Source organism: Bidens hawaiensis, unplaced genomic scaffold (assembly GCF_021521415.1).
Source record: "Bidens hawaiensis isolate Kalapana, Puna unplaced genomic scaffold, B.hawaiensis_p1.1 tig00002477_1, whole genome shotgun sequence".
NCBI classification, from domain to species: domain Eukaryota; kingdom Viridiplantae; phylum Streptophyta; class Magnoliopsida; order Asterales; family Asteraceae; genus Bidens; species Bidens hawaiensis.
The window spans coordinates 385,275-450,905 of NW_027491136.1; the positions used below are offsets into that span (position 1 = coordinate 385,275).

Genomic DNA, 65,631 nt, shown 5'->3' on the forward strand with positions numbered 1-65,631 from the left:
TGTATCCGTAGGATACCAAGATTTAGGTCTTTTTCAAAGTTTTTATGCATCTGGTTGTTTTGTGTATTTGATAATAATTGATGATTATGTGTAAAAGTAGGTTTACATTGTGTAGCTAATAATAATTACGGATTAGGTAGAAGTGTGTGTTTGTTAAACCATATAACAATTAATGATAAAGACATACCTACGTGTGTGCGTCACATGAATACGTCCCTATGTGCCTACGTACCCACGTGTGTGTCCCTATATACGTACAGACAAACATACATACCTACATACGAACAATTATGCGTGCATACGTACCTACATATGAACATCACATGTGCGTACGGACATACGTACCTACATACAAGCAGTCATGCATAGACATACGTACCTACATACATACATTTCATGAAGTGTACGGTGTATATATGTAGGTACAGCCCTACTACCTATGCTGCTTCCAGGGTTAGCATTATGTTGAATAATGTGTCTTTTGTTATTTGCTGTAAGATAATCTTAACATGTTTAGTATTCAGATGTGTAGACTCAGAGCTTGCAATTTCATATGGTGCAATTTTAAGAGAATGCATTCATCACCAAGTAGCTGCAATGTAAACGTAATTAACAATATGTAATTCTTTCATTTGTTTTCTTGTTATATGTTTGTAAGCTAACCTCTGCCTTGTTTCACAGATATGTTCTAGAGTTGGGTCATATTAAAATGTTATTTAGGTACACACAAGATCCAATTTTTAACATAGTCTATATTCAACAACAACATTTAGAGTTGAGTATCACTCTTTTATTATGTTCTTCATATACATATAAATTATAAGTTTGCATATCATGTTATACATATTAGTTTGTAGATGACAGCTGGTTGTATATTACAGTTGCCTATGTAGGTGTTATATATGTAGATTACAGTTGCCTATGTAAATATTGTATATGTAGATTACAGTTGGTTGTGTAGTTGTTTGGGTGGTATATAATTTTTTGGTTGTATATGATGCACTGTGTAGGTACATGATGCTACGTGCAGGTGTTGTATGCCTGATTTGTAGATTCCTAATAATTCTGATTTGTGTAGGAAAATATGTTCTTCTATTGTATACTATAAAGATATTAATAATTTAATTTATCTTTGGTTTAAGTCATTGTTAGCTATGTGGGGAACGTTACGAATCGTATATGTGGTTATCTAGAGATGTAAGTTAGTTTGGATTATAGTTGAACTGCAGTGGTATGCCGATATAGTTTATGTTGTGTTTTTAAAAAATACTTGCAAAGAGATAAATACAGTTGTGTATAATTGGTGTCGTTTATGTAGGGTATTTTATCAGTTATTGTGTTGTATTTATGTGTAGGTTATTTTATAAAAGTTGTGTAGTGAATTAATTTGTTTTGTTTCGCCTTAAAACCAGATTTGAAGACATTTGGCATTTGCAAGTATGCCAAACCACATAAGTGTTAGGCCCCTTTTGTATATCTAAGTCTTTTGTATTGATTTTATATGTCTTGGACTTTTGATGTTTATTTGTGTATGTTTGAAGCCCAAGGGAATTATGTAAACAAGCCCATTGGGCATTTGAAAATAAAACCATTTCTCATGCATGCTCCTCTATAAATAGGGAGCATGGCATGAGAAAGAAGAACCTTTTTTGAAAAACTATCTAACATACACATACTATCTTCTCTCTCTTTCGTCTCTCTTTCTCTCTATAACCAAACAAGAAACTCAAGATCCGAGACCTCTTAGGTTGCTTAGTGTGATTTCCGCTAGCACTAAGTTAGGTTGATCCAAGAACGTTGTTAGATCCACCCGACACGGGACCTACAATTGGTATCAGATCAGAAGCAATTCGTATCTTTCTGGCATACGCTTCGTACATGAACTTCGAAGTGTATCAAATGGATGTGAAGACTGCTTTCTTGTACGGGAAAGTCAAAGAAGAAATCTACGTCAGTCAACCTCCAGGTTTTGAAGATCCAAATCATCCTGATCACGTTTATCGTCTTGACAAAGCACTTTATGGTCTTCACCAGGCACCTCGTGCATGGTATGCGACATTGGCGGATCATTTAGTGAAGAATGGGTACAAGAGAGGCATTGTTGATCAAACTCTTTTTGTCAAGAAGGTTAAGGGTGATTTGATTCTCGTACAAGTGTATGTTGATGACATCATCTTCGGGTTCACGAATGAGAATCCGTGCAAAGAGTTTTCTGAGATTATGCAGAAGCGATTTGAAATGAGTTCCTTAGGGGAGCTGACTTTCTTCCTGGGCTTACAAGTTGAGCAAAAGAAGGACGGGACTTTAATTCACCAAGAAAAGTACGTTCATGACATTGTTTAGAAATTTGGATTCAAGGACTCAACAGCTTTCATGACACCAATCGCTACGCGACCTGTTCTCGCTCCTAATCCATCAGGAAAACCAGTCGATCAACACCTCTATAGGTCAATGATTGGTTCCCTGATGTATCTCACTGCAAGCAGACCGGACATCATGTTCCCTGTTTGTCAGTGTGCCAGATATCAGTCTGACCCGAGAGAATCCTACATGACGGCTGTCAAGCGTATTTTCAGATACTTGAAGGGTAGACCACGTTTGGGTCTTTGGTATCCATAGGAGTCTCCCTTGGAACTTCATGCTTACACCGACAGTAATTATGGGGATGCAACTTGGACAGAAAATCAACATCTGGTAGATGTCAATTCCTGAGAGATCGGTTGATCTCATGGCAGTGCAAGAAACAAGTCACTGTGTCCACCTCCATAGCAGAAGCCGAGTACATTGCCACATCCAACTGCTGCTCTCAAGTGATATGGATCCAGCATCAGCTGCTGGATTACGGTTTGAATTTCTATGGAACCACGATCAAATGTGATAACGAGGCGGCCGTTGCAATTGTTAAAAACCCAGTCCAGCACTCAAAGACTAAGCACATGGACATCCGAATACACTTTATTCGTGATTGTTTTGATCGTAAGCTTGTCGATATAAAAAGGGTCCATTCTGACTTTAACTTTGCAGATCTTTTTACCAAAGCTTTTAGTCGTGCCCGATTTTTGTATCTCGTTGAGTCGTTGGGCATGATTTCTTTTGAGTAAATTTTATCTTTGTTTTTAAAATTGTAAATATTTTTCAAATATGTCACAATTTTAGAGGGAGAAAATGAGTTAACTCTAACTCACCAAAAAGATTTTAAGTTTACTTTTAGAAAAACCAAAATCAAGTCACTTGACTTAACAAAAAGATTTTATTTAATATTAACTCTAACTCACCAAAAAGATTTTAAATTTACTTTTAGAAAAACCAAAATCAAGTCACTTGACTTAACAAAAAGATTTTATTTTAATATTTAATATTAATTTCATCTTTACTCCTATTTAAGAAAAATTTCAAAAATTCAAAAAGTATTATCCCGCTTAGAGGGAGCTCCTTCGTAGAGGGAGTCGGTTATTTAAAAATTTTCAATTAAGAATTTGATTCGACCATTTGGAAAGTGATAGTACATTGGCATGTAATGATCCTAGCGCGTTAAAAGAGTAGAATAAAAGGCTACAAAGTCATTCATTGATGTGTAGATAGGCTTGACAAACAAATAAGTGTTGGGTGATATAAACCTAAACTACTGCTGTTGCTAGTGGCTATACGTTTAAGAAGCGGTTGCATGATTCCTTTAAAGTTATATCAATGAAGGATGAAATGTAATTACACATATCATACCCAAGCCTTTCTTTACCTGATCACAGTTGTCTTATGAAATAAGTGTCAATTTTAATTTTCATTTGAGTCAAGAAAAGCCTCATAGAAAGGCAAGAAAAAGGAAAACAAAAGAGTCAAGAAAAGAAAAAGAAAAACAGAAAAACAAAATGAAAAATCAGAAAAAGAGTCATTTAGGATATTAACTTCTGCTTTATTTCTTCATTTATTTTGATTCAAGCCTTAGACTTTCTCTGTTTGTAGTCATACAAGATCTGATTGTTAAGGCACTGAATCTTCTGCTTTATTTTAACTTTTCTAGATCGAGTCAAGTGTGCAAAGCACAGAATGTCGAGTGTACAAAGTATCAAGTATGTTAATAAGAGTACTGTGATCAACTAAGAAAGGTTTAAGTCAAGTTGAGATGATATGTCAACACAAACTAGGCCCGAGATATGATGGAATCAGTAACATGTCTGATTAAGTGGGTACCACATAAGTATCGTGCCTAATTGAATGTTAAATGTATCACGTTAACATCAAAACACTTGTCAAGTTAAACAAACGGACAATATCTACAGTCGGTGATGAAATTGTGACATAATAATATTAAAATGGAAATGCGATCTAGGGCTTTGCAAAGGTTGCTGATGATGATTTATCCTTCACTACCACAGTTGCTGGGAAAGAATTGAGAATAACTGAAGGGGATATCAGACAAGCCTAAAGATCAAAGACGAATCGACCTATACTTATGAGAAAGGTGACAGGGCTAAGTTGGAAGATTTTGTGACGAGTATGGGTTATGACACGGAATGGAAGAGTCTGGAAAAGAAACACCTACCACCCTATTGGAGATTTCTCTTCCACATTGTGACTCACTGCTTTGCTGATATACGTGAAGGTTTTGACAGTATGAGAGTGGATTGGGTTCGTATAATGTTTGCATTGACTAGACGGGAAGAGTTCAACTATTCAAGAAGGATATTTCTGTGCATGTTTGCCAATGCAAAGAACGACTCCACCTGGCTTATGTACCCAAGATTTGTACAGATGCTTCTCGATGATTTGATTCCAGATGTTCCAAGGCCGGGGTCAAAGAAAGCTAAGGACAAGAAGTCGCTTCCCGAGCCATACCATGTCAACGAGATCAAGCTGTCCATCTTTGGTGTCTTGTTGAGTACCAAAGGGAAAGGAAACCAGTATGTTGGACCAATACCGGGTCCTAAGTTCGGGTTGTTTGAAGAAACAGAGCCTGCTGGGGATGAGGCGTCTGTGGAAAGTGGAGAGATTCCTGAAAATGAGCCTGAGGTTGAAGGTGAGCAAGCTGATTCGTTTGATGAACCTGCTGAGGGGAGAACCAAGGCCAGGCATGACTTGAAAAGGAAGGCTACTGACAAGCCTTATGTTGGTGGCGCTTCTGGTAAGGGCAAGGCAGAGGAGGAAGAGGAGCAACAGCCCTTGAAGTGTATCAAGAGACTTGGGGACTCCAAGAAGGCTCCCAAGCTCCTTGTCAAGCTTTCCTCTCAAGGTAAATCCTCTGACCCTCTTGTAGTTACACAAGAAACCATAGCCAAAGCCCTTAGGGACCTAGACGTGGCCAAATCCAAATTCCTACCTATAGGAAACCCAAATCTAGAAAGAAAGCCAAAGCCAAGAAAACCAAAACTTTACTTCATGACTCACCCGACTCATCACCAGAATCCCTACAAATGGACCAACCCATATCCACCTTCCTACCTCAAATACCACCCTCACCACCTCAAGACCAACCTCACCACCACCATCACAGCCACAACCTACAACTCCACCAGATCAACCAGCCCAAATCACACCCTTAGTATCCACACCACCACCCACACAAACCACCACTGAACCCACCTTCACTTCAATATTCACATCTTCCATCTTCAGTTCACCCATCCAATCAACAAGCCTATGGAGCCAAACCATTATCACCTCACCACCAGAAAAACAGCCAACACCACCCACCTGCACACATTTATCACTACCTATCCAATCCATTACACTGCCTACCCAGACCACTTCACCACCCATCCTGTCCACCACCCCACTTTCCACAATCTTCTCACCGAAACCCAGTACCAGAGGGAAGTCTTTGACACCTCCAATATACGCCGATCCTATCCTCGATAGGATCGTCGCACTAGAGGAATCAAATGCTAAGAGGGCATAACGTGAAATGGTGCTCCTCTCATTTATTAAAGACATGAAGAAGAAAGGGGTTGAGGACGAGAAGGAGAAAGAACAATTGAGGGCAAGGGTTCAAACTCTGGAGGAGGAGAAAGAATTGAATGAGGCCAAAATCGAGAGTCAACGCCTCCTGATCAACACCCTTCACACACGAATCGAGAACCTACATGTGCTAATGAGTCATGAGTCTTCTGAGAATGCCAATCTAAGGGCAGACCACTCTAGGATTGTAAATAGAGTGGCTACACTAGAGAGGAACCTACCCATGCCACTATTCTGGAAGAAAGATTGTTCAAGAAAATTGATAATGCGGTAACACAGTGGGACATCGAAAAAGAAGCTACCAACTCTCGAGTCTCTTTGCTTGAAGGTCAGCTTGCCTCCTTTACCTCTCTCGGGACGCTTATGGCAAAAAATGCATCATTCAGAACCGAGATAGAGGCCATCAACGCAAAGATCAAGGAGCACGACCGTCTTAACGAACTACAGTTAAAGACTAATGAGGAGTTCGTGAGCAAGCACCAGGCCACCTCAGATCTTGTGGGTATTCATGAAGATGACTTTCATGGTCTGGAAGATCGACTTAATGCTGTGTTTAGGGGATGGAGAAGGTCTGGTGAGACTTCTCAGATTGGTGGATCACAGCCTACCGCAGGTCCAAGTGTGGCATTGCGAGTAGTTCAGTTTGTTGGTTCGGAGGGCGAGGCAATTGTTGTTCGTATCGTACAACAGGGTGGCCAAGCCGTCAGTGGTGTTAGCACCAGCTTGGGTCCTCAACATTTTGAACAACAACAATTCCAAGCTGGTGGTGGTGACAAAGGAGAAGATGAGGATGATGAAGACAGTGACGATGATGAGGACGATGATGATATGGACGACAATGTTCATGATAGCTTTGATGAGGATGATGATGATAACAATGACGGTGGTGGAGATGGTGGACACGCTGGAGCAAGTGCCGCAGGAGGTGGAGGTAACACTCAATCACCTCTACACACTCAAGAACATATTCAAGACCCTGCTGCACATGAATCCGCCAGCAAAGTCAGGGAACACGATTCGCGAATTAATGATATGTATAAAGAACTGTTTCCTGAAGATGTTTTTGCAGGTAGCGTTACGGGAATGATGGATGAGTTTATTGAAGCTGGGAAGAGCTTGGGAGACTTTATTACAGGAATGGAGGAGGCAGTAGATACAACTGACGAATACCTTAACTACTCGCCAAATCCTGACACACCGCCAGCCTAAGCTTCAGAGGCCCCTGCAACAAATCCCGTCTCAGATCTAGCCGCCGACTTGACACACCAACCTCCAAAGAAAAAGAGAAAGATCCACATTGTGTCAAGTCGTGCCTGTGTCCACAGCCTCAGCTACCCCTATCATGACGACTCTTTGATTGTATATGCAAAATACAATAGGGAGAATAGTTGTTGGGCCATTCGAAGATACAACGGAGATCTCGTTTATCTCAACCACCACGAGCTGAAGTTGTGCCAGAGCTAGACCTCCACTATCTATCAAAAGCTCTGGGACGTGGTGAGTACGATGATACACTCGAAGGATGGGTCACCGCTCACCTGTATCGTCAATCAAAGATGGATTACAAAGACTTCGAGTTCAATAAGGGTCGAAAGTACAAGAATCCGAAAGAAATCAACCCAGCCACCGGAGAGCCATGAACAATGTGGAGATACAAGGCGCCAAAAGACCATCACGAGATATATCACAGGCGAGCCCTTCCTTCCCAATACTCTCCGAGACTTCATTGGTTGAGAATTTGATAATAAAACCGGTGAGGCCGTCATCCACTGCCGTGACATGCATGAGATTCGAGTATTTGACGAGCATGAGCTTATGGGTCTACATATAGAAGATGTGAAGAAGCTCTACAACTCACCGCTTGAGACCGTCGAAGATCTGGGTCGTCAGAATACAGACAGGATAGTTGAAGCCTTCAACAAGTTCGTCCGAAGACTTGTTAAACTTCCACTAACCGAGGACGAATGTTTAGTCTACGACACCGACGGATATCAATACTAAATACTAGAGGGAGATTGTTAGGCCTCTTTTGTATATCTAAGTCTTTTTTATTGATTTTATATGTCTTGGACTTTTGATGTTTATTTGTGTATGTTTGAAGCCCAAGGGAAATGGCCCAAGAGAATTATGTAAACAAGCCCATTGGGCATTTGGAAATAAAACCATTTCTCATGCATGCTCCTCTATAAATAGGGAGCATGGCATGAGAAAGAAGAACCTTTTTTGAAAAACTATCTAACACACACATACTATCTTCTCTTTCTTTCGTCTCTCTTTCTCTCTATAACCGAACATAAAACTCAAGATCCGAGACCTCTTAGGTTGCTTAGTGTGATTTCCGCTAGCACTAAGTTAGGTTTATCCAAGAACGTTGTTAGATCCACCCGACACGGGACCTACAAGAGGGGAGGCTTTGGTTAGAAACACGATTTCATGCGTGGTGAATGGTGATAAAAACATAACGAAACTAAGAACATTTGATACTTTTGTATTCTAATTATATTTAAATTATGTTTTTGTTTAAGCTAAACTACCTAGTCAAGTGTTTATGGCCTGTTTATAGAACTTGGATAAAGTTAGCACTCTACATTTTGTTTAAAAATTAATTTTCTAATGTGATGGATTCCTAATATTACTGCAAAGTCTGTTTCTATGTGCTATTTTTCTAATGTGATGGATTCCTAATATTACTGCAAAGTCTGTTTCTATGTGTTATGCTTATTAATGCACCAAAATAATGCATTACTGGTAGGGTGTGTTTTTTTCCAGCAACAAAGTATCTCTATAGTGTAATAAATTATCCCTACACTCCAATAAAACATTCATATTACTACAATTTGCAACACCCAATTGCCCTACAATTTGTGTTCGACTGTGTGGGGTATAATCCTTTTTATTTGTAAGATATCCTACTCATATTTCTACATTTTATCCTAAATTTAATAATACCCAAATTACTCTCAGTACTTAAACAAATTAATAGTTCTTGCAATATCATCCTAAACTTCCAAAGTTTGACCATAAACTTTTACATTATGAGCTTTATCTGTTATTTGATTTGTATACATTTAAACATATGTAACCAATGAATTCAAGTAAAACTAAAAAATACTACAAAACATGTTATGGCATAAATGTGAAGTCATTAGAAATAAACAATACACAAAAAAAAAACAACCCAAATGCAATTGATAGTAACATAAGTTGAAAAGGTAAAACTATCGTAATTCTGATGGAGAATCAATTTTTTCTCTTTTCTTTTCTGTTGCAATTACAAGAGTAATGATCGTTTGTATACTGATTGCATTTATGACACAACATTTTTGATTTCTTGCTTCCCTCTGTAGCCTTTTCGCCTGGCAAATCGTGCAATGACAAGTACCGAAACCTTTAAATTATATTCCTTTTGGTGCAACAAAGGTGATGGTTTCTTGCTCAGAGTAACCAAGCAAATCTAGAATAACATTTAACTTCTTATATGGTGGTCCATTCAGTATCTTCTTCTGATATACTTTGTCCTTAATCTTTCGCAAATCCTACACGGCATACAATAACCCATATATTGCATATTAGTTAAAATGATCAAAAGTGCTAGACATCATACACAATAAACAAAAACACATACACAATTCACTAGATTAATACTTACATCTGTTAGAAAATAGACTCCACAAATAAATATTTATTCTCACGAATAATAAAACTACCTACTCAAATAACATAACAAATACACGTTTAGAAAAAAGAAACGGTTCTTGTATATACAGAGTTTTTCTGTATAACTGAACATATAAGCATAGCATATGTTATATACCCACACAAAATACAATAACCCGTTACATATCTTCTTATTTAATATGGTAGAAAGTCACAAACAACATACACAATAAACAAAAATTCGTACACAATGATTTAAACCTGTATTTGCATGAAACAACCTGCACAAGATGGTATTTAATCTCATAAACAATACAACTAACTACACTAGTTTACAGAATATAACAGAAACACAAACACAACTTATGTATATCCCTACACAACATAAAGAACTGCCTACAATATATAATATGCAAATAACATCAATGGTGTAAATATAGCATAAACTTGACGATAAAAATGTATTAAATTACACAATAACAGTTAGTAGGTATCCCACTTAAATCAATATGAAATTGAAGTTGTGACAATATAGAATTGGGTAATAATAACATGATATTGAAGTTGTAACTATATAAAACTCCAATGTTACATGCTTATATGTGGTATTAAATGATACAGAGACAAAAAGGAGTGGTTCGTCCCCATACTGTTAGTTTCTTGGAATCGTTGTGCTGGTAAGTCAGGTGCTTGTATCTAACTTAAATGATGTGTAGGATAGTAAGAAAAAATTGTATCTACTGTTAAAATGAAGGCAATCGAAGGTTGTGTTTCTAATTCAATATTAAATACGGATGTGTGAGGTAGTAAGTACCAATAGTATTTACATGTAAATTAATAGGTTGTATGGGGTTTCTTAAACTATTTTATTTTTATTTTTATTTTTTGGGGTAGTTTTTTTTTTGGGAGGGGGGGGGGGGGGGAGAATAGAGTAGGAGGGTTTTGGGTGTGTTTCAAGTTGTATTTTTTTGTCGTTTAATATCGAGTAACATTGTTACTGGATAAACAAAAATACCAACACTAAATACGTAAGAAGCTACACTAGAAACATAAGTAACTGCATATGTGTGTATAAACACATACGTAAGTACCTACACTACGTAAGTACATATTGTGTAGGTGTCGGGCATACATTTCTGGTGTGTGTAGTGTTGTTATAAGGTGTGAAGGAAAATCAAGAGTTTTAGAATGATACTAACCAATTAATTGTGGCTGCATTTTTAGTTAAGCAAATTTGATATTTTATTAAGAAAAAATTAATGACATACTCAGATACTTAAAGCAATGGGAATTCAATAAAAATAAACCCTAAACGTAATAGAATACACACTAAATATCAAGTAACTGAATCTCGTATAAAAATCGACATTAGGTATTGCAACAACATCTAATTTGTTATACTCAAACCTAATCATAGAAACTAAAAATGGAGCATGTACATATACATATGAATATTATTATCCTATTTGTCCAGAAAGAATGTTTAAATTGAAGTTGATATTAAAGAATTGAACAAAACCTGATTTGCTGATATTGATTCGATGTATCGTCTTGTTATGAGAATCACCGCATACTGAATTCATCAAAATCAAAATCTAAATCGATTTAGGGCAGAATAAAATTAGGCTTAATAGTCAATTGGTGAATTTAATAATCGAATTAGACATTTTTGGTTTACAAAAAATCTGCATGATATTGAACCAGCGATTGTGTTGATAAAAATATGGGATTGTGAGGGTCGATGTTTTTTAATTTTGAACAGTTGATGTTGGTGATAAGCAGATAATATTTTTCAAATAAAATAATTTTTGAAACAATTTTACAATTAGAAGTTACTAAATATAAGATTATGATAGATTACCAATATACCCTTGTATATAATTTAAATGGAAAATAAAAAGAAATAATATGATTGGTTGTAGCTACTTCTCGCATTAAGAATGCTTTTGAAATGAACCGAATCCTATATATATATATATATATTCAAACAAATGCATACGTGTAATTGTGAATGACTTAATCAAACATACGTGCTACTTGCTTACTTGTGTTACTATTCATTCATTCCTGTATTGGGATTACTATTCATTCATTCGTATGTTGGGTGCTCATGCTATTGACCAACGCCCGATTCGCTTGGCAACGGTCTACATACTTGTTATGGTTTGATTATATTGTAAGGCCCCGATCCTGGAACCCTACTTTAGCGTTGGCTTTACTCATAAACACAGTTCTAAAATCAGAGTTAATTAAAACTTTTCGCGAAACAATTAAAACTTCATGCATTATATTACACATCATCGAATATTGTCTTAACAAAAGTTGTCCTGTCTTAAAACACATCATATTAATTCAAACGTTTCTTTAAAAGATGCCAGTCTTCCGGTCCTTGCCACGTGCCATCCTCAAGCCAGCTCCTTCAATCTATTTACCTGCGTGCATACTAAAAGTCAGCTACGCTGAGTGAGTTCTAGTTAATCAGTTAACATACTTCACATTCATATTCTTACTCATACGTGCCCGAAGATACGTATTTCATATTTTACTTACTATTACTTCTTTCATACATACTTACATACATACTTGCATACTTTCTTCCATAAAACCCTATGGTATACCATAAGCTATTCTATCTTAAACATCACAGATGTTGTAAGGGTCTGGTCCCTAGCATCACAGATATTATAAGGGTCTGGTCCCTAACATCACAGATATTATAAGGGTCTGGTCCTTAACATCACAGATATTATTAGGGTCTAGTCCCTTTAATCTCGAATAACCATACAACCATACATGCCTCATCAAGCATTCATACACCTTATCGTACATGCATACCTTATCTGTCCTACGTATATAATATATACACACGTGCTCATCCATATAATCATCATATTATAATAACATTCAATACATAGTCACACATGTATCATACACTTACCATTCAAGTAAATGTATTAACTATCACATAGGAGTATGCACACAGCCCTGAAACATAACAGGCAAAGGGGCTAGAAACTCACCTGGGTCCGGTTTCTTTCTGAGTTAAGCGTAATGCCTTTCCTTAACTGTGCACGGCTAACTGTGTAACAAGGTGCGAGTATCAATTATCTATCGCTATTACTTCTTACATCTAAGCTAAAGAAACCCTCAACTAACGAGGGTCCGGGGGCAGCGCCCCTGGTAGCGGGGTCTACGGGCGGCAACCCCTAGCAGGGTCCAAGGGGCAGAGCCCCTGGCTGGGCCATTTCGCATGGCATCTTTTAAAGGTCCTTCATCAAACGCATCAGAAAATGGATTTCATGTAATTTCGCATGGCCATTTCGCATGAAATTTCGCATGAGAATTTCGCATGGAATTTCGCAGGAGAATTTCGCTTCGCATGGCATGCGATGCGAAATACTTAGATTTCGCATGGCATGCGATGCGAAACCCTTTTCGTGCGAAATAGACCCGATTTACCCTATTTTGTTAATTTAGAGCCATTTTACCCAAGACTCTTTTCTTAGAATCCGTCTTAGACCTTTTTATGGGTTTTGGGTTGTACCAACTTTGTATACCCGTGTTTCTCATAGTCCAACCGTCACCTTTTTAGCTTAAAACGCACCCAAGAGGTTATAACTTACCAAGTTTATGTTTTTCTTACATTTTACAGCCCGATCTACCATTCTATCAGTTTGCATGTCGAAACCGACCTAAAACTTAACCTTTTTAACCAAAACCCACCTTCGGTTCTCGGGTTCGGTTCAGATCTGAAACAACTCGAGGATCTGAATGTGATTCTTGGTGTTTGATGGCGTTTACACACGAGGTTCTTTCTTCTTTTGGCTCGAGATTGGATTCGGGTGATAGAGAGAAAGTGTATGTGTGTTCTTGAGTGTGTGTGATGGTGGAAAGCAATGGAATGGAGAAGAGGTTGGGGTCTATATATATAGGGGTCCAAGGGCCCCACCACCCACTCCCTTTTCCAACCAAACCTTATCCAAACATAAACACGCACACGATTAAACTAACGACACACAGTTAATAATAGACTTCTCTTTTATTTATTTATCTCAAAATACGGATGTTACATATATTTACCGCACTTATCACGTTATGCTTATTAATATTGTTGTGTCAAAACTGGTGATATTCTCACTCAACTTTATGTTGACAAACTCCATTTTATACGCATATGCAGATTGCTTGTATTGAAGATTGAAGTTTGGACACGTAGACAAGACCTTAGGATATAATCAAGATAAACATTATTAGATCTTATATTCATATTTGTAAATTGTTTGTTATAATTGGATGATGTATGTATTATTTGAATAAAATAATTAATTCGATATTGTCACATTTTATATATGATGATATCTTCGAGCTGTGAGCAATCATATCACGCCCGACATTTCCGCCTTAGATTGGGGTGTGACAGTAAACTACACACATATACCATTTTCATCAATTAATAGATGAAATAACATAACAATATATAATAATATAAATAAAATTATAATTGTAACTATAACAATAATAGTTATTTTATAATAGAAAAGTAGCATCGAAAACAAAATAATAATTATAATAACGATAATAATTATATTGTAATAGAAAAGATAATATTGATAATAAAATAATATATAATATCAATTCTAATTATTATTATTATTATTATTATACTATTATTGTAGATGACTTTTCTCATTCAATTTCTTAAAGGAATGAAAAAAAAAACACCTTGTTTCAAGGATTGGAAAAATCTATAGCCGGAAGGAATTGTATTCCTTTGAAATGATCATTTCATTGATGCATAGTAACCAAACATGATTAATTACATTCCTTTGGAATGATCTATTTCATTCCAACCTCCATTTTTTTATACCGAACACTATCCTATACTAATTTATACTTGTGGCAAAACAAATGATGTTAATTCTTGTTATTATATCATTTTTAAATCTACTTGACCTCTTTTAAAACATAGTCGTTTATTGTGCTTTGTTATAAGGTTATCTTTGTTGTTTATGTAGTAAAGTTTGTATTGTTTTACGTTGAGGGAGTACATTATTAAAGTCCCATAAACATTTATATTCGTGCATGTAAGAAATTAAAAACAACCATATGTGTTTTAAAACGCGGCTAAAGCTCCTGATATGTGGTAAAGTGAAGATTCTTAGATATATAGTCTCGAAGGCTAGGAGTGAATATAGATTCTCTATTTAACTAGTCGGCGCTCAAGCAAGATTATGATCAATGACGAAGTGTTAGTTATCAACAATGACGAAGTGTTAGTTATCAACAATGACGAAGTGTTAGTTATCAACCCTCCAAGATTTCAGGCTTCCAAAGTTCATTAACTGATATAGCAATCTTGCATGGTTAAAAAAAAAGATCAAAACACCACTTGATATCTTCTATATGACTATATATATATATATAAGTAATTTGTTTGAAATAACATGAAATATGACGATAAAAATCTCATTTGTTGAAACATACTCTTGAGTGAACGCCAAGGAATCATTGCAAGCTAGTATTGAAATCTTGAATGTATGGTGAACTAGTTAACATCAAATATATGCCAACATCTCTTATTGATCTCTTAACATTTTGTTTTTCAACATACGAAATTTTCTACAAGAAAAATAATTTTACCAAGTAACAAGTTATAAAAACGGCCAATAAATTAAAAAACAACATAATCACACTTCTAGCTCTTACACGATCACCATTGGACAAGATTTGACTGAAAACCTCCCAATGAAATAAGATGAAACATAAAAATCCTTAATGTGAACAAATCAAAACCCAATAGACAATGTCTCACGAATGCCATTTCCTCCATCACTTGCGTTTTTTTATAGGAAAGCTTATCACTCTATCTATTAAGTGAAGGTTAGCAATGCTTAATTTAAAAACTCGAAGGTCATAGGCTTGGTAGACACAAATGATAAAAATACTCCTACTTTAAAATAAAGAAAATTTACCAAACGAATGGCAACGACGACAGTGGTGGTGATGCGAGGGTGGTGGTGGTGGCACCGACAACGACGAGGGTGGTCTGGTGGTGGCGGTGGTTACGGTTAGGTGGTGTTGTCAAGAAAATAAGGTGAAAGAGGAATGAAATAAAAAAAAAGTTGATAACGAATGGTTTTGATTCGATAGATCTTGATAGTTGGTACTAGTCCATGACAATCAAAGCAATTGACCAACTGAACATCTATCTTTCATTTCTTTATAATATTCCATTTCATTCATCCCATGCTAAGAACTTGTTAAGGGGGTGTTTAAGATTTCTTATTTTACCTTCTTATAATTTTTCATTAAGTTAATAAGTTACAATATTATAATTTATGAAACTTTTCCTCTCACAATATAAGCAATTCCAAACATCTTATTACTCTTCAAAAAGTTAATAAGCTATAAGTGGTAAAAATAAGCAATCCCAAACAACCCCTAAATTGGACAAAGACTATACAAATATAACTATCTTACTAATATATTAATGCAAGATCATGTGGATACATGTCATTTTTATAAAGTATCCACATAGGATGACACATAAGTTATTTCTAAAATTAAACCTTATTTAAATCTATTAAATTTAATATGCTATATTTATTTTTATTTTTAAAATTCCAAATTAAATTTTCATTAACTCTTATTTAATGGTGATTTTCATAAATAAAAAATATTTAATGTTTATTTATTTATTATGTCTTTTAAACTAATTTTTTAAATACTTTATTTCAAAATATTATTATTATAAAGATCCATTTGATTTGCGTAAAACAACTAACATATGCCTAAACTATTAAAAGTCTCTTTTACGAGCGTGTGTACATCTAAATAACTAGAATTTGCCTTCTGTGAAAATTTAGCTAAACTTGGCTTGATTCATGATTTATTTTATCATTTTAAAACTAAAGTTATCATTTCATACCATTAAATTGTATATAAACATTATTATTATTATTATTGATACTATATTCTTTATTCAGTCCGTATATTACACGGGTTACTAACCTAGTTTTATACCATATTGAGAGGGTGTTTGGGATTGAGTTTGAAAAATGCTTATTGGTTTATTGGCATTTTCAAGAAGCCAATAAGCAAAAAAAGTGTTTGGCAAATATAAAAGCCACTTTTGTTTTGGCTTTTAGATTGGTTTGAAAAAACACTTTTCCAAAAGCCTCAATTTGGGGCTCTTAAAAATGCTTTTGGCTTTTTTATTGGATTTTTATTAATCTATCAACCCTTTACCCTTTTTGGTCATTTTATGTAAATAAGCTAAGCCAAACGTTTTTTAAAAAGTACTTATGGTTTTTCCAAACACATAAGCTATTCCAAACACTTTTTTAAAAACTTCTTTTAAAAAACCAGAAACCAATAAGCACTTTTAACAAAAAATATTTTAAAGTTAAATAAACAATCCCAAACACTCTCAGAATAGTCACTTCTTCATTAAGGAAAATAATAATCATTTGATCAGAGTCATATAGTAACATCTCAATTGGGCAAAAGCTTCAATAACACAAAGCACACCGTTTCATCGTCACAAAACCAATCAATCAACACACACTTCTTCTCTTCTCTTCAATTCCATCCAATCAGATCCAAATTCGGCAGCTAAATCATCCAACCGTTAACCCAATTCCATCACACATCACCACCAATCCATCCAATTCAATCCAATGCGGCTCTAGATTCATCCACCGGTCAGTCTCATCTCTCAATAATAATAATAATATTATTATTATTATTATTATGAACTCGTCATCATCTAATTCAAATGACCCGAACCCGATTCTAGGGTTTAGTTCGCCGCCTTCATCGGCTTACCGGAATCCGGTGGGTCCCACCGGGTCGAATGTGTTACGGCCACGGCTTATGAAGATGAGAAGACAGACTTCTCATAACCCTAGGTCTAGTTATGTGTCCAATAGCCGACGTGGCGAGGAGGTTGATTCCGGTCTAGGGTTTAATCCGTTTCGGACTAGTTCCGAATCGGTTTTGGGGAGTTTGAGTTTTGATAATCGGCCGAAGAAGTCGTTTTCGTTTGGGGCGGGTAGTAGTAGTAAGGATGTTAATAATTCAGCTTTCGGAGTTGTTGATGATTTTGTGAAGTTGAAAATTGATAATAGTAATAATAATAATATTGGGGGAAATGCTGCATTTCGGTTTAACGCATTCGAAAATGAGAAAAATATCGGTTTTAGTCAAGTTATGGTTGATCAGCTACCGAAGGAAGTTAATAAATTGAACATTGGAGATACTGGTAAATCTGGTAATCTTGGAAGTATGAAGAATCCGTTTACGAATGCATTTGGCAGCAATTTGGGGGCGGAATTACAACGCGAAATGCACAAGTTGAATATTGGGAGTCAAGAGAATGTTGGACCGGAAGGCAATAGCTCGAAAGGTTTTGTATTTTGGGAGCAGAAGTTAAGTGGTGATAAAGACGATAAGTTGAAAAGCGTTGTGTTCGGATCGAACGGTAAGGCAGATTTAATATCGGATAAGATGCAGGGGTTGAAAGTAAGTGGAGATGGAGAAGGCTCTGTGTTTGGTCAAAATGTTGAACCGAAGGTGTACGAAACCATAACATCTAGCAATTTTCAAACATCCGCCAAGAATGTTAATTTTAGTTTTTCTAGTAAATTGGATAATGTTGAGTTTAAAACACCTGATACAAGGGGCGGTCTGTTTTCTAGTGCAAAAAGCGTACCCGGTTCTAGGTTGAAGAAAAAGAAAGGCAAAGTTAGAAAGACTGTGATTAGTCATCGGCAGCCTAAACAAGATTTTGTGATTAGTCAACTGCAGCCTAAACAAGATTTTGTGTTTGGTCAAAGTTCAGTTCAGGTTTCCGACAGTTTTGAAGCGTACTCACCAATGGATGTATCCCCATATCAAGAAACATTAGCTGATAATTACTCGAGAGGAACTTCTGTGGCATCAGATGATGCGACTTCCCAAATAAATGACCAAAATAGTGTGTCAAGTGAATCACATAATGTTACTTCAAATATGACAACGGATGAAGATTTGATTAATGCTACACAACGGTTAGATGTTAATGACAGTGATGCAAAATGTGAAGTTTCCGAGGCTGAAACCTTTAAATCTGCAATGGAGAACTTGGAGTTTAGTAGTGATACCTTTGATACAGTATTGGATTCTGAATTGAGCTCCACTGCAACTTCTGTGAATCGAGAAAAATCAGGCAGTCGGTTATTCGAGTTCGGGTCAAATTTAGAAAATATAAGCAGGGAAAATTTCACTTTTGCTGCTTCTACATCTGGTCAAAGTCAAATGTCACCCGAGACACGTAAGAGTAAAAAGAAACATAGGTTGAAAGCAGGTCAAGATTCTTACAGTCCAACATCAGATACAAAAAGCACTTATGCATCTTCTTCTTCTTCGATTTTGTCTCCTGCGAATACCCAAAAAGTTGATGTGTCTACTTTATCAAGCAAGAATAAGGATACTTTTAGACCGGTAAATGATCAAGATTCAAAGCATGAAACTTTAGCAACTGCGTCACTCAGCATTGCAGCACAGGAAGTCTGTGAGAAATGGCGATTGAGGTGCCAAATTCTTTCCTTTTCTTTGTTGATAGAACTTAATTTGTGTTATTTGTTAATTAGAGGTGGCAAATTCTACCCGTTTAGTTATAAACTGGCTACGTTTTATTTTAAATGGGTCAAAAGTTGTCCAAAGCGTAGTTTCATTTCAAATTTTGATCAGATTCCAGTTTTGGATAATACACTTTTTATGTAAAGAAGGCTCAAACTTTTTTACTTTACTTTTAAATAAAAAAAAGGCTTAAACTGCCAAAAACTTGATTTAGTATAATCTGAATTACTTGGCCTAAATGATTATGTTACGGTTGACATATTGGTAACTTAGATCATGCTGACTTTTTTTACGTTGAAGTGACCTAAAAATGGTTAACTTACAAGTTACAGATTACCTTAAGTGAAACCTTTTAAAGATTGAGCCTTTTTGTTGATGCAAAGAAACTAAGTTACCCCAACTAGAAACCAGACTAAAGTTTGTTACTTTTATGCAATTTGCCTTTATTGTAATAATACATTTTTGTAATCATACCCCAACTCAACTTACCCATTTTGACCTTCCCATTTATTGCATCTACAATTAACAATCTTTATGTTTCTGAATTATGTCAGGGGAAACCAAGCTTATAGTAATGGGGATCATGCTAAAGCAGAGGATTATTACACGCAGGGGTTAAATTCGGTTTCTCAAACTGAGAAATCTAAAGGTTGTCTTAGGGCTTTAATGCTATGCTATAGCAACCGCGCAGCAACTAGGATTTCTCTTGGAAGGATGAAAGATGCTTTAAAAGACTGTCTGATGGCTGCAGCAATAGATCCTAATTTTCTCAAGGTTCAAGTTCGTGCTGCACAGTGAGTATCACTTTTATTACATTTTTAGAAGTTTAACTGATTTAGTTATTTGGTTGGATCTTTATGTGTAATGCCGATTAAGTAATTAAATTTTTGTATCTTATCTTGTTTGTGTATCTATTAATAATCTTTTATATATTCAGTTGTTACCTTACTATTGGAGAAGTTGAAAATGCAACTGTTCAGTATATGAAATGCTTGCAGTCCGGGAGTGATGTCTGTGTGGACAGAAAATTGTTAGTAGATGCTTCTGAGGGTTTAGAGAAGGCACAGGTATTTCAAGTTTTTTTTTTTTTTAAATCTTTATATTGTTTTTACTGTTTATAATTAGCAATTTCATCTTTCATAAATTTTTTTGGCTTTTCAGAAAGTGACACAATGCCTTAAGCAATACACCGAGCTTCCACGAAGAACACCAGAAGATTTAGAATGCGCTTTGAAAGTTCTTGATGAAGCTTTACAAATAAGCAGTTATTCAGAGCAATTGCTTCAGATGAAAGCAGATACCCTACTCATGGTTTGTATTACAGTTGATAAAAATGTTCAATTTCATTTGACACATAAAAATGTCTTTGTACTGGCTAGTATATAATTTTGACTTTATGATTTTCATTGATTATTGTTGATATATCAGGCCTGAATTCGATAATATTGCCTGGTTTTGCAGTTACAGCAATATGAACAAATTATTCAGATGTGTGAGCAGACTCCGAGTACTGCTGAGTCAGACTCATGGAGATCAAACCTGATTGTTAAAGCCTATTTTTATTTAGGAAAGCTCGAGGAAGCTCAAGAATTTATTAAAAAACAAGAGAATTCTGGCCATATTGCCGAAAGGTATTAATTAACAAAAAATAAACGTCTTCTTAGAAAAAGGGACATGCTTAATGGGCTTGGCCGGTCAAACGGGCTTGGCAGGGTCAAACTGGTTTAAGGTCACTTGAAATGAAATTTTTAAATGCATGCAACCTTTTAAAGCTCTTTATTCAAAGATTCAGATTATTGTTGTAATAATTTTGTTTTGGTTTTAAATGCATTAGCTATTTATTAAAATATGGTCAAAAAGTTGTTTTTCTGGTCGACCTGTTTTGACCCGTTACTCTACCCGCCTAGATCCACCACCCATCTTGCCACCTCATCGTTTTGTAAAACTCATCTTTTTTCCACTTCTTTTGTATTTTGGTGGAGAATATGAAACTTAGCATATTTGTCTTGTTAATTTCCAGGTTAGAAAGCATGAGCTTGGAGTCAATGATACCTTTAGCTGACACAATAAGCGAGCTTTTATCTCGCAAGGTACAGGAATAGTTACCTTTTCATTTTACATTTTTTGTAAACTTTAACAGAATTCCTGTGATTTCAAGCTATTGAAATGACTAGTTTACCCTGGAGATTTGACATAATATAATCTAATTATATTTTTTATAGGCAGCAGGAAATGAAGCATATAAATCCAGAAAGTATTCTGAAGCAGTTGAAAATTACACTTCTGCCCTTTCATGCAGTGTTGAATCACGCCCTTTTGCAGCTGTATGTTTTTGCAACCGTGCTGCTGCATACCGGGCTTTGGGCCAAATTTCAGATGCCATTGCAGATTGCAGCTTAGCTATAGCTCTTGATCCAACCTATCTCAAGGTTTGCTAACTTGCACCAGCTTTCACAGTGCTAATTATAGTCTTCAATTTTGAGCAATAAAGCAAGGGTATTATTGACATTTGAAAAATGTTAATACTTAAATTACAGGCTATTACTAGACGAGCTAGTTTATATGAGATGATTAGAGATTATGGACAAGCTGCTAAAGATCTAAGAACGTTGGTGTCTTTTCTGACATCACAAACAGATAAGCCGAATGAGTTAAGACAAACTCATAACCGGCTTTATAATATTGAAGAAGAATCTAAGAAGGAAATTCCATTAAATATGTATCTCATATTGTAAGTTCTTTTAGTCATACAGTCTAACATTTTGTTTGAAAGTGCAAAATCCCATTTTTGTATCAAGTGATGATGCGCGATTTTGAAACTTTACAGAGGAGTTGAACCAACTGCTGCTGCATCAGAAGTCAAGAAAGCATATCGGAAGGCTGCACTTAAACATCATCCTGATAAGGTTATTCGCTTGTTAAAATGGGTCGGGTTTCAGCCAAAACGGGTACTTTTGAACATATTGAAATGGGCTGGGTTGGGTTGACCAGAAACCCTTGTAAAAAATGAAAATTTGAAAATGTAACGTGTTGATTATTGTTACAAAGTGTATATCATCATAATAGGTTATAGTCAAGTCTTATAAATGAAAAGATATAGGAGATTTTATGCATAAATTACACTTTTGTGACCTTTAATTTGTTTGTTCGATTTTTTTATGCTATTCATTCAATATAGCCAGGTTTTAATATGTACTCAGTGTGTCGAATGTTTACAAACCTTATGTTATTTCAATAATCAATTAATCTTAATGTAAGTTATTGAATTAAATGATTAAGGACGCTTTATGCAGAAAAATACACTTTTGGGGGACATTAAACCATTTGACTTGGTTTCTTTTAAGCACTTGGTGTTTTACTTGTTTGATCTGTTAGAGATAAAACATAACCGAGTTGACCCGTTGATAAGTAAATGGGTCGTAACTGTCACATGTAACTTAAAATGTTTTTTTTTGGCTGATGTAGGCGGCTTTATTGGTGAGTAGAAGTGATAATGGAGATGATGGATTGTGGAAGGAAATATCAGAAAGTGTACGCAGAGATGCAGATCGGCTTTTCAAAATGATTGGAGAAGCCTATGCTGTGCTTTCAAACGCTTCCAAGGTGATTTCATAAATCCACATTTTAAAATAGATGAATAGAATGTTTAAATTGAAAAAGGAAATTAACAAAAATATTATTTGACTTTTGTTTTGAACTCACTTCTCTCCAAACTTGAGAAGACTATCAAGTATTATCTAAAGGTGGCAAAATGAGTGGGTTGGGTAACTGGTCAAAACATGCCATTTTTGTATGGATTGAAATGGTCGAGTTTTGCCTCGCTTTTTTTTATTCTTTCTAAAAAGTTTGATTATAATCTGTGTCAAATATTGCCCAATGTATACTTTTTAGGGTAGCTAAAAGGGTCTTGTTTGTGGGTTGGTAGCCGAACCTGACAGGAATCTGAAAATCCGGTTGCACACCTGAACCTGAACAGGGCACATGTATTCGTGGTTTGGCTCGAACGACCAGTTTAACCCATAAAAACGTTTTATACATTTTTTTTGCATATTAATACTTTAAAATTATAAATTTGTGTTGTTATTATTTTTTTTGAAGCAATTTTGTTTAAACATTAATTTGTTTATATTTTAAAGTTTGGCATAAAAATTTCCAAAATTTAAGCTACTATTATACATAACACATTTAAAAAATAATGAAAAATAAACAAATGGGCTAAATGGGTCAAGTTGCAAAACCTTCGGGCTGACACTGACACTGCCCGCTTATTAGAATGTGCTGGTGTGTTGACCCGTTAGAGATATAAAACAGTTACCAAATCAACCCACTAATAATTTGACATTTATTTTTCAGAGGTCACAATATGATATAGATGAAGAAATGAGAAACGAAATAAACAAATTCACAAGGGCTGCAGATGTCCAAAGCCCGATATATGAGAGAAGTGGAAGCAGATGGTTCCAAGAATCTTGGAGACCGTCTGTTTATTCACATTCTAAGGGTCAAGAACGATGGCAATATTCAAGGCATTCTTGATGTATATTTAGATGGGGTTGTCATCTAAGAGTTCTAAAAGTTGCATGAGAGCATGAAAACATGTGATGATCAAGCAATTCAATGTACAAATCTGCCATTTGCGAATGGAAATCAGGTTTTGAAATTGCACGAGGGCCTCGGAAATGGTACAATCTTGAAAGCGGCGTGTACAAATGGTGATAGCATGGTTTATTTTCTTTTCTTATTTTTTTCTTGTGTAGTGATTGTTTTATTTAATGCAAACAAATGTATGAATGGACCATTGAGAAAGTTGTTTTGTTTTAATGTTATTATAGAGGATTAGAGGGTGAATTGTTTGTCATAATACATTAACATTTTATTTATTTTTTGTAAATTAACATGTGATATTAGTATGATATGTTAATGTCTGTCTTTTAGGTTAAGGAACAAACATGTTGCAGGTTGATAAATAGAAGGTATCAAACCAGTAATTTCTAAAAAAATAATAAAGTAATATCGTAATATATTAACTTATCACATATATTTATTATTTATTTTATCATCCAAAGTTTGAGAATTCAAATTTAGGTACAGAGATTTGATGCATTTGGACATAAATGATGTACACGTTTGTTTGTATTTACAAACAAAGATCAACGTTGTATAGGGTTCGGTTAGGCCGTGTATTTGTCCTTGCGTCACATGCACGGTATGAGAATATTTGTTGCTATATTTTATAACTAGGTTAGAGCCCGTGCTCTATACGGGGGAAAATATAATAAAAATAAAAAATTATTATATGTAATATGTAATTCAATTATTTCATATAATAATTTTTGTTTATGGCCTTTTTATTAAATTTTTGATATATTATGCACTATAACTTTAAGTTGAAAACCAAATCTTGATGATTGATTTATTTCAAATAAAACTTTCATACCGGTATTGCTATAATAAATCTTGTGTGTATAAAAATGATATTCGTAACAAATTGTTGTCATAAATTTAAGAACTAAATTTACAAAGACTAAGATTTTGTTGTAAAAGAAAATAAATAAAAATATATTATATTTTAAAATAAAGAGAAAAACGATAAACAATCTTAAATGGTTGTGTTAAAGAGATATGAGAAGACAATGCCATATTGTGAATTATGAAAATGTTAACAATTAAATATAATTTTGATTTTATACTTGAAGAGAAATCACATTTATATAAGCTAAGGCAAGAAATCGAACACATACCATTTTAGTAGAGTTGATAAGCACATTTGGTTTGAAACATGAGGTTTTATGTTCAAAACCCGTATCGCACAATAATATATTTTTCAAAATTTTATAAAGACTTACGGGTCATGGGTTATAACAGGAAAACGAGTCATGAGTCATAACGTAATAAGAAATAGTGACATGACATCTACTTGGCATCCTATATTAAATGTTATGTGGAAAACTTGTGTTGATTTAATAGTATAGTTAGATTTTAAAATATTGATTTTTATTGTTACTGTTATATTAGGACGCACCCCTAAGATAACGTTTGGTATGAATGAATGAGGGGATGAATGAAATGAATCACTGTAAAGAAATGAGAAAATGGTGCTTAATTGGTATATGAAATGAAATCAACGATTACACAAACTTATTCCATTAAAACCATTCCTCCCCCACCCACCCCACTCCACTCCATTTTCATCACACAATTTTTTTTTCATTTCATTCATCTTTCACCATACTCTTTAGATTTCACCACCTCGCAACCACCGCAACAGCCACCGCCGCCTCCGCCGCCACCACCACCACCACCTGACCGCCCACCAGCACCGTCGCCGCCATCACCACCTCCACCTGACCGCCCACCAGCACCGTCACCGCCATCACCACCTCCACCACCTTACAACCTCCACCACCATCGCATGAAACTTATTTAGTCGTGAAGAGTAAATGTTTAGTGAACGTGCTCGTTATGGTTAGTTTAAGGACAAGTGGAAAGTTTTAATTGGTTCTACAAACTATTCGTTACGACCAGTTTATAATATATATATTTCTGAAATTTTTTACAAATGACACCTAAAATTTGAAATTTATTTTCATAAACGCTTATTTTCAGAATTTTCCCTTTTGAAAAATTCCTAAAATGGTCTGCCCCAATTCCATCTTCACGCTCAGGCCCAGCCAAATAAGGCAACACCTTCAATTTTTTTATAGGCCCTGCTTGCGGTGCGCCCATATAATGTATATATGGGTGAACCCTCGGATGGGCAAAAGTGAAATTGCACTAATTTTGACGTTATTTTACTAATATCGTGAAAATAACGTTAAAAGTGGCGGAAAGTTAATCAGGCATCAAGTGGTGGCGTTGATAGCCGAAAGACAAGGGTGCACTCACCAATCAGTCGGTGACCCGGTGGTTGAGTGTTATGCGCCTTATGTCCAAGGCTTGATGCAAAACTACTATTGAGCCGGGGGTCTCACAGGAAGCAGCCTCTCTATTCCTACGGGGTAGAGGTAAGACTGTCTACATCTTACCCTCCTCAGACCCTACCATAGCTTTGTTGTTGGTGGAATTTACTGCGTACGATGATGATGATGATGATGACGACACTAAATCTTTTAAAACTAGATTTTTTTTTATTAAGAACTTGTTGATAGGCCACAAGTTAAGGGTGAGGCCCATGTCATTAATGATTTATCCTTGTATTATGGTACAAAAAATAAAATAAAAATAAAAACACAAGCTAATAGCGGTCGATAGTTAGAATCTTAGATTATTTATAGCTAGAGTTTTTAGAATGTCAAATAGAATTCGAAAATTTGAATGTAGTCATTCAAAAAGGTTAAGAAAAAAAAAATTATGACTTCGTCAACTATAAACTTATTAGCTTATTATTGCCGGTCCCAAGTTCGGGAAAAGGAAGAAAGTTTACATCAAATAGATTTTTGAAAGCTGGCCTCAATATTTTAATTCACTTTATGCCTCTACGGATGTTGAGACGGACTTTTCTAGTTCTATTAAGATTTTGTCGTGCCTAATCTTAACCGTCAAACACGGAATGGGACCTCAATCATAAAAGAATTTGCCGACATGCCACGTTTAAGAAACATGACGTTTGAAGTGGTCTAAAACCAATCTGTCAACTCTTGACTAAAAGACTTTTCAATATGGAATTAATTCACAGTAACGAGACTTAAATGCATACTCGAGTAATTGCCATAAAAAAGGTCTTTCTTCTCCTTTTAAATAAAAAAATCAATTCAATAAATACGTCACTCAGAAATTTTAAACAAAACTTTTAAATGGGCTTGATAACTTGATTGGGTTGTGTCCTTATCATTTATGGTTTAGGCTACAAAATTAAGTGATTTGGTCATAAATTAGGTTATTATAAAAATTTTAAAAAATTCGGCCCTACCTGGGTGACTGGGCGGGAAATTGTCCCCCCCCTCCGAGTTGCCCCTGAATTTAACTTATGTATGTATATTTAAAGTTGACTTTTATATTTTATAAAAATTACATGCTTTTTAGACTTTGCTGGTTAGTTCATATTTGCGATGAATGTGCAGTTCGTGAGCTTACACAAGGTTGTCTCCAAGGTTTCGGATGCCCAGTATGATTACAAAAACATGGGCCCTTATATATAATTTTTTTAAGGTAAAAGATAATTGTGATAGAAATAAACAAAATCTTACCATAGACTTAAGTTAAATTAGTTAATTGAGGTATTGATTAATGAATTACCCATTTATGTTATAAAACAACTGGGTATAAGTTACCTAAAATTTAAAAATAGATACGTTGTGAACTAGAGTTATATTTATAGTTAAAAATGGGCTTAAGTGACATATAATTTAAAAAAGGGCCTAAGATTTTAGATGAGACTTCTTGTGAGGCTTTATAGTTGTTTAAGTAGAAAGTACCACCAACGACTCTGCAGGTGGTGATCCGTAAAAAAATTGTATTATAACAGGGTTTTCGCATGCATTCTTCGTTGTGTTCCTCTACGTTAAAGTTTTTCTTATAAATACTACCAAATACTAATATTTGTTGGAATTGGTAGTTTAAGAATTTAAATAAGCCAAATGCGACATTGATTACATTGTGTAAGCAAGCTAATGCGACAGTAACTAATTTGTGAAATTGATGGTCTCGGAATTAAAATCGACCATATGTGTGTTTGCCAGGTATGAGAATATGTATGAGTTGATGTCCAGTTCTCGTAAGCACAAGTGAGGGTGAAATATACAGCTATACAAGGATGAAGAGGGAAGGTGTATGGTTAGTAAAGGGGTTGTGAGGTTTTAGGGTGATTGAAGCCGTCAAGTGTGTAGCTTTTTGCTGGTTAAGTAGGTCATTGAAATCATTGCAAGATATGAGATTTGTCTCGTATTAGTTATATGGGTAACATATGTGTTATTGTGATTGAGTTCTTCTGTTTGGTTTTCATTTTATTGTTTTTAATTTTTAATTTATTTTAACAATCATTTTCAATGTTAGTTAAATAACCAATTAATCTGTGGCAAATTTCAAAGGTTAAGAAAAGTATAACTTATAATATTCAAAGATAAATTTCAATATGGGGACAAGCTGCATGGATCATTCATGTGACTTATTCCTATATATATGATTAGATCACAAAGGGAAATTTCATAAACCTAGTCATGACATCAAAGCTTCTACTACTTGGCCTACTTCTAAATCTTCTCTTAGTCAAAGGTTACCTCTATTTCATTTTAAACCAAAAACATTATTTGTGTTTGTATCCATTTGTATAAGAAAGATAACTAACATTTTGTTGATTGCTTGAATATAGATGCACAAGCCGTAGGCGTGTGCTACGGACGAAACGGGGACGGTTTACCCTCCGAAGGAGACGTGGTAAGCCTTTACCAAGCAAACGGCATAACCAAGATGCGGATCTATGATCCGCATCAACCTACTCTTGAAGCACTCAAAGGAACCAATATTGAACTCATGATCGGCGTCCCTAACGACGCTCTACAATCGCTCAACGATCAAAATGCCGCAAACACATGGGTTCGGGACAACATCCAAAACTACTACCCGGATGTCAAGTTCAAATACATAGCCGTTGGAAACGAAGTTGACCCGGATAAAGAAAGTGGTCAATACATACCCTTCTTACTCCCGGCCATAAGAAATATTCATAGCGCGATTACAAGCGCGAACCTAGGGGCCCAAATAAAGGTGTCGACCGCAACCTATACCGGTCTATTAAAGTCCTCGTCTCCACCAAGCAACGGCGCGTTTAAAGACAACGCGCAAGGGTTTATCGGACCCATAGTGCAATTTCTAGCACAAAACAACTTGCCAATGCTAGCAAATATTTACCCTTACTTTAGTGACCCGGGCTCGAATCTCCCATACGCGTTGTTCACCGCAACTCAACCCGTGGTGGATGACCCTAACGGTCGACGATATTCCAACCTTTTTGATGCCATATTGGACGCGCATTATGCGGCCCAAGCGCCCCTTGGTGGGGAGAATGTTGAAATTGTTGTGTCGGAGAGCGGGTGGGCTTCGGCAGAAGGGAGTGCGGTTGCAACGGTTGATAACGCGGGGACTTATTATAAAAACTTGATCGAACACGTTAAAGGGACCGCGGGTACCCCGTTGAAGCCGGACCGATCTATAGAGACGTATTTGTTTGCAATGTTTGATGAAAACAAGAAAGAAGGAGCCCCGGAAGAGAAACATTTTGGGCTTTTTACACCCGATCAAAAAGCCAAGTATGGTCAGCTGAGCTTCAACTAGAAGTATAGAAGACTAGAACCATGGGATCATGAGTTATGAAAATATTAAGGAAATTAAATAAGACATAGTGTGTTGTATACTTGTATCCCTACTTAATGAATTTGAATATGGATTAATAAAGGGTTGGTTTGTTAAGTATTCGTAGAAACATAAACTTGTTTTGTATCAAACTAGCGTTTTACCCGACGCGTTGGTAAAATCCGGGCAATGATAAAACCCAAGCATTATTTGTCGCAAGTATTGAGGCGGTAAGTCGACGCGAATTTGTGTTATTGTACCGGAACTAAAGCCAAAATAAAAACAAAAAATAATAAAATTTGAGGTGGAACAAGTGGCATCGGCCGGTAAAACTCAGGGGTTGGTTTCTGTCACGCTCGCTATGGTACCGGAAGTAAAACAAAAACAAAAAACAAAATCGATATTAGGTCGGTTTTAGCTACGTTTGTTACGGTACTATAACTAAAACAAAACAAAATTGACATTTGGTCGGTTTTCGTTACGTTTGTTACGGACCGAAACTTAAACAAACCAAAAATAACAAATAAGGTGTTTGGCCGATTTTCGTTACGTTTCTTACGGATCAAAACTGAAACAAACTAAAAGGGGCCAATAAGGTGCCGCAAAGTTGCCCAGTCGGGACTTTGCGGCACCAAACTTTATAATAATAATAATGATCGAATACAATTCGTAAACTTTCAAATATTTTTTTGTAGACGACATGGTTTTATTTGTAACTTTATCGTCTTTATATAAACGGGCGATTCTACAAATAAATAAAGAATGTTCAATATATAATAATATCAACCAATCAGTGAATGACGCGTGTTTCTTGACGCAACTGATTTCTATCCCTGACAATGCCAAGGGTGTGTAGCAATGTAGATTGAAGAGATGCACATCTAAAACGGATCCAAAACCTATTAAAAACCGGTTCCAAGCCTTTTTGATCTGCCAGTTTAAAATTGGTTTGAGAGCATGTCCGTTGAAACATATTAGAACCTAACTGAACCTGACTAATTTCTTTAGGCTTAGTTTTCTAATACGAACCGGTTTAGGCCAATCCAAATTTGACTTTCGTTGACTCGATCTAGCCCGGTTAAAACTAATCTAGTTTTGTACACCTCTAGAGGTGTGTGTTGTCAAAACCGGACCGGACCGGACCGAAACCCAGGGACCGGACCATTAAGGATTGGGCTGATCTCAGTTAAGACCAACTTCATGTTGGGTTGATTTGTGTTGGGCCAGATCACAACTAACATCAATATCTACAAGACTACAAGTCTACAACATCCACAACTAAAAGAATTATCTTAGAAATAACTTCATAATTCAAACTATTTAAATCTTTCAAAAACAATTCAAAGTTGTATCAAACTCACTCTTTATTCAATCACTAGAAATCCAAAACTCCTATCAATACATAACAAATTTTTTAATATTATTATTATCATGAAATTCAATCACATTATACTGCAGCATTTTGGATTATTTTCACCCGGTATTAGTATCGATTCTTCCTCAGGAGGATTGATGATCTCTTTGGGAACACCATGATGCCCATCACAGTCTTCTGCATTCCCCGAACATTCTAGGTGCTTGTGGGCAACGTTCCTTTCATTTGTCGGATAACCCAAGCTATAATCATGCGCATTCCCATGCCCGTTCCCATGCCATTGCCCATTTCCGTGTCCATATCCGTTCCCATACCCATACCCATACCCGTTTTCGTATCCGTTCCCATGCCAACGCCCGTTTCCATGTCCGTTCCCATTCCCATTATAATAACCCGGATAAAAGTAGTTTGCTTCGATTCCCTTTTCATTCCCATTATCTTTCTTAGGTGCAATCAAGTGGGTTGAACATTCTCCAAACTGAAAATTTACCATCTTTGCATTCTTTTTAACTTTCTTCACACAGCTAAAAAGCCGGTCTGGATCAATGTAACCTGAAATATTAACCACCCCATCGTCCAACGCTTTACATGAAACTACTCCTGTTCAACCACAACAAGCATGTCTATCAAATCCTAGGAAAACAATGAATATCTACAACTTTAGATACACATAAATTAAACATACACACCTTCAATATTTTTATACAACTTTTTCATTGCTTCCTCATATGAGTCATCATAGTCCATCTTGAAGGTGAAGTTCTAAAACAAGAACACAACATATATTAACATATATGATTAAACAATATGTATTGTGTGTGTACAAAGTTAATGTTAAACCGCGAATGCAGGGTTTTCAATCTTTTTGGGCTTGGGTTTCTTGAATGCCTGCATAACTGGTTTATGCCAAAAGGATACAAACGTTAGTATTGATGATTTAATAGACGATTTCACAATAAAAACATTCCAAATTTGACTAGAGTTATATTTAAAAACTTGTATTATGAAATTTTGTACATTTGTAAGTTAAGGGAATTTGAAATGTTTAAGAAATACAATTTAGTTTTATTAAAAGTGAAAAAACACATAAAAATGTTATATGATTTATTTAAAAAACTTATATTAAACTATATACATAAATACTAAGCTAAAGTGAGAATCATTACCAAACATAAAATTATACAAAGAACAAAAAACTGTAATTAAAGTTTTGTTTTTATACGTTGTTTATGAACATAAAAACCATCAAACTAATTAATTTGTTCGTGCATGTTTCAGTTTTTCAGTTTTATCTGAGCATGTTATATAGATACATGAACAAACAGAAATAAGCCACAAAATTAATAATCACCTACACTTAAAGTTACATGATCATGATCACTGTTTTAATTTTTGTAACTTAAAAAAGGTTTATTTGTTTATTTTTTTTCTTTGTACCAATTTGTGTTTTGCATTATCCCCATATAAATTTACAGTACTTTATGTAATTAAAGGTTATTGTACTACCGAAGGGTATTCAATCTTTTTGGGCTTTGGTTTCTTGAATGCCTTAATAGATGGTTATTGCCATGAGGATGGAAAAGTTTATATATATCTCCATAAAAACATTAAATTTGGAAGTGATTTATGTTTATCATAAGACTTTTATATTCACCATAATTGTTTGGTTTTTATTCTGGTAGTTGATAAAGCATTCTAAATTTTACTAAAGTTATTTTAAAAACCTGTACTATAAAATTTTGTACATTTATAAGTTCTGGAAATTTGACATATTTAATAAATACAATTAAATTGTTTTTAAAAGTTAGTAGTAAAAATTACATAATAGAATTTAAATATATGTATGAAACTGTTATATACATAACCTATTTAAAAAAACCAGATTAAAAAATTTTATATCGTTTACATAAATATTAGGTTAGAGATGATTGAGAATCAAGGCGGCCCTAGCCCTTTTATGTAAAAATATCGATCGTCCGGCTTAAAATTAGTGTTAAGTCCTTCGATAGTTCCTCACGAAAAACATTCATGGGTCCGTGAGGATCATTACAAAACGTAAAATTCTACTAAGAACAAAACTTCTTATTTAAAGTTTTGTTTTTGTACACGCACACATAGTTTATGGACATAAAAATTATCAAACTAGTCTGCTCTTACATATTTTTTTTACCATTATCTAAACACGCATGTAGCTGTCATATACATAACCTAATTTATTAATGCTTTCGAAAATTATAGGAGATATTAATAAGCCATAAACAATAATCATAATCACTTAAAAAAAGCCACCTATTTACATCATAATCAGTTCTTTAACTTTTGCAACGAATTAAAAAAGGTTTAAAAAAAAGGTTTATTTTTTGTACTTGTAACCTTAAAAGAAGAACAAAAAATCCATGAACACACAAGTTTAAATGACTCCATTGTGTTTACATAAAGTATGCATTCGTGGGTTTACCTGTGCTCATGTCCATCTGAGAAACTGTGAGTATGGACGCCAAATTAAGGTTTGAGAGAATGAATTGAGTACGTGATTAAATAGCTTCATTGATCCCTGAGATTGAAAGAAATCGTAATTATAAGGAAATGATTTTTCTTTCATAAAATATATTTTTTGCCATAATATTTTTAATACACTATTTTAGGAAGTAACTGCATTTTTCTGAGGTGTAGGAAAATCTTTTCTGCTTAAAAAAATATATCAAAAGTATATGATTCCATTGTATAAAATATTGTTTCTTTATAAAATACTATTTTAGAACAAAAAATAATAATTAAATAACATAATTAAAATACGCATTACACAAACAACGTAAAAAGATATCAGGTTGGTTGGGTTAAGAGTTAAGCTGTTAAGAGTTAAAGACCAACTTCTTGTTGGGATTGCATCATTGTTGGGCTGATTTGTGTTGGGCTTGGGCGGCTAGATAACAAGTTGTAGAGGTGCACAAATTAGGTTTTTCAAATACCCAGTTTTGGATTGGAACATTGTATACGACCGGGTATTAGCAATACCCGGGTCGGGTTTGGGTCTGGGCATTTGAATGCCTATATTAGGGTATTGGAAAAAAAACCTATTTTTGTGTTTTTTTTTCTCGGGCATCTTTAGGGTATAGTTGGATTTTTTTAAGGGGTTCCACTTTTTAGGGGTTTTTCCAGGTATTTTTCAAGTATATTTTGGGTAATTTCGAGTATAGATCGGGTACTTGAAAAACCCGATTTCGGGTATTTGAAAAACCCGGTTCCGGGTATGGAACCTGTTTCAGTTTTCGGGTATTACCAGATACAAATCAGGTCTACGATCCTCAAATAAAACGACAGTGTTTTATTATATGCAACTAAAAGCGTATTAAACGATTGAATGTCACATAAATTATTCATTTGTGTTCGTCAAATGTTTGTGGTACGTAAGCAAAAGTTTAAAACACGAGCTGGTGTTGCGTATGCCATGGTTAACTAAACTGCTAAACATAACAACAGAAGTGTTATTTCATGTTATTTAGTGAATTAGTGTCATTGTCTATTAATGTATAAATATTCCAAAATGGCTGCCAAGTTGATAATCTAATTATCATAATAAAATAGAATATATCAACATATTTGTTTATTTTGCCAATGAAATTTGAACATTTTGGAACAGGTGTTTGTATGTATTTAGATTTCAGGCATATTAAGAGGGACCTTTAATTTCTAATGTTAGGCAGGTTCAAAGGAGTATTTTGTCTTTGTGTTGACATTAGAAAATTTGTGAGCGTGACATGATCGAGATAATTGCATAGCAAGATCAAAATATAATTCTAGAACAAGTCAACATAAGTTTTAATTTTTATCTTTTTTAATATGGCTAAGGAAAACAAAATTACGGAAGCAAGGCAACACAAGTATAAAATTAAATTCATTTAATGTTTTATAAAAGGTGAATAAGAGAGAATAAAGGGACTTTGATCTAGCGATACCAAAGTGTTGGATAAGGCTTCGTTTTTATAAATTGTGAGAGTTCAAGTCCCGTCTCTATCTCTATAAAAACGGTGTATATATCAAATACGTGGAGTTAAGGCTATCGGCAATGAAGGCATGAGTGTGGGCCTGTGGAGGTATAGAATTAAAAATGGTCTTTATGTTTCGGTATCGATTTGGTACCGACACCCGGTATATAAAAAAAACACATAAAACTCAAAAAGTAAAGTATAAGTATCGGTTGTGTTTGTTATGGTATCGACACTTGTCATATGGTATAGCAACCGAAAGAGAAAACCAAAAAATATAGTGATATGACCAAAAAGATATCGATACGTGATTTACATCGATCGAAAACTATAAAAGAGAATATCGATACACGTTCCGATATAAGATACTGGTATTGATGTTGTTTGGACGATATCGGTTTGGTTCGCCATAGCACCAACACTCGATATAGCTTCGATACCAACAAATTACTCTACTGTGATGTAACTCTCTCTTCAACATAATCTATACCACAACGACATAAAAAAAAATAAACTTCCTCTTTAAATATGTTAATGAACACAAGCTAGTAGAAAAAAAATCTAATAAATAAAAACAAAATGGGTTAAAGATGTATATTGTTAACGGTATAAGTGTTGAGATTAAAAGTTATTAGAAGTTTTAATCATATGTTTTTATTAAACTATATCTTTCATAGCATTATCAATAATATCACGTAACATTATCAATCATATCATTAAATAAGTCCTGAATTCAATTTATCAAACTCTTGACTAAAAGACTTTTCGATATCGATAGTGACACAAATAATAACGAGACGACTTAGAAGACTCGTAGTGTGGAAATTTGAAAATTCCTATGGCAAAATCTTCGTTTTCATTCAAGATAAGCTTGATAATAGTACCACATTAATTAAATTTGAATGCGTATTCTTTAAAAATAAAAAAATAAAATAAAATACACAAATGCGTCACGTGTTATGTTATAATTTCTTTATTGCCCCTAAGTATTAAAAATTACACATCTTAAAGATTTGACACTTTGCAACAAATTTGTTACTAAACACTAACAAAGGTTAAAAAGTACTATTAACTCTTTTAATTACATTATAATTTAAAAAAGGTACTATTATAGTAAAAAACCGCCCGTTTCCTTTTCTTCTTCTTCTTCTTCATCGTCTCCTCAACTCACACGCCACACCAGCGTTAACCTCCTCCACCAACACCATCGCCACATTCGGTTTTGCAATCCCTCTCATCCTCCTCTTAAATAATCCGCAATTCTATTTTTCAAATTGGCATTGTTGGAATGAGGGATGGTCACATAACGAGAAGGGAATGTTAAGTTTAAGGTTTAATTTATGTTATGTTAGTGATATGAAGCGTGAGGAGGGGGTCGGGGAGGGAGGAGTTGAGGATGGCCGAGGGGTGGTGAGGTTTCAGGGGTGACGAGATTGATCAGGGTCGTTCGAGTGTGCATGCTGTTGACAATTAGGTAAGAAGTAATTTATTAAATTTCAATAAAAATGGTAAATTTGTCATTCTAACACCCATGTATTATTTTTGTCACTATTAAATGTCAAACTTGCAAAAAATATCATATCTTTTGGACTAAAGGTAAAATTTGTATTAGTTTACGACACAATTCGAAATATAAGAAAACTAAATAGGCCATTTGTGTACTTTTCTCTTGTATATATATGGATAGTGTCGAAGCACGAAATGAATCTGACCTGATCCATGACGATGTTTCCACGGATTTTCGAGATGAACGAACCACGTCTGATCTTCTTCATCAGCTGCTGGTGACCTGCGATGGCTTTTTGGGGGTGTGGAGGTGACTGCTAAGAAATCTCAAAGATCTCTTGTTTACAGACACAAAAAAGTGGTGGTGGCTCTTATTGAGCATGACCCCTTGATAAGGAGGTGGAGACCTCCTTATATAGAGAGTCTCATGGCCACCATCATGGTACCCTAATGGGCCTAGCCCAGTTAGGGTTACCTCCACAAAACCCCCTCAGCCCAATAACATTGTATTAGTCCATATAATAAAATAAGCCAAACATAATAAATTTAGGATCGTAAAACCGGGTTTAGTACCATACCCCTACAAGCCCCCCCAAGTCCAGCGTTGCTCCTGGGCGCGCAAGCGTCTAGGTGGAGCGCTGGACTTTATGAGGTATGTTAGGCTATGAAGCGGTTTTTTCCCTTTTCTTTGGCCTTGTCTTTATTGTCTTTGAGTTTTGGGAGGTTTTCTTCATGATGGTGACATGTTGCGGTCCCTATGATGATGATGGTGCCCTGGCTTAAATAAGATATGGCACACATCATAGTGGCGCGAGGCCTGATAAAAGATGGGGCGCGCATCTTGATAATAATGTAACATAACTTGCGCGCGAGGCAGCTTACGAGTTATGAGAATAATAAAGCTTGCGCGTGAAGCGACTTACGAGCTATAAGAATAGTAACAGCTTGCGCGCGAGGCGTCTTATGAGCTGTATGAATAATAAAAGCTTGCGCGCGAGGCGTCTTACGAGCTAAAAGAATAACAACAGCTTGCGCGCGAGGCGGCTTATGAGCTATAATAATAATGAAGCTTGCGCGTGAGGCGACTTACGAGCCATGAGAATAATAATGAAGCTTGAGCGAGTTGCGGCTTACGAGCTATGAGAAAAATAAAGCTTGCGCGAGTTGCGGCTTACGAGTTATAATAATAATAAAGCTTGCGCGTGAGGCGACTTACGAGCCATGAGAATAATAATGAAGCTTGCGCGAGTTGCGACTTACGAGCTATGAGAAAAATAAAGCTTGCGCGAGTTGCGGCTTACGAGCTATAATAATAATAAAGCCTGTGCGTGAGGCGGCTTACGGGCTGTAATAATAATGGAGCTTGCGCGAGTTGCGGCTTACGAGCTATAAGAAAAATAAAGCTTGCGCGAGTAGCGGCTTACGAGCTATAATAATAATGAGGCTTGCGCGTGAGGCGACTTACGAGCTATAAGAATAATAACAGCTTACGCGCGAGGCGTCTTATGAGCTGTAATAATAGTGGAGCTTGCGCGTGAGGCGTCTTACGAGCTAAAAGAATAATAACAGCTTGCGCGCGAGGCGTCTTATGAGCTGTAATAATAATAACAGCTTGCGCGCGAGGCGTCTTATGAGCTGTATGAATAATAAAGCTTGCGCGCGAGGCGTCTTACGAGCTAAAAGAACAATAACAGCTTACGAGCTGTAATAATAGTGGAGCTTGCGCGTGAGGCGGCTTACGAGCTACTTTATGTCCCACGCCACGTGCAGATGTTGCATGCGCGTACGCGTAGACTTTAGTTTTGTGTTATGCGCCACGCGCAAGCTTCTATTAATAAACCCGAAGTCATGACAACAAAGCTTCTATTACTTGGTTTACTTATAAATCTTCTCATAGTCAAAGGTTTGCTCTCTTTCTGTTTTTAGTCAAAACAATTGTTTGTGTAATGCATCAATGTTTGTATACTTACTCACACTCTGACATCCTCTTTATCTTTTGAGATTGAAATATACTTTACCTATATTACACCATCTCCGAACTTTACTGATAGCTTTTTTATTGTTGGGATTATAGCAGACGTAACTGATTAATTTGTTGATTGATTGACTTCTATAGGGAAAATTTGTGTAGTAAGTTAAATATATATAATCAAATTTGTTCATTTTTTTAACTTTCAAAGAAACGATAAATAAACATTGTATTTCAACTATTCTTTTAATGAAAAAGATTTAAGATTACATGGTCTCGCAATATACGATAGTTAGTCTTTAGATCTCTCCGATATATATATATAAACACGTATAAGAATGATGAATAACATTTTGATGATTGTTTCGATATAGATGCGCAATCGGTAGGCGTGTGCTATGGTCGAAATGGCGATGGTTTACCCTCCGAACGAGACGTTATAAGCCTTTACCAAAGGAACAGCATAAGCAAGATGCGGATCTATGATCCAAATCCAGCTACTCTTGAAGCCCTAAGAGGAACCAATATCGAACTCATGATTGGCGTCCCTAACGACGCTCTTCAATCGCTCAACGATCAAAATGCCGCAAACACATGGGTTAGAGACAACATCCAAAGGTACAACAATGTCCGGTTTAGATACATAGCCGTCGGTAATGAAGTTGACCCGAATAACGGGAACAGTCGATTTGTACGCTTTGTACTCCCGGCTATGCGAAATGTTTATACCGCTGTTAGAAATGCGGGTCTCGGTAACCAAATTAAGGTGTCGACCACAACCTACACCGGGCTCTTAGGGACATCGTTTCCACCTAGTGATGGCGCGTTTCGTGACAACGTTCGAGGGTTTATCGGACCGATAATAACATTTCTAGCACAAAACAACCAACCAATGCTAGCGAATATCTACCCCTATTTTAGTGACCCGGGCAGGGATCTCCCGTACGCGTTGTTCACCGCGTCCCAACCCGTGGTGACTGACCCTAACAACGGTCTACGATATTCCAACCTTTTTGACGCCATCTTGGACGCGCATTATGCGGCCCAAGGGCGCCTTGGTGGTGGGTATGTTGAGATTGTTGTGTCCGAGAGTGGGTGGGCTTCAAGTGGCGGTCCAGTGGCGAATACAGGAAATGCGGGAACTTATTATAGGAATTTGATCGCGCACGTTAGAGGGACCGTGGGCACGCCATTGAAGCCCGGGCGGTCTATTGAGACGTATTTGTTTGCAATGTTTGATGAAAGCAGGAAACCAGGAAATGAGGAAGAGAGACATTTTGGGATCTTTACCCCAAGTCAACAACCAAAGTATGGTCAACTCAACTTCAATTAGCACAAGTTGACAGGATTTATGATAATAATAAGGATATGAAATAAAATCTCATGTATTTTGTTCCTGGTTAATAAGTTGAAAATGGATTAATAAACGGTTGGTTTGTTGTGTTTAAAGAGGTGTTTGGGATTTCTTATTTTTACCTCCTTATAGCTTATGACTTATGATAAGTTAAAAGAAAGTGTTTGGGTTTCCTTATTATGTGATAGAAAATGTTGATAAGTTACACATTTGTAACTTGTGACTTCTCCTTATAAGTTATAAGAAGGTGAAAACAAGGAATCCCAAACAGCCCCTAAGTTGAAGCTCAAAACTTATATTATATGCTCTAAAAATATGTATTTTAATGACTTTATCAAAACGATCTTGAACCTTCAAAAAATCATCAATCAGTCAATGACCGGCACGTGTTTCTTGACGCAACATATTTCCATCGTGACGTAGCTAGGGGTGTGTAGAGGTGAACATCCAAACCGAATCCAAAAACCAGTCTGGGTGAAACCAGCTTGAAATTGATTTCAGAGCATATCCGTTGTAAACTAGTTAAAACGTAACCAAACCAGATTAAAACCGGCTTGGGACGATCCGGTTTTTTGTCTTTCTTTGACTCAATCCCAATCTGTTTCAAAATCAATTCAATTTGGCCTAAATTCCAGTTTTGTGCATCGGGGGGGGGGGGGGGGGTTGTAAACAATAAACCGGACAGGTTTGCCTGAAACCGTAACTCGATTGTTTGGAAATTCAAACCAGAGGACTGGACCACTAAGGAGTGGGTCGGTCTCAGATTGGGTTAGGAAGAAATTTATGTTTTTAAACATAGCTGAATTATGAATCACATCCTTTAAAAAGTTTATTTGCAGGCGGTGTCCTTTATAGACCATGTTTATTTAATTTTCGTCCTTTTAACTAACTGTCATCCAATTCCTTCTTTAAATTGAAGCACATGTAATGCATATGAGGGTCAAAAGGTAAATTAACACATATAATTAATTTTTTAATTCTTTATATAGATGAAAATCAAATATTTGACATGGACCTACACTCAACCTCACCATATGTCACCATCACCGCTTCCTTGCGTCAAAACTCAAAACAGATGGGATCGACTCGGTTTTCCAACGAGAGATTTGGGAATTTCATTTCATAAACGGTGCTTGCCACTTTCGAAACCTCTTTCCATTCTCACACAAACACAACCAAATCGAATCTTGCCAAATCCCAAACCCTAGAATTTCAATTTACTAACAATCTCTCAAATTAATGGCACCAAAGACAGAGAAGAAGCTGGCAGTCGAGACGGAGAAGAAGCCAAAGGACGCCACCGCGGCCAGGCTTGTGTTTAAGCACACCACGAAAGCAGTGAGAAAGGGTGGTTTCACCCAAAATTAAACCAACAAACTTTTCCAATATTCGTCTCGTGACTATCTCTGTTCGTCTTCCTCTTTATTGTAGTTGAACCGGTTTTGGTTGGCCAGATCCCGTAAAATTTTAAGTCAAGATTCGCCGGAAATTGGTTGTGGTGGGTAGAGAATATAGAGAAAGAGAATTATTGGCTTTTTGAATGATTATGTTGATTTACATTCCACATATAAATAATAATGTAAATGCATATTTACAGGAGCTAACTTAGGAGGCTAACTAACTTCTATAAGAAACTTGACTAAATCTAAATATTTGAATTTGAATATATAACACAAATAGTTATTTTGTTGAGCACAATTATTTATTTAATTGTGTGTGTCGTTATACGCCCCCGCAAGATGGAGGATCCATCGGAGACTCCAATCTTGGACCTTAAGGATAAAAACGGCCCCCGTGAGAGTGGCTTCGTAAGAACATCTGCGAGCTGATCAGTAGAGTTGATATGATGAACTTTTAGCGCACCGGCAACGATTAGCTCTCTTACAAAATGGTAGTCCAACGCAATGTGTTTCATGCGAGAATGATACACAGGATTAGCACATAGGTAAGTAGCACCCATGTTATCACAGTAAAGTCGAGGTGGATCTTTTATTGATAGACCAAGTTCCTTGAGCAGATGTTGAACCCATAATAATTCAGCCGTTGCATTTGCAAGAGCTTTGTATTCCGCCTCCGTGGAAGATCGAGAAACTGATTTATGGCGGGCTGATTTCCAAGAGATTATGTTTGAACCAAGATATAAAATATATGCCGTGGTGGATCGACCAGCAGTGAACACCCCTCCCAATCAGAATCTGAAAAGGCAGTTAACTCCAATGGTGACTTCCTGTTCAAAAAAGGACCGTGATATAACGTGCCTTTTAGATAACGAAGTAGGCATTTTAGAGCTTGCCAATGTGTTTGTGACGGACAGTGCATGTATTGTGATAACTGGTTTACCGCGAATGAGATATCTGGTCGCATAAATGCAAGATATTGCAACGAGCCGACCAGCTTACGATATGGTGTCGGGTCCACCCGGGGAGTACCATGGTCAAGGGTGAGTGTTTCTGAGGAGTTCAATGGTGTAGTTACCACTTTAGCACCATCCATGTGATGGAGAGTTAGAAGATCAAGAATGTGTCTGTGTTGGGATAGGAACAAACCGGTAGGGGTTGGAATGATCTCAACACCAAGGAAATGACTAGGGTAACCCAAATCTTTAATTGAAAAACGTTTTGCAAGGGTGTTGACAAACTAATTAATAAAATGGGAGTTATTTCCTGTGAGAATGATATCATCGACGTACATCATGAAGTATCAAGTTACACCGTCACGGTTATAAACAAAAAGTGAAGCATCGGCAAGCGATTTTTGAAAGCCCGATTCAAGTAGGAAAGCCGTGAGTGCCATGTTGATGTTCGGTTTATTTGTACATATTTATGTGTGTTAATTTACTTGTTTTACTCGTTTAGTTTTGGAACTGTCACACCCCGACCATGACGGAAACGTCGGGGCGCAACCGATTGTTCATCACACACGACACTATTAAGTGACAATATTTAATCAACTCATTTAAATTCATAAAAACATTAAGAGTCACATAACTTGTTCATAAAATAACCGAATTCAAATCATAGTAAATAATATATTGTTCGTTTTGCTAATATCCTAATAGTCTCGATAACGTTTTTTTTTTCTTCAAGTCCTCGAGTCAACCTAAAGTCAAACCTGTAACATTGCATAAATAGATTTTGTCAACACAAAGGTTGGTGAGCAATTTCATAGTTTTTGAACAATAGATATATAATATGAAATTCCACAAATTGTATACAAAACAATAAATAATAGCAACAATTTAGATAAATGAAATCGTTAATAAGAATACATTAACAACACCTTTCTATAAGGGGATGCCAAATATACTCGGATTTTGTATGAAATCGTTAATAAGAATACATTAACGACACCTTTCTATAAGGGGATGCCAGATATACTCGGATTTATGAATCAACCATCCAAAAGCGGTAAACACATTAGCACTTAAGCATATAAGCATATAATCACCAAATCGAGCATTTATTTAAGTAAAGTATACAATAAAGTTTGTGGTTTAAGACTCAAGTATAAATCATTTGGATTTGAATAAGTTTGCAATGTCACCCACAAAATATAAAAGAGTGAAAACGGGGGATGAAAATACTCACATTCAAGTAATAAACTTGAAAGATTTGATGATTTGGAGATTAACCGGAACGATGAGTTTAACGAACGAAGCCTAAAGGAGAAGAAGTCTTGTATTAGAAAAGTTGTCTCGGAAGTCTTTAAATGAAAATAAATGATAAGAAATATAAACAATTTAAAGTTTAAGGTTTAAAATGTAAATATTTAAGAAATTATAATAATAGTCCTTTAAAAATGTAAGTTTGCTCGAAACCGGGTTAAAGTATCTAGCCTTAATTTTACTCAACCTATGTTAAGTAATAAGGTGGGTAAAAATGCAAGAAAACAAGTCCCTTTATAATATAGATACTAAAACGGGTTTTAACGAGTGTTCGGGTGGTCGGTTCGGGTCTTGGTGACTTGACCAAACCCAAAGTCAACTTTCCCAAAATAATAAATGTATGAGATAACTCAATAAATCTTAAAGAGACTTAACCAAGTATGTAGTTCTATTGTTTTAAAACTAACAACGTCCGTTAATCGAGTGTTCGGTTTAGTTGGTCCAAACTTTGTTATAGGATCAAGTTGGATTCAACATTCCGAGTACTTTGTGAAAATAATTAAAATCAGTTTATAAAGTATTTTTAAAGAAATATATAAGCTTTAATGGTTAAAAACACGCTTGTGTGTCTTAAGCGAGTAAACTTGGTTTAGTTCGGTTTGGTTCGGTTTTTTTATCTTGGAATAAGGCCAAGAATGGTTACCACATGTCCAAACATCATAGAACTTGTAAAATAATTTATAAATAATAATACCAAAGTTTTACATACAAAAAGTCAACAACAAAGTCTTTAAACGAAAGTTTGGTTTCCGGTTCGGATCTTGTTTCTGGATAAGACCGATGTTAGATTCTACAAACCCATAACTATGGAACTAATTAAAATGATTTTAGAAACTCAAATCTTACATAAAACATGTTTATACAACTATTTAAACAAACTAGTAAACAAGAGTTCGGCTTCCGGTTTGGAGCTATTTACGGAATAACCGAGGCTACTCTCTACAAACCCATAACCATGGAACTCAAAATGTAAAATAAAACTAAGATGAGCAGAAGTTAAACAAGTATAACTAGTTTGATAGTTAGATGCGGAAAATATATATAATCAAGGACTACTACAAGTCCTCCATGTAGCTTTGTCTTATGGGCCGGACACTTAACCGACCGAGACCGGAGAAATGCCCACCGAAGGTACAAAGGGTGTTATTATATATATGTTGTATAATAATTTTCAAGTATAAATAAGTGTTAACAAGTTGATTATAATGTAAGACTATGGTCAGTTTGACTTTGGAAAGTCAAACTGCCAAAAAAATATGAAGAACGCCTTTGAATGCTTGAGAATAGGAAGAGAAAGAGATGAATGAGCAAGGATTAATGAAGGGGATAGGGGTGTATATATAGAGTGGGTTGAAAGGGTCAAGCATGGGGTGTGATATCAAGGTTTGCATGCAAGAGGGTCAAGACAAGTCACAAAACAACAACAAAAATAAAAAATAAAAAAATGGGCTGCTGGTCTGCTGCTGGTCAGCACGTCGGTTCGCATCGGAAGTTCGTTTTTGATGTATCTTGCGCGTTTTAAGTCCGTTTTCGAATCCGTAAAAGGGGTTTTTCAAATTAGACAAGCGGGAATGTTTTAGTAACATAAAATCCAATATTTTATATATTTGAAAGGTTCGGGATATAAATCGGGTCGGTTTACAACATAAAAACAAATACAAAATAAATACAATTTGACCCGAAATCGAGGATTGTCACAGGAACTATGGTACTTCATACATGTTTATTGTGTTTCAGGTCGCAGATACTTAACGCGCTTAATTTGGACCTGTACGAGCATGGAATGAAGACCCGGGATGTCCAGCACGCTTACCGAGCCAATCATGTGAACTTGCTACGCGATGGGTGTTGAAGGTGGGGAATCGCGCTACGCGATGCCCTGTAAATGACTGTGTTGACTTTGGTCCATCGCGTAGCGAGATGGACCAGGAGAGAGGACCATCACGCTACGCGATGGTCCCCAGAATCATGAAAGTTAGGCTTTGTTTTTATATTACGTTTTGACGAACCTAGACGGCATTCAACACCTTCCAGGAAATTTTCAGAGCAGAAGAGAGAGCCCCCATCGCTCTCTAAGCATCATACACGGCCTACCAGATCATAACCGAGGCCCGAGAGATGCCGAAGCGCGGCTAGTTCCTTCGAGTCATACCCGGGGTGTATAGTTTGTAATCTTTCAGTTTATTTCTCATGAACTAGAACAACTAATTGTAATTGTTTTGATCTTAATCTATGAATATTGATGTTTAGTATGTTCGTACAATCAGTCGGTTTAGGTTTATTTCGATCAGAACGATTAGTTTGTCGATTGCTATAATAATTGCTCATAGGATTGTTTGACCTGTTAATTGCAATAAAGCATACGTTTGCCCTTAATTGAGTCACACTGGCAGGGACCGTTTGATAACCAGTGTCGTGTGTTAGTGAGCGTGGATGCCTAAGGTTTAACCGGTTAGTCAGTCTGTAGTTGACATGAGATAATTAAGCTGTTAGGTTGCATGAGATTGCTGTTAGTTACTTACTTGAATTTCCGGGTGTGATTTGCTTTGTTTATTGATTGAATCTTTGATTAATTATTTGCTTGATATTAAAACCCAATCAATTGCTAATGTGATCAGCACTGTTGATAGTTACTTCATAATTCTAGAAACTAGTTGCACATTACACTGACCACATACTCCTGGTGGATACGATACCTGACTTACCCTAGCTACTTAGTTTAATTAGGTTTTTGCATGACTCAAACGACGGTCATCAAAATGGCGTCGTTGTCGGGGAGTTAGTGCGCTTAGTGTTTTTGTTTAATTGATTTCTTCGTTTAATTTAGTTGTTATTTTTATTTTTAGCTTAGTTTACTTTATTTTCCCAGTTTACGCGGGGTGTGTTCGTTGTGCAGGTAACAGGTTTATGCACACCCGCCATTCAGGAAGAAATTCTCCGCTGATTTACAAGCCAGAAATCGAACGGTTAGCTCGGCAGAACCGAGCTCAAATCAGACAGCCAGACATGGAAGGTCAAAACCAGAACCAAAATCAAAACTAGAACCAGATCAGACAGCCAGACATGGATACGATACCTGACTTACCTTAGCTACTTAGGTTAATTAGGTTTTTGCATGACTCAAACGACGGTCATCATAGTACCAAGCTCGTGGAGCTTGTTTAAGGCCGTAGAGTGATTTTTTTAGTTTACAAATGTGGTTCGGATATTGCGGATTAACATAGCCAGGTGGCTGAACCATGTAAACCTCTTCTTGCAACGTGCCATGCAAAAAGGCGTTATTAACATCAAGTTGTTGAAGCGACCATCCCTGTGATAGAGCAATAGAGAGAACGGTTCAGATGGTTACGGGTTTTGCGACGGGACTAAAAGTGTCAAAATAGTCCTTGCCATATTGTTGAAGAAAACCTTTCGCAACAAGGCGTGCTTTATATTTAGCAATGGAACCATCGGGTGGCGTTTTATACGAAACACCCATTTACAACCGATCGATTGACGAGAATGTGAAGGAACGAGCTCCCACGTGTGATTGTGAAGCAATGCGTTATACTCGTCATCCATGGCTTTTTGCCAAAGAGGATCTTTTGATGCTTGGTTATAAGTGTGGGGTTCAAGTGCGGTCGGTATAGGATGAAGGGTGGTATGATTGACAAAGGCAGAGTTATAGTATTTTGTGTTAGGCTTTCTTTTACGTGGTGGGCGAGTGGAAGAGTTTGGTGAAGGGGGGTTGCTTGTGGACGAGGAAGAAATAGATTGAGAAGAGGGTGAGGGAGTGGTTGGTGAGGTGGTTGAAGGTGGTGATTGAGGAGATGACGGAACTGAGTCCGATGATGAGTGAGATTGGTTAATGGGAGATGACGATGGAGACATGTGCGGTTCCGCTTCCTGTGATTTTTGAGATGAATTGGGTGAGGAGGGAGTTGTAGTGGAAGGTGATGGATTATATGTGTGTTGCATGTTAGGAAGTATATTAGAGTGCATGGATGAATCAGAGTGCAAGGGTGGATGGGTAGTGTTGGAGGGAGGTCCCACATGTATGGATGGAGAAGATAATTGATGTGCTAAAAGTAGTTATATAAAAACACGCTAATCTAGACACTAAGTAATAAATTCTAGACTCTTAAACTTAACTAAACTACTAACCGGCAAGTGAACCGGTCGACTCTAGTACAGCTAAGTAAGTCCGGATATCGAACCCACGAGACTCTTTAAATTACGTTTACTAGCTAATTAGACTCGACTACAAAACACGACTTATTATTTATATTTGTTTAAGGGGGTTTTTATTTAAAATACTAATTTATATTATATTTAATAACTAATTAAGAAAACAAGTAATTTAAACGAAAGCAAAGTTTGTTGTGAAAATATGATGATGATGAGAAAACTACCTAGGCTAGACTTCCCCAAATTTTGGTAATGAATTGACTCGGGAAAATATTTAGTTATGGACTGTGATCGTAAAATAGACACTTAAAAGAAAAAAACAAATAGGACCCCTAACCCTTCTCAAGAGAAAACCTATGGATTTCTCACAAATTTTAACGCACACCAGTATTTAAAAATCAAGTTCGCTTACGGTCAACCAATTGTTTACAATTTAGTTCCTTTATACGAAATCCTACCTTACAGCGCGGAAATCAAAGGCAATTTAATATGATTAATTGATTTGATAAACAATAATATATAATCAACCTTAGACGGACTCCTTACGAAGAACTAAATCTAGCAAGATTAAATAGTAAAGACTTATCAATAACCTGGCACTTTACAGATTTTAGGTTAGCAGCTCACTTAGGTTTATTTAACAATATTATTCCTAAGATCTTATCGCGAAATCAAATCATAAAATAATCAAGAACACAGAGTAATTGACCTAATAGCAATCCTATCAGATGACAAACAATAATCAACGAAAACTATGGAATAAAACTCATCAAATAATCCTAAGCAATCATACGCATCATTTAATTATAAGCAAATCTTTTACTAAATCATAAAAACTATAACGTAAATAATCCCAAATCAAATCAAAACGTCAAGATAAGTTTATCATAAGCCTAGGCAGTCTATAACGTTTAGCCTAGCATCTTAAAATTAAACGAAACAAACAAACAAGAATTCAGGGCGTAAAATAAATGAAAACGAAAGAAACAAAAGATAAAACCCGTGTTCTTCGTCTTCAACCAATGTGCGCAACACCAGCTGATTCTTCGACTCCAAAGCTGCTGAAAATTCTTCTTGGTTGCCTCGGGATTCACCAAATTCGGATGTGGAGTTAAGGCATGATTAATGGTAAGTTTAGGGGTCTTTATATAGGTAACAAGGGTCCAAAAATAGGTTAAGACGGTTAAACAGGAAGATTTTGGAATTCTGACACCGCCACACACACGTCGCGCTGTGCGGCGGGCTTCCCCCATCCCGTCGCGCGGCGCACCGGCCTCAGGGGGGGTCTGGTCCACTTCGTCTGGTCCGATTCAATCCTGGTTCGGTCCGGTTCGTTTCCTGACGCGTCGGTTCTCCGGTTCGGCTTGTTTTTGCTCGTTTTTCGCCCTCTTTTCACCGGAATTATAACCCGAAACCTAAAACATAAAACTAAGTTAGTAGTATACAAATCTTTCAAGAAACCGACCAAAACTAATAAAATATTATATAAAATATATACAGGATTTACGTATAATAAACGTTATATCAATAATTTAGTAAAAGATAAAAAATCATCTACTGTTGGGAGAGTGGGTGGAGTGTTTGCAGGATTTTTTATGGAAATTGATCTTCCACAAACACCACATGTCGAGAGTGATATGGACGATGAGTGTGTGGATCAAGACACTTATAAGCGGATTTATCCGAGGAATAACCTAAAAAAATACACGGTTGAGAGCGCGGTTGAAGTTTGGAGGTTGAGTAAGGACGAAGCCATGGGTAGCAACGACACCCAAAGGGTTTGAGCTTTGTGTAACTAGGTGAAGTGCCATAAAGTGAAAGAAAAGGACTTTTGTTTGCAAGAATAGGTGTCGGTAGACGGTTGATAAGGTAGACGGCAATTTGAAAAACGTGTGACCAAAAACTGAGAGGAAGGCCCGCATAGTGTAGTAGTGCAAGACCGGTCTCAACAATATGCCGATGACGGCGCTCGGCAATACCGTTTTGTTCGGGTGTGTGTGGAGGTGTGGTGTAATGAGATATACCCATGGATTGAAGAAATGAAGCGAGTCCTTGGTACTCGCCACCATTATCGGTGAAAATGGAAATGATAGGCGTTTGAAAGTATTTTTCCACAAGTAGCTTAAACTGAGGGAAAGTTTTAGCAACATCAGATTTATATTTCATGAGAAATAGCCAAATATATTTTGTGTAATAATCAACAAACACCACATAATTTAAAGAACCATAAATTGATTTTTGAACCGGTCCCCATACGTCAAAGTAAAGAAGTTGCAATGGTTTAGATGCAGTAAATGTATTTGGTCCAAATGGCAACTTGTGACTTTTATTAATAGCACACGATTGGCAATGAAAAGCAGAACTAGACTTAAAATGAAGACCTAAGTCTTTACAAATATTATTGAAAGTACGTAAACAAGGGTGTCCAAGTTTGTGATGCCATTGGATACGAGAAGCCGAGACGGTGGAGTTGACTTGAGGACTTGGAGTTAAATGGTTGATGTAGTATACATAATTGATGTTCTCCCCTCGCATGAGTGGGGCCCCCGTATTGAGATCCTTCACAAAAAAATGGAAAGGAAAGAATTCAACAGAAACATGGTTAGTACGACATAGCTTTGTAACAGAAATAATATTCTTTTTAAGTTTTGGAACACAAAGAATGTTTGGTAAAGCTAATTTACGAGTGGAAGTATGAATATTTGCAGAACCGGTATGAGAAATAGAGAGGTTTGTACCATCACCTAGGAGGATCTCATCGGGTCCTCCATATTCTGAGACTGAATGGAGTGATGACGGACATGACGTTAAATGGTGGGAGGCACCACTGTCAAACATCCACGGTTTGGATTCCGGTGTCGCCAAAGACCTGGAAAAGATTGCGTTGGCAATAGGACCCGTAGGAGCTGGACCGAGAATTATGTTATTCTCTTTAAGAAATTTTGCAAGCTTTCGGCACTCACTCGTGTCATGACCCGGAATTGAGCAGAATTGACAAAACATATTAGATTTGTTGTTGCGGGTTGATGAGCCCGTCTGGTAGTTAGAGGGCATGTTTCCTTTTGATTGAGAGCCACCTTGAAAGCGGGAGTTCCTGTTGGAGGAGTCCGAAAAGGACTGGGATTGCGAACGACCCCGTTGCCTTTTGGGAAAAATTGGCTGTGGGTATTATGGGAGGAGCAGCAGCTTTGGCTTCTTTGAGAGACCGTTCAAAGTCAACGAGCTTATCAAAAAGTTCCGGGTATGTAACCCGTTGTTCCCGGACTTTGAGGGCTCCAGTAATCGAACTATATTCCTCACTAAGTTGGCTGAGAATATGCACAAGAAGATCTTCTTCATGAACGGGATTCTGAATGAGTGCTAGTTCATCGGCAATGGAGCGCATCTCGTTTAAAAAAATCATAAACGGGCCTATTTCCTTTCGGATTTTTGGCAAGTTTTGATTTCAAGGAAATAATCCTTGACCGGGAAGTGCTAGCGAACATGGCTATGAGGCGGTCCCAAGCCTCTTTCGCGGTGGATGCAGAAACGATCACTGGCTGAATGGTGTCGGAGCAAGAGCCGAGAATGGCGCTAAACAAGATCTGATCTTGGCGATACCAGACTACGTAGTCTGGGTTTGATTTGGTGACGTTGTTGTCTGTTATAGTTTTCGCCGATGGGTTAGTGTTGCCGGTGATGAAGTCATCGAGTTCAAGTCCGATGAGCGTGGACTGAACATGCTTGCGCCATACAGTAAAGTTCGTGGTAGTGAGCTTAATGTTGAAGTGGGTTGTAGCTGTAACATGAATGATGGTTTTTTGGTTGGCTTTTTGAATGATTATGTTGATTTACATTCCACGTATAAATAATAATGTAAATGCATATTTACAGGAGCTAACTTAGGAGGCTAACTAACTTCTATAAGAAACTTGACTAAATCTAAATATTTGAATTTGAATATATAACACAAATAGTTATTTTGTTGAGCACAATTATTTATTTAATTGTGTGTGTCCTTATAGAGAAAAGGCTAACGAGATTCAATGGTGGTGTCCAAGGTGATGTATTGGCGGCTGACTCTTGGCTATTGGTGCTGGTGATGATCTGATGTTGGATTTAGAAATACAGAAAGAGAGAAGGAGGTAGTGAGAGAGAAAGATAATGCTTTGTTTTTAATTTGTTTTGTATTTAGGTCTTTAATTAAATAAACATGTGGAAATTACTGTTTTGCCCTTACATGTGTTCAAGTTAAATAAGGAATTGGATGACAGTTAGTCAAAATGACGAAAATCAAATAAACATGTCCTATAAAGGACACCGACTGAAAGTAAACTTTTTAAAGGATCTGATTCATAAATCAGCTATGTTTAAAGGAAAAAATTTGTAATTCTGTCATGTTAAAATTAAAATCCATGATAGACGGTATAGGTGCACAAATAGGTTAACCGTTTAACCTATAGGTGGTTAATTTTCTAACCGGTTTTTCTTTACGTGAAATAACCGGTTAGACCGGTTAATTGGGTTGGGTACTAACCGGTTTTAATAAAATAATAATAAAAAAAATTGGTTAATCGGTCTGCGAATAACCGGTTTTTAATAAAATAATAATAAAAAAATTGGTTAACTGGTTAGTAACCGGTTTTGAAATCATAATATAAACAGGTTACTAACCAGGGGTTAGGATCGATTAGTAACCGGTTAGGATTGGACCGGTTAGTAACCAGTTAGACTTTCGGTTAGAAACCGGTTAACCGATTTCAGGGTGCACCTCTAGACGGGATCACGACTTAGATTACAACAAATAAAAGTGAAGCTCTAAAACAAGTCAACTAATATAGCAAAACAAAGCAAATAGTATGCTTTGATTTTGTAACATACTAAAATGTCAAGTGATCAACATCTACAAGAAGTATTGATTTGCAAAACATAAAATAAAAAATCATATTCAATGCAATATGATAAAATTCATTTTCAAACCTTCCATATGTTTGGACCGGACTCGTACCCAAAAAGTATAATGGTCTCAGATCAGCCTGGTTAATTGGGTTGGGCCGGAAACTTGCAAAACCATATTTTACCACTTAAATGCTCAAAAAGTTGCACCATCGTGTGAGGCCGAGGTTCCATCATTTTTTAGCTCTGATAAGCTCCAGAGTACAAATTTTAGTACCATGCAAACATATTATATGTGGATATTTGCGGAAAAAAAAAGAGAGCCAACGTATTTTGATTGAACGTATATTTTTTTTTTTTTGACAGACTTAAGGGTGTGCATGGTCGGTTTGGGTTGATTTTGGGCTGAAACTGAACCAAAAACCGAAAATTCGTTTTTCGGTTTCGAAAACTATGTGATTTTGGTCTTTCAGTTTTCACGATGGGTTTGGTTCGCCTTTTGTTTTATTTATTCTTTCATTTGGGTTTCAAATTTTGGACCCAAAAAAATACCCAAAAACAAATTACTTGACATTCAACTGTAAAAATTATAAAGCAAAACAAAAATTGAAGCAAAATCATTTAATCCATCCAACAAACAAAGAATAATTGATAAACGTTAAAATACAAAAACAAATACAAACCCTAGTGTCGCTTACGGGTTCGATTAGCTTTTTTTTTTTTTTCATTTTTTTCACTGGTTCGGTTTGGTTTTTCCACTTTATAGGTTGGCTTGGTGTTTTTGCTTTTACGTATTCGGTTATGTTTTTCGGGGATGAGTACAAGCAAACCGAAATGGATTTGGAAAACTAGTTTTTCAGAAAACATAAAACTAAACCAACATTTTGTGTTGGGTTAATACGGTTCAATTATTTAAGTAGGGATCATTCTTAATAATAACGTAAACTTGACTACTGTATATATATCTCTAATTGTACAAACACAGACACTACCCTAATGTGTGGGTAGAGATACTCGTTATATGATGGAGAGAGGCAAACATTTATTTAGGAGATATTTTAGATTGATTTGACGTTGATTAATCATTTTTTTTTCTATTTAAGCAATAGTCAATAGATGGATCAAGTGGACCAACAAAAACAAATTTGCGCTAGAAAACGTGAACACGCACATATCACACAGCTTGGTTTCACACATTACAGTGATTCCTCAAATAAAAGGGCGTACTTATGAGTATACGCAACTGAAAGTGTGATACACGATTGAAGATCACATAGATTATATATTATCCATTTATTATGTAGCAAAGGGCGTATAGATTAATACACATGAAAAAAGGCAAAACACGAATGCGATCTACGCCTATTGTAGTTATAGATGTGATGTTCGTTTGTAAAAGTACAACACATTTACAAAAGTGGTTTTACTTCGTTATTTTATGTTATTTAGGTTCCTTGTTCAATTTTATCTATCCAAAACCTCAAATGTTTGGTAAGTTAATAATCAACTTGTCATAAAATAGAATACATCAACTTATTTGTTTATTTTGCCATCGGAATTAAGTTTGATCATTCAAATTTAGGCATAGATGTTTGTTTGTATTTAGGCATATTAAAGAGTGACATTTTCTATTGTTAGGCAGGATCCAAAGGGGTTTTTTGTCTTTGCGTTGGAATGAGAGATTTTGTCAATGTCATGTGGCGGCCTGAAAAAATTGCATAAAAAACAAAATATAAATTTTAAACGTCAACATAAGTTTTGAGGGGTTTTTTTTTTCTTTTATATGGAGGAAAGAAAACAAAATTACTAGAAATTACGTGCATTGAATTTTCTTATACTTTTAAAATCAAACATTTTAAGACCCATAGTTTCATGATTTCATCTCGCACACATTTTAGGGTCCATATAATATTTTAGGGTATGTATGTTTATATTGTAAGTTTAATATCCATACTTTCATTTCTTCTTTTGGTTTTGCTACCATATATCGTGTCCCTCCATGAACAAATACACACGCGAATTTCTGAACGATCAAATTCAGAAACACACACGAATGAACTCATGAAGGACCAACTGTGAACCCACGTAAAGCAAAAACCAAATCAACAAACTTACAAACATGCACACGAGCCTACAAACAAACACACCCCCACACTCGATTGACAAACAATTATACACAACGAAACAATGGTTGTCTTTAATAAATGCTATAATTGTTATTTAGGAAATAACATATATTTTCAGTCACATAGTAGCAAGGATCAATAGTAGTATTGACATGTGAATGAGGATCTTGTATGTAAATTATAAAAAGAAATAAAGTTGCAAAATAGACATACACATGATCATCTATATGATTTACTCTTATGTCTATTAATTTTTTGTTCATCTTATAAACTTGTACTTTTCTATCCTAATTTTACTTATTATCAAATTATGGACTACTGGAAAATTTCAATATTAATCTTTCGTAAAACACACGTTTAAAATTTAAGTTAGGGAAAAATAAGTTCAAATTTTAAGTTGGAGAAATAACGGATCCACTATGTGGAAATACTATTGCATGTTTGAACTTTGAAGGGGTTATAGTACTTTAGCAAGGTTTTAGATAATTTTAGATAAATTTTATAATTTTATTAACATACTTTGAGATATAAGAAAGCATTCTTCTTTTAACAATTTATTCAAAATGACTTGGTTTTTGGATGAATTAGGGTAATTTTAGTCCAAACTAGTATTTCACACCCCTTGGAAAGTCGATTACTTATTTGTTGTTAGGCTTACGGATTTCCCAAGGGTATTAGGGATCCGTTTATATAAACTTGTGTGGTTAAAGATTACATGTTCCCATTACTAAAACTCGATCTTAAGTTTATCATAGAGACCGAATTGAAATATAAAGTGTTAAAAAGAATACTTAAGTTAACTTCAAGCTATTATACTTTCTAGAATTTTATAATATATTTGATTTCAATGTTGTATACATGTAGGTGATTGGTTTCAGGTAACCTAGAGGGTGTTACTAATATCATACATGTCTTAGTTCCACACAAATTTCTGTCATTGATCACATCGAATCTATGCACTTTAACGTGGAGTGTTTGAAGAGACGCTCGGCCATTTATTCGTATCATGAAGCTGCATATTTGGTTTGGACCATTATAAGGCAATGGTTAAAGATCCAAACGACATACACATTCTCACTAAAAGACATTCAACCATCAAAATTTTGATTTTGGGTGTAATAAGAAAGACAATCGTAGATATTATAAGTACAACATGTTAGTGTATTTGGAAAAACTCGAAATAAAGTTTTCTAACAACAAAGAATCCACCATTTAAAAGATCATGGAAGACACTATAGCCACTGGTTTCCATTGGGTGGTTTGTAGAAATATAAAAAAAAAGTTGTAACTAAAAATGTGATTGGTAGTTTTAGTCGGATAGTTTTTTATTCAACATTACCATTCATAGCATTAATCACTAGTATAGTTAAATACGGTCTGAAACAGGTTTATTATATTCTTGACTAAAAGACTTTTCAATATCGAAAGTGACTCAAATAGTAATGGAATGATTTAATAGACTCATCGTGTGGAGAATGGAAATATCCTATCGTAAGTTCTAATTTTATTTTATTAAATAAAATAAGGTTGATTATTGTACCACATCAATTAAATTTGACTAGTATAGGTTAAAAGAAAAATTACACAAATAGGTTCGTGGTATGTTCGAATTTGGATATAGTCCTTAACTGCTAGAAACTATGCACCTTAAACATTTAACACTTTGCCACGAATTTGCTACTAAACAGATAACGCTAAAAAGTATTTAATTGTTAGAAAACTTTTACCCTTTTGATTAAATGCGTAATTAAAACAGACATGAGAAAAAAATCCCCAAAACACAACAATATCACACGCATACGAAAAAATACCTTTCGTTTTCGTTTTATGTTCCAGAAACACAAATCACCCGTCTAATTGCTAAACATGATATTGGAGGGATGAGGGGTGGCCACATAAACAAAGAGGGGAGTATCACGTGTTCGATCAGGCCTTACGGAGTTAGGATGTCAAAGCGGTCGTGGTTATTAGAGTGTGCTTATTTATTAATATTATCGACTTTTAGGGGAGAAGAAAGGAAAACGAATATAGAATCAGCTCGAGGACTTTGATTTATTAACTTCAATTGACAAAAATGGTAAATTTGTCATTTTAACACCCATTTGTAAAGTTTGTTAGTGTATCAAGTTCGTAATAAAATGTAACCTTCGGAACCAAAAGTAAAACATATAAACTTGGGAGGACGAAAATCAAAATTTAAACAAACCAAATGAACCATTAATATAATATTTTCCTATATATATATGGATGGATCTCAAAGAGAATTTCATAAGCCCGAAGTCATGACAACAAAGCTACTACTATTCGGTCTACTTCTAAATCTTCTCATAGTCAAAGGTTTCCTCTCTTTCGAAATCAAGCAAAAACATTATTTTGTGTGATCATTTATAACTAACACAAATACATATAGCCTATATTAAGGGTAATGTTCATTTCTAAACCAACATTATGTTGATATTGTGGTTCAAGTTCTACAATATATTGGTGTTGTGTAGTTAATATAACTTACACATGTGTAATTTGTTTAAATCATTATCATGCATAGTATAAAACTTGTATTTCAGTTATTTTAATATTCATAAAGCTCTATAACTCCTTTTGGTATATATGTTTTCCCAATATACCTATACCTAATAAATAACTAATTATTCACGTGTTGTAATTTTATGAGTTTAATCTACTTTTTTACCCCATATTTTATTTCACTATTAAGCTATTCGTAGAATATAAATTCACAACTTGCAATATTAATGAAACAATTTAAATTCCAAAAAATAATTAATTTCATCACACCGACAAACTTTCTCCTCAACTTATCCATATTTCTTTTCATTTATAGTGTTATTGTTTTATTACTTAAAATACTTATGCATAATTCAATCATATCATATCATATCATTTTGCAATTTCCAAATTTTCATTACAAGCTATTTAATGCGTTCTTTATTAAACTCGTAATACATGAGTTTCTAATAGTAGTTTTATGTATTAATATCTCCATTAATATATTTACAACTTTACATGTTATAAATCTCTAAAGTAAGATGACTAACATTTTGGTAATTGTTTGTATATAGATGCACTATCCGTAGGCGTGTGCTATGGTCAACTCGGTGACAATTTACCCTCACCACGAGATGTGGTAAGCCTTTACCAAAGAACCGGCATAACCAAGATGCGGATCTACGACCCGAATCAACCTACACTCGAAGCACTTCGAGGAACCAATATTGAACTCATGATCGGCGTCCCTAACGACGCTCTTCAGTCGCTGAACGATCAAAATGCCGCTAACACTTGGGTTAGAAACAACATCCAACGGTACTCCAATGTCCGGTTTAGATACATAGCCGTCGGTAATGAAGTTGACCCGAATAATGGGAATAGTCAATACGTACGCTTCGTACTCCCGGCCTTGCAAAATATTTTTAACGCCGTTAGAAACGCGGGTCTCGGTAACCAAATTAAGGTCTCGACCGCAACCTATAGCGGTCTTTTAGGGAACTCGTTCCCACCAAGCGCTGGCGCGTTTCGTGACAACGTTCGAGGGTTTATCGAACCGATAGTAAGGTTTCTAGCGCAAAATAACCAACCAATGTTAGCCAACATCTACCCTTATTTTAGTGACCCTGGGAGGAATCTCCCGTACGCATTGTTCACCGCGTCCCAGCCCGTGGTGAATGACAACGGTAGACAATATTCTAACCTTTTTGACGCCATCTTGGACGCGCATTACGCCGCCCAAGGGCGCCTTGGAGGTCAGAATGTTGAGATTGTGGTGTCAGAGAGTGGGTGGCCTTCAAGTGGTGGCTCGGTAGCGACAGTGGGAAACGCGGGAACTTATGTTAGGAATTTGATCGCGCATGTTGGAGGGAATGCTGGCACGCCTTTGAAGCCGGGCCGATCTATAGAGACGTATTTGTTTGCGATGTTTGATGAAAACAGGAAAGGTGGAAATGAGGAAGAGAGGCATTTTGGGCTGTTCTCCCCGAGTCAACAAGCTAAGTATGGTCAAATCAACTTCAATTAGTACACCACTTGATTTACGAAAGTATCAAGGATATACAATAAAGACTCAAGGGTTTTATAGCTATGTTAATAAAGTGAAAACGGATTAATAAAAGGGTTTGTGTATCAATAAAAAAATCTAATAAAAGTGTTTTATGCTATTTAATAGTATTTCATAAGAGAAAGCGTATGAAATTATTCTAGTTTATGTTGGGTTGTCTTTTAGAGAGAAAACCAGGTCCTGACATGAGGTGATTTTTTTTTTTTTATGTAGTTTATGAGTATGAAGGAAATGAATGAGTGAGCCGTCGTTCAAAGAAAATAATAGTTATAATAAATTAATAATAACTACTATAATAATTATTATAACAATTAGGATACTATCCGTACGCTGTACGGGTGGTTAAAATATGCAACAAAAAAGTTAATTTTAATAATATATGTAATAACATATTTTATTGATTAAGAGCATTCCCAGTTCGTTTCTTACCCTATATCCATATATATCATATAATTACACATTTACACTAAAAAACACTGTATTTTCTCTCTCATGTTTAATTAAATAATAATTTTTATATCTTTATCATCATATTTTTTTCTCTCTTTCACTAACAACTACTTTATGAAAATATTAAAAAATTATACAGTATCTATAGTAAAACCTCAAATTTAATTTTCCCATATAAATTTTATTTCTCCTCTACTCATAACCCCACCTTATAATTTACAAATCCTTCTCACGTAATTTTGGGGAATGGGTTGGGAATGCTCTAATAGGACATAAATAATTGTGATAAACAAAATTTTGAAATTCATAAATCTCTAAAAATCTCTTTAAAACATATTCAAAAGTTAACATTTAACATACTAATAGGATATTTAACGAAATTGTATATATATATATATTCATTCATCTAGAATATTTCTATAACTTATTTATTGGGGTTTCCAAATATAACATAATTGATTGGTTTGATAAAATAGGAAAATGTTTACATGATACCTGCGTGGCATCCTATGTTGAGGCCTTAGAATGATCAATGTGAAAAAATCATCTTGATTTAACAGTATAGTTAGATAAAGGAAAATGAATACAGGAAAAAAACGCCATAAGGAAAAAAAGAGACTCTTAACACGCAACATGCCATTGAGACAAGGTGTCAATTGTTATGTCTTTCCCGTACGTTATTTTTATAGGCCACCTCAAAAAATATGTGAATCACTTGAACTTGGTTGTGTGTTGATATATGTGTGTTTTATGTTATTATTATTATTGGGAAAGTATGGTGGTTTAACACACAAAGAAAGTCGTCGTCGTTTCAGGAAAAAAATGCGCAAATAGTCATCGTGATTGGTTGTACTCACATTTAAGGATTTATTTATTTTTATTTAAGCTGAAAATGTTATAAACGAGAAAGAATAGAAGGGAGAAAGGCATTTCATTCATGTATATCTAGTTACCTTGTATGTGCAATATATATATATAGTGACATAGAAAATGAAACCGACTCTATATTGAATGTGATTCTAATGAAGATATTATGTTTGTATTAAGTTTGTTTATTTGAGAGTTTCATAGCACCCCCCCCCCCCCCTCATACATTTAACCATTCATTATACACATTAACAACATACTTCAAGATAATGTTAAATTGGTACTTCCGGACCAAGAAAATAACTGATACTACTGGATCAGTTATGTTGTCTTGTAAAAACTTTACTAAAGAAAACCCAATTGGGCAAAACTTAATTAAGGGAAAAAAAAGGGTGTGGCGTGTATAATACATCCCCTCAAATAAATTCACGTATTTTAATATTTAAAATTTGTTCTTCCATTAAAAGCGCTTGACTTGATATTCTACTATGAGTACTTGACTTATTCTTCTATTATGAGTGTTTGACGTGAGCTTTGATTTGCTATTCTCTTATTCGAACTATGTAAGCTGCATTTCTTCAAGGAGTCGCTTGGTCCTTCTTCAGCATCTATGATCAGTTGCATGCTTCTTGTATTTGTTGAATCGTAAACTTAGATGCAAACACTCTTGATCATATCATATATTGTTGAACGTTCACCATAATTTGATAATGTTGTAGCTTGCTAGACGGTAAAAAATATTTTGTCGTCGTATGTGAACACGCAAATTAACTATGTCCCAATATATACCCATCATAAGAACACCCAGCTAAATGAAACTTATAATTATTATTTTACTATAGATATAAGTCTTGTGTCCAGCAAATATATTGGAATATATGTTTTTATTCCATTTAAGTATCTACGTGTTGGGTTTGAACTTGTATACCGATTCCACATATACAAAGAATGCAACATCATACTAAATATATTAGTGCATTGTTCGTGTTTAAGTACGATACTTCTGGACCAAGTACTTCATTGTAAGGATCATTATGTATGTTTAGTGATTGTATAGTCATGAATGTACTTAGTGAATAAATCCTACACATATTTAAGTGTGCTAACATCTTCTGCATGTTGTTGGATTAATGGGAAAATAAACAGTTACACATATACTTGAAATCCTGGTCGAGGTATAATTGCATTGTGTCGATGTCTTTCAAAATCTCTCTCTAAAGTTCGGCAGTTCCTCGATGATAAATAGATCATCGCTGTAAACTGTGATTATCGTGCTGATAATTTGTTAGAAACGAGAGAGAATATAGGGGATTTCGCACAGCATGCCGATATTTTGAGCCCGATATTTTTGGCCGATTTGCAAGTACATCGTACCGGCGGTTTTGTTTCTAAAAATACCGGTTTTTACCGGCAAACACGTTTTTAAGTCCGAGAAATTTTTTATGTTTGTAGCCCGCATTTTATCAAAATTATTTTTTACCCAGCAATTAGTATTCAAACGTGTAAACTTTAGGACTATTTTTTTAAAAATTGAGTGTTTTTATTTATTTTTTTTAACATGGATTAACTTTTGGATTATTTTTTTGTTATGGAATCATTTACTTTTGAGTTATTTTGGGAGTTAAAATTTCATTTATAGAAAGTTATAAGGTAAACTATTTAACATGTTGAACCTTCCGGTATAACCGGTTCAACCGGTTGTACCATGTTTTAGTTCAATCCAGTACAAGTAAAAAACTGGTTTTTAAAACATTGCTAGTAATATATATTGACATAGAAAATAAAACCGACTCTATATTGAATGTGATAATGATGGAGATATAATGTTTGTATTATGTCTGTTTAATTGAGAGTTTCATAATAGGAAAAAGGTTTTATGGTTTTAATTTTTGTGACAATGAGTATAACGCTAGCATGCAATGAATCTATTAAAACCCAAATCAACTTCTACCCACCTCCGGTCATCTTCAATCAATACATCCACCCACAAAGATCAACAGAAGCTAAAAATAGGTAAATGGTGATGATGATGATGATGATGATGATGATGATGATGATGATGGGTATGACCGACTGACCGTGTGATTCCTCAAGCTAGCGTTCTTTAAAGATGACGAAAACGAAGAAAAACAGTCAGTTAATTATCATGCATGGAAATTTTCCATATATGTCACTTTATAATATTTTTTTTTGGTATATTGGTTTTTAATGATCACAACTATTTTCTTTTGGTCACTGCTGGTCCCAATTAATGAATTGGCTACTAATTGTCTCAACTTTTAAAGTTTTTGTTTCTAACGGTCCGCGACTAACAGAATCCTAACGTCGTTAGTTTCAGGTAGCCGGAAAAACAGTTTTGGCCGGAAAAATCAATTTTTCCCCCAAAAACTCAACATTTTCGTCCCAAACATCTTGATAACTTCGTATCGGACATTTAGGAACATTTTTCTAGTAAAAGCCCCAATATTGAGGTCGCCGGAAACCCTAGAACCATCGTCGGAATCGGTTGATGGTGCTCAAGTGGTGGTAGTTGGTTAGCGGTGAGTCAATTGGCGGTGGTTGCGGTGTTCAGGTGGTTTTTTCTGGCAACAAATTTGAATTTTCCGGCTAAAAACGTTTTCCCGGCGACCTGAAATCAACGGCGTTAGGATTATGTTAGTCGCTGACCATTATGAACAAATACTTTAAAAGTTGGGACCATCAGTAGCCAATTCATGTAACATTCGTTACTTTTCAAACCCGAAAACCCGACTCGTTTCAAATTTTCGGATATTTTTGTTTTCAAGTATTTATATATATATACACACACACATACACACACACACACATATAGATGGATATGTTATTATATATTTAATGTTTAACGTTCGATGTTATTTAATTGTTTATACATTCCCGAGCCTTAACGTTAATCGAGCCATGCGAGTTAAACGCGTAAATTATCCAAAACCGAAAACTATATAATGCAATTATAAATTCCAAGGTTAATAATGAAAATTTAAATAATAATCTTAAACTTAAAAGTTTATGAAACTTCAGGGTGTAAAGCGTAACATTTATTTAAATTATATTAATTATATTAATATTATATTTAAAACAAACCCAACCTTAAGTATCCCGCCCCCCGTTTTTCCGGTAGACCTCCGGCCGCTGGAATCCGGCGCCAGAGTGGCCGCCGGCACCCTTTAAACACCTTTTCTAAATATATTAAATATTATAAAATTGTTATATCTTCGTTAATATATCCAAACAAACTTACTAATTGCGTTTTAACGTTCTAATCACCCGTCAATCGAGGCCGTAATGAACGTCGGAAAATCCGGAAATCACGTTAACAGAATTAGCGCGTACACGCTCCAATTGAGTGTATAAATAGAGGCTTATGACTCACTACAGCTCGCTCATACTCCCCTTTCTCTCTAAATCACTCTATAATACCCGTAATTGTTCTTCAAGCTTCGACTCCGGCGAATTGTCTTTCTCCATCAAAACAAAACATTTTGAGGTAACTGTTATATGCAAATTAACGTCGTTGAATCAACAAACAAAACCCCTAAACTAATTTTAACAAACAATGAACAGATTCTTCAATTTGTAAATTAGGGTTTATGTGAAGAAGATAATTCTGAAATATTATATATGTATAATATTTTTCATACCTAAAATGAATGAAGCATTTGGTTCAACTGGTTAGCATGTCTGAATAATATTGGTCAGATCCGGGTTTGAAATCCGGATCACGCATCCATTTACATGTTTTTTATATAACCTGTTTATATATTATTATGATTATATATATATATATATATATATATATATTCAAAACCGTATCCTTAACGGATGTCTTCCCCATAGTAGATGGTTGATACACAGATCTTACACCACCAAGACCCGGCCCGGGTTCGAAACCCGGGTCAATTCCATATTTTTTTTATTATTAAAAATTTTTCAGTTTACTAACAATAATTAAATCAGTTTAATCAATTAAAAATCAAAATAAATTTATAAAAACCTTTTTAAATTAAATAAAAATTATGTAAATTAACTATAAAGTATATCTCACCATTTTACATTTAAAAACCAAGTTTCTCGTTTTCGTAAACCATTATTAAAAATTGTTTATTAAATGTAACATAAACTTTAATTTTCTAAAAATCGTTTCGTTAAAGCAACAATTATATTTACGACTTATAAACAATAGTTCAAGCTTTTCGAACGTATAAACTCCATATTCTCGACATTAAAATACTTATATTGTATATATAACCGATTTGCCGTTAAAGCATAAATAATAATATATAATAAAAAATATAAAATAATATAAAATAATTCCTTACTAGTTATACAATAAACAATCCCGTACGATTATCGATTAAGTCTCGTTTTTACTCAATTTAGTTAGTGCGGATCGCTTGCTTCGACTTTCGTGACGTGTTCGATTGTTTGCCATTTTCAAACGCTTTTGAGTTCTCCTTTATACCTCATATCCTAAGATGAGTTTTCACAACCCCTTTTTAAATGTTTTTATATTTTAGGGTAGCATATGTATCCATTATTAAATTTCAAGATTTAAAACTTTACAAGCTACAATTCATATCATGGACCAGTATGCTTACTTGCTTATTTGTTATATACGTGGATTTCAAGTGGTTGCCTCAATAAGTATGATCATACGCCCCCCTTTGCACTCAGGTCCATTTGTATCGAGTGGAAAAGGGACCTCATATCCGAGTACGTTGGTAGCCCCAACTGGAAAGGACCTTCGTTTGTTCTTTACACTCAGGTCCGTTGCATCGAGTGTAAAGAACCCTTACTTGCGCATTTTACAAGTTTTCATGGAATTGTATGGTTTTTACGTAGTATATCAAATTGTAGAAATCTCACCAGCTATATATATAGCTGACCCTTATTTATACATATGTTACAGGTGCCGTGATTAGGGGATGAAGCCTTAAAGACACTTAGAAAACATAGGTTATTCAATAAACAATACAACATCTGGTATGATAGTGATTTGATTTCAACTTGTATTATTTCTTTTGAACTTGTGTTACTTGGTTTATAAATGAATTAATGTTATTATGGTCACCAAATAGTGTCACGTGTGTTTGAACAATCTGTACGTCACACTCGGGCGTTTCCGTTTAAGCCGGGGTGTTACAATTCGTTAGTTGGGACCAGCAGTGATCAAAAGGCAATAATTAGGATTATTAAAAACTAGTGTACCTATTTTTTTCATTAAATTCACATGGAGACCTATTTTGCTTTGAACTTTTATTCAGAAAGAACACACCGTTGAAATTAAAAAGTCTTTCACTTCAAATAGCATAACACAGTAACACACAGGCAGTGATGGCTTTAAAGTCTCGTTGTGGTTTAAAGCCTCGCTACCATTTAAATTATATTATATTTTTTTAAAGCCCAACTCTCTCACCCAGTCACCCTTGATAATAGGGTTGTCATAGCATGTTAGACACGACACAATAATACACGACACGATAAGACACGATGACCTATTGTGCTAAACACAAACACGACACCACTAATTGTGTCAATTTTTCCAAACACAAACACGAACCTGTTTAGTAACAGATTAACCTGTTAAGACTCGTTAAGGGGCCTGTTTAAAGACATAATGAATAATACATGTGTAACGAAACCAAATTATTCAAAACGACCATAAAAGTCTTAATTAATAGATAATCC

General features: G+C 35.4%; 3 protein-coding genes and 1 pseudogene across 4 annotated transcripts; all 4 read left to right on the top strand.

Annotated features, from left to right (window-relative positions):
* The first annotated feature begins 17,906 nt into the window (after nt 1–17,906).
* LOC143619654 (uncharacterized) lies at nt 17,907–23,766 on the top strand. The gene is made up of 11 exons (XM_077091536.1): nt 17,907–19,181; nt 19,785–20,024; nt 20,168–20,297; nt 20,392–20,541; nt 20,692–20,861; nt 21,251–21,320; nt 21,453–21,659; nt 21,768–21,961; nt 22,058–22,136; nt 22,696–22,833; nt 23,584–23,766. The coding sequence occupies exons 1-11, from the start codon at nt 17,956–17,958 to the stop codon at nt 23,764–23,766; spliced, it is 2,787 nt and encodes a 928-aa protein (XP_076947651.1). The 5' UTR covers nt 17,907–17,955.
* Nucleotides 23,767–28,385: 4,619 nt separating this feature from the next.
* LOC143619655 (glucan endo-1,3-beta-glucosidase, acidic-like) lies at nt 28,386–29,499 on the top strand. Its single transcript, XM_077091537.1, has 2 exons — nt 28,386–28,440; nt 28,538–29,499. Exons 1-2 carry the CDS (start codon nt 28,386–28,388, stop codon nt 29,497–29,499), a joined length of 1,017 nt encoding a protein of 338 aa, XP_076947652.1.
* Nucleotides 29,500–38,223: 8,724 nt separating this feature from the next.
* LOC143619657 (glucan endo-1,3-beta-glucosidase-like) lies at nt 38,224–58,569 on the top strand. Of its 2 annotated transcripts, none has more exons than XM_077091539.1 (2): nt 38,224–38,287; nt 57,617–58,569. In XM_077091539.1, exons 1-2 carry the CDS (start codon nt 38,233–38,235, stop codon nt 58,567–58,569), a joined length of 1,008 nt encoding a protein of 335 aa, XP_076947654.1. In that variant the 5' UTR covers nt 38,224–38,232. The 2 variants fall into 2 exon arrangements, with proteins under 2 accessions (XP_076947654.1, XP_076947653.1); XM_077091538.1 differs by lacking the exon at nt 38,224–38,287 and adding an exon at nt 56,814–56,876.
* Nucleotides 38,732–39,686, top strand: LOC143619658 (glucan endo-1,3-beta-glucosidase pseudogene; annotated as a pseudogene).
* Nucleotides 58,570–65,631: the final 7,062 nt, after the last annotated feature.

Coding starts and splice junctions, on each gene's coding strand:
- LOC143619654 (XM_077091536.1), top strand. CDS start 17,956: ATGCACAAGTTGAATATTGGGAGTCAAGAGAATGTTGGACCGGAAGGC. Junction 19,182..19,784: donor TGTGAGAAATGGCGATTGAG/GTGCCAAATTCT, acceptor GAATTATGTCAG/GGGAAACCAAGCTTATAGTA. Junction 21,962..22,057: donor TTAAATATGTATCTCATATT/GTAAGTTCTTTT, acceptor GAAACTTTACAG/AGGAGTTGAACCAACTGCTG.
- LOC143619657 (XM_077091539.1), top strand. CDS start 38,233: ATGACAACAAAGCTTCTATTACTTGGTTTACTTATAAATCTTCTCATA. Junction 38,288..57,616: donor AAATCTTCTCATAGTCAAAG/GTTTGCTCTCTT, acceptor GTTTGTATATAG/ATGCACTATCCGTAGGCGTG.
- LOC143619655 (XM_077091537.1), top strand. CDS start 28,386: ATGACATCAAAGCTTCTACTACTTGGCCTACTTCTAAATCTTCTCTTA. Junction 28,441..28,537: donor AAATCTTCTCTTAGTCAAAG/GTTACCTCTATT, acceptor GCTTGAATATAG/ATGCACAAGCCGTAGGCGTG.